The 72,089-nt window shown below is 39.7% G+C and overlaps 1 protein-coding gene across 1 annotated transcript; it reads right to left on the bottom strand.

Annotated features, from left to right (window-relative positions):
* Nucleotides 1–23,001: 23,001 nt before the first annotated feature.
* LOC119522334 (probable E3 ubiquitin-protein ligase MID2) lies at nucleotides 23,002–60,292 on the bottom strand. The gene is made up of 4 exons (XM_037820876.1): nucleotides 60,051–60,292; nucleotides 40,225–40,940; nucleotides 24,670–24,765; nucleotides 23,002–23,085 (listed from the first exon to the last, which is right to left on the bottom strand). The coding sequence occupies exons 1-4, from the start codon at nucleotides 60,052–60,054 to the stop codon at nucleotides 23,002–23,004; spliced, it is 900 nt and encodes a 299-aa protein (XP_037676804.1). The 5' UTR covers nucleotides 60,055–60,292.
* Nucleotides 60,293–72,089: the final 11,797 nt, after the last annotated feature.

The raw sequence follows: 72,089 nt of genomic DNA, 5'->3' as shown, positions 1-72,089 counted from the left end.
GGATGTGAAAGGAAATGAAATAAGCTTCAGTGGCAGAGAGATTCCAAAAGGAGCCAAGAGGTCACTCTGGTGGGCACTCTTATGCACACTTTAGACAACCCTTTTTAAGTTCTAAAGAATTGGGGTAGCTGGTGGTGGATACCTGAAACTATCAAACTACAACCCAGAACCCATGAATCTCGAAGACAGTTGTATAAAAATGTAGCTTATGAGGGGTGACAATGGGATTGGGAAAGCCATAAGGACCACACTCCACTTTGTCTAGTTTAGGGATGGATGAGTAGAAAAATAGGGGAAGGAAACAAACAGACAAAGGTACCCAGTGTTCTTTTTTACTTCAATTGCTCTTTTTCACTCTAATTATTATTCTTGTTATTTTTGTGTGTGTGCTAATGAAGGTGTCAGGGATTGATTTGGGTGATGAATGTACCACTATGTAATGGTACTGTAAACAATCGAAAGTACGATTTGTTTTGTATGACTGCGTGGTATGTGAATATATCTCAATAAAATGAAGATAAAAAAAAAGAAAGAAAAAAAAAGCTGGTTCTTTGAAAATTCTGAGTAAAGAAAAAGAGAAAAAGCAAAACAAAACAAAATACAAATTAACAATGGAAAAGGAGCTACAATCACAGATATAGACAATAATGTGCTTGTGCTGGTAAATGTTTAACAATTGGCTCTCAAAAAAAAAAAAAACCCAACTTGTAGTACTTGTTGATTTACACAGTATAAACACTTCCACCATGGTAGATTTAAAGTTACCAGTGTATAGTCACCAAACTGAAAGCTGGGAGGAAATGCACACAATTGACTAGGGAGCTTGAGCCAGCTCCATCACACCACTGGATAGATGATACTAAGGCAATTATAAGAGAATATTATGTGCAACCTATGGCACACAGGTGAAAAATCTATTAAATACTACTTAATTTTACCCAAGAAAAAGTAACATAACCTCAAGAGACTGGATTAGAAAGGTAATTAAAGATATACAATGTTTTAAAAGCCTCCAGGTCCAGATGGTTTTAGAGGTGAGTTCCATAGACCACTTTAAAAAAAGATCATTCCCATACTATTTAAACCATGGAAGACCATAGAAAAAGATTGAAAGACCTAAAATGCATTTAATGAATTTAGTGTTACCACAATACCAAAAACCTAAAATAAGATATCAGAAATAGAAAACTACAGATTGATTTCACTTCTGTACATATACAGAAAAATTCTAAATAAAATAGAAAATGAAATCTAAAATAATAAAATAACCACATAGGGTTTATTCTAGCAATAAAGAGGATGATTCAACATTAGAAAATATATCCACATATTGGGTTATATTAATACATTCTGAGAGGTCTTTAAACAAAATCCAGCAATCCATCCTAAAAAACTCTGAATAAAATACAACTTTTAAATATGTTGTAAACTTATAGCATACATCAGACAAAATGGTGAAATGCTAAGGGCCTTTCCAGTTAGTTCATGAACAAGGCAAGGATATGTGATATCATCACTACTATTCAATAGTGTTTTGAATGTTTTAGCTAAGGCAAAAGAAAATGAGAAAATGAAATGATTGGTACAAATATTTGTAAAGAAGAGATAAGAATATCTCAGATAAACCCAAGAAATGCTAGTTTTTTTAAAAAAAAATAAAATTATTAATTTGGTAGGATGACTATATTCAAGAAAATCTATAACATCAAAAGCTTTGGGATGGAAATAGAAACAGAAAAAAAAAAAACGGAAATAAAAAAATAGCCCATTCACAACAGGGAGAAGACTGTAAAATACCTAGGAATTAATTTTAAAAGAAAGGTGCAGTATCTATTTGAAGGAAACAATGAAATATTAAGGAGAAAGTCCAAAAATGAAACGTGAAAAATGCAGCGATATGCATGTTTCTGGACTGGAAGACTTAACATCATAAAAATTCATTCCTTCCCAAAATTAATATATAATTACAATACAATAACAATCACAATCCAAAGTTCAATGGAACAGAGAAGAGTCTAAAATAGATCCAAGTACATATGGAAACCCAATATATGATAAAGGTGGCAAATCCATTCAATGGGTAAAGGACTGTTCTTTTATTAAATGGTTTTGTCATAATAGCTGATTATCTGGAAGAAAACAAAACTCCATATCCTAAAATCAATTTTAAAACTCCATATACTAAAACAAATTACTGTGTATTAAAGATTTAAATATAAAAGAGAAAATCAATGAAAATATGAAAAAGAAAGTTTAGGGAGGTAGGAGACCCTATTCCGCAAGCCAGAAAAACCAAAAGCCATAGAGGAAAATAGGACAAATGATAAACTGGGGAAAAATCGCAACACATATGGCAGATAAAAGGATAATATCACTAATATAATATAATATATATCCCTCTTCTCACTTCAGTTGGCATCCTTTCCCTGGGCAATTTCACCCATTCTCATGCTTTTACTTGCTACCTATATGCTGATTACACAAATACGGATTGAGTCCCCTTTAAATTTGGGATGTCCAGCTTCAACCAGGTTCAAAACGTTTCCTAGTAATCCTGTTTCTCTTAAAAGCTCTCTCCACATCTTCACAGTAGCTAATTCAAATCTTCTCCACAGTCCTCAAACTTCAAACCCACAACCTTCCTTCTCAGTCATTTTAATATAGCAAATGATTTTACTTCCTTCTTCACAGAGAAAACAGAACTCATCTGAGAGAATTCCCTCAAGTTCTCGCAGCATAGCAATAAACAAACATATTCATCTTCAACCACCTTTCCCTCTTCTCCTATTACAACGAAGTGCTATCTCTGTCCCACTAGAAAGTTAATCTCTCTACCTGCACTCTGCATCTCATCCTCTCCTACCTTCTTGGAGTACTTTCTTGATCAATCTCCCCCTCCTCTTCCTCAGTCAATCTCTCCTTTTCTACTGGCTCTTTCCCATTAACATTTAAAGATATTTAAGCTTCTCCTATTATTAAAAGAAAAAAAAAGGATCATCCATTTACTTTTTCTGGAAACACTCTCTTCCCTCTGGCTTCTATGATACTAATTCTCCTAGTTTTCCTTCTGACCACTCCATTTCTTTTGCCTTTACCTTAAATGCCAATATTCCTGAGAGTTCTGTCACCCTCAATCTTGTGTGATCTCATTCATTTCTGGGTCTCAATTACTACCTTTATGTCAGTGCCTTGTTTCTCTCTCTCTTTTTCTTTTACTATTTTTAAGAGTTTTATTGAGGTACAATTTATATACCATAAAATTCACCCACTTTAAGTGGACAATTCAATGATTTTTAGCAAGTTTACAGAGTTGAGCAATCATTATCACGATCCAAGTTTAGAACAATTCCATCACCTCCAAAAAGATGCCTTGTGCCTCACTTATCTTTATCTCCATCCTAAATCCTTCTCCTAAGAATTAAACCCATATATCTAACTGCTTACTGGACATTTTCATTTGCATAATCCCAAACACCAAAAATTCATTGTTTCCAAAACTGAACTCATCTCCTTCCCTCAATCTTTCCCATTAAATCTGATTCTTCCCTATTGTTCCCTAAATGAGTAAAGGACACCAACTGCCCCTCAGAAATCCTGAGCATCATCCTTAACTTCTCTCTCTTTCTAATCCCTCACATCCAATTAACCATCAAGTTCCATGTATTTTACCACCTAAATAAAACTCAAAACAGTCCCTTTCTGTCCTTCCTTATTATCACTTCATTAGTTCTGTCCACTAGCATCTCTTCTCTAAATCCATCCATCCATTCAACAAATATATATTGAGTGCCTCCTGTGTACCAGGCACTGTGCTAAAACAGTTGCCTAACTGGTCCCTCTGTTTCTAATTCTGTATCCTCCAGATCCACTCTTTTTTCCCCTTCCTTCCAATGTGGCTACTGCAGGTTTTCCTACCCAGACCAGTTCAGGTGGATCAAGATGTGCTCAAACCATATTCCTGATCCAGTCTTAATCCAGCAGCCAAGCAGTGTAATCTTTTTTAAAGGTATGCTACCCCCATGCTTAAAACAACTTCCTACTGATTTTCAATTGGCTTCCCACAGACCTTAGGATAAATTCCAATTCTTAACATGGCTTTGTGATCAGGTTCCTCCTTGCCTCCTATGCTGGTTTGGAGCTGTTGTGTACCCCACAAAAGGCCATGTTCTGTTAATCCATCCCTGTGGGGGCAGACCTATTGTGGGTGGGACCTTTTGATGAGGTTGTTTCTGTGGAGATGTGACCCAGCCCATTTAGGGTGGGTCTTAATCCCTTACTGGAATCCTTTAAGAGAGCTCATGGAGAGAGAAAGCTTAGAAAGAAAATGCCCTAGGAGAAGGAAGAAGGACCCACAGAAACTGAGAGAGCCATTTTGAAACCAGGGCCCAGGACAGAAGGACCAGCAGACATCACCATGTGCCTTCCCATGTGACAGAGGAACCCCGGATGCCAGCAGCCTTTCCTCACAGAAGGTGTCTTCCTCTTGATGCCTTAATTTGGACATTTTCATGGCCTTAGAACCGTAAATTTGTAACCTAATAAAACCGCATTGAAAAAGCCAACCAAATTCTGGTATATTGCATTCTGGTAGCTTTAGCAAACTGAAACACCTCCCAAGTCTAATCTCTCACCACTCCCCTTGGATAAGTCACTTAGCTATTGGAGTTTCCTCATCTGAAAAAATGGAGATAAAAATACTCAGAGGTAGTTGAGAGGATTAAATGAGATAATACATGTAAAGTACTAAGCACAATATCTGGCACATGTTAAGTATCAATAAATGGTAGCTGTTGTTGTTGATGATAGCTTTCTTTGATCTCTCTCTCCTCTGAACTTCTACAACACCTACAGTTAATACCACACAATTTAGCACTAAATTATTTAATTTTGTATTGCTTGTTGTTGCTTCATACTGTGATTTCTGCTTCCCCAACTGGACTATAAAGTCCTTGAAGACAAGGATAGTAACATAAACCCACTACACACTGTGCTAAGTAAAGAGTGGAGCTTAAATAAACAGCTTTTGCTAAAGGTCCACAGAGGAAAAAGTGACAGACATTTTACTGACTCTCTATAAAGGTAGTTATATTTTTAAAAGGCCATAAATAATAAACATCAAAACCCTGGGAACACCATTTGCTTTCACCTTCTGAGCTAATGATGTGTCACTGTTAGCAGCTGCACAGCACGTTAGCATTAAGCATGGGGTTTGGCAGTCAGTGTTTTATTTCAAATGGTTTGCTGCCAATATCCTGTTTTTGACAGAAGTGGAGTGTGAAAGCACGAAGGTGTTTAATTCTACTCTCTGGCATGCAGACAACTGCCTACTCATCTGTGGTATAAGATTTTTACTTTGTAAATATAAATGTTCTCTCTGTGATACCAATATAATATAAATTCCATTTCATTTGAAAGCTAAAGGGATCCTCCTGAAATGGTTTGGATTTTTTGGCTGATGCCTCAGTGGCAACCAGAATCCCAAAATAATCCCCAGGGAGGGTCTAGAAGAATCAGAGCTCTTCAGATGCCAGAATACTCCAAAAATTTGGCAAGAATTTCGTTGTATATGCACTCTATAGTAAACTGGTATCTTGTGATTGTTTTCCCCTTCCTTTTCACATACCTTCTCTCCATCTACCATTGTTATCCTTTCCTGTCTAGTCCTCTCATCCTCTTCTCTAATCCGTCTCATGTTTGGTGCTTGCTCCTCCACCTGAGGTTTTTCTAATAAGACATCTTTGCGCATTTGTAAGCCTGATGTTTTGTGCCAATGCATGATTACCCACATAAAGATTGGGAGTGGAGGAGCTAAAGGTGGAACTGTGTGGTTCCATGCAACGTGGACTCCCATTGCTATAGTACAATCTTTTAGTTAAAGTTTTATTGGCTTAGAAATTATTCCAAATCCAATGATTGTTTTGTGCCTTTGATGTTACTAAGGAGAAACTGGAATAGGCCTGGAATATGGAGGAAAAAATGGGGAAAACCTGCTTTGAACAGAAGAGCAATGTTTCTAACCAGAGGTGAAAAAAGGCAACCTTCCCCAGTTGAATCCCCTACTTTCTCCTCTTATGTGGAGAAAATAAAGGGGTTGAAAAGAATCCTTGGAGGAAAAAAGAACAAAGGTCAAAGCAGTCCTCATGGTCCACTTAACACTAAGTTTTTCATCAGAACTATGTCTTTCTTTCCATGTATATCCTCTTTACAATACACTCTCCACACACAGGTATGAATACTCAGGCAGCCACTATGAAATAGATATACAGATGCACAGCACTTGCAAGAACATCAGGATGCATGCCTACAGAGAGATTATCACCACAAAGAAAAGCATGCCCAAATACTGCTCTAGATATAGACCACTCCATTCCCATTAGGACACACACTCAAATAACACACCAAGACTGGTTACACAGACATCTGTCCTTACTCAGACCATAGGTATAATAATCAACAACTTGCAAAGCATGGAGCCATTATATCTTGTTAATTTTGCCTGTTACTTTTAATATGGCATGGTGGTTTAGAGCAAGGATTCTGGAGTCAAACTGAATACAAGCCCTCACTCTGCCACTTACTTCCTGTGTGACTTATTTACCCTCTCTGTGCCTCAGTTTCCCCATCTGTAAAATGGGGATAATAATAGTATCTATATCTTATGGTTATTGTGAGGCTTAAATGAGCCAATACATGTAAAGCTCTTGGGAGTATAAGAGTTCCTAGAACCACTTGAAAAGTGGTAAAGACTTGGACCCAATACTAGATGTATTCTAGAGGGGAGGTAGTGGGAATGGAATGAGGTGTGGGTTTCTCTTTCTGTCTCAAGGTAGTAAATAGCTGGTTCCCTGGATGGACCTGCACTTCTCAATAATCATTCCACTAAAGGACACGGGCCCACCATTGACAGTACAAAGCTTCCACTCTTTATCTGAGGAAATCTATACATTTGCCAGCGTTATATTATATTTATCATTTATAGCCTATTTAAATGTGATAACATTAATTTCACTTATTATAGTAATATATATACAACTCAAAATTTTCTATTTTAACTGCTTTCAAGTGTACAACTCAGTGGAATCAAATACATTCACAATATTGTGCCTTTTGAGAGCAAATCTTTACTGCCAAACTCTTTGTATCTGTTAAGACAACATTGCGTCTCATCAAAGACTACTTTTACCTTGAAACATGGTCATGCACAACTATAGAAGAAGGACCCAGAAAGGCAGTCTCAGGAAGGAAGTGCAGGCCCCACAGTAAACTGACTGTGTGGCTAGGGTCAGTGCTGATGCCTGGAGCTACCCACCCTATTTTCTCCCCTGTCCCCACTTGAGTCCTATGGCACAAAAACCATCTGAGAAAGCAAGCACCTTTTGGTGGGCACCAATGCTTCTTTCTGCCAACCCTACTAGTAGCCTTCCCTCTCTCTCACGAAGGACTGGGCTATTAGGATAGAAAGCCGCTCTGAGCTATCAAGGACAGGCTCACCATGGGCTTGGGAATTCTAAGCCTCCAAATACACCATCTATTCTTCTAGAGCTATTTTATGGAGGGAGAGAAACCATGGGCATCCGAGAGCTGTCTCCTCCCTATCTGAACACAAATGAATCAGTGGCAAGTAAACGAATTGCTTCTCCAGTAGGCTGCATAGTGGAATAGAAAGAGCATGGGCACAGCCATAGGAATGGATTAGGGTTAAGAAGGTTTTTCTAGGGTTCATATACCTCCAAACCACCACAGTTAGCAAACTATAGCCAGTAAACAAACATACTTGGATGTTAATTTATAATTGATTAATCAATAATTGAAGATTATTCCATGTTTTAAGTTTTGTTTCCAAAATCAGTGACATGAACCTATGTATCAAGCATGGATGGAGTATTTTTTTGTCCTTTTGTTCTGCATCACAGCTGCCATGTACATGTTCTTTTTCAGTTACTCCTCCAGGAAAGTAGGTAGAAAGCCAGGAACTGCGTGGACTGGACACCACAGAGCAATCTGACTTTGGGCATACTTCATACAACACTCATGAAAACGTGGAACTGCTGAGATCAGCGAAATCTGTAAGTTTTTGCGGCCAGGGGACCCGCGCCCCTCCCTGCCAGGCTCAGTCCCGGGGGATGAGGGGCTGTCAGCTCCGGGAAGGAGAAAGGGAGAACTGCAGTGGCAGCCCTTATCGGAAACTCATTCTGCTGATCCAAACTCCAACCATAGATAGACGGAGACCAGACACCAGAGAATCTGAGAGCAGCCAGCCCAGCAGAGAGGAGACAGGCATAGAAAAAAAACAACACGAAAAACTCCAAAATAAAAGCGGAGGATTTTTGGAGTTCTGGTGAACATAGAAGGGGGAAGGGCAGAGCTCAGGCCCGAGCTCAGGCCCTGAGGCGCATATGCAAATCTCGAAGAAAAGCTGATCTCTCTGCCCTGTGGACCTTTCCTTAATGGCCCTGGTTGCTTTGTCTCTTAGCATTTCAATAACCCATTAGATCTCTGAGGAGGGCCCTTTTATTTTTGTTTTTTTTTTTTTTAAATCCTTTTTTCTTTTTCTAAAACAATTACTCTAAGAAGCCCAATACAGAAAGCTTCAAAGAGTTGCAATTTGGGCAGGTCAAGTCAAGAGCAGAACTAGGAGAGCTCTGAGACAAAACGCAATAATCCAGTGGCTGAGAAAATTCATTAAACACCACAACTTCCCAAGAAAAGGGGGGTGTCCGCTCACAGCCATCATCCTGGTGGACAGGAAACACTCCTGCCCATCGCCAGCCCCATAGCCCAGAACTGCCCCAGACAACCCAGTGTGACGGAAGTGCTTCAAATAACAGGCACACACCACAAAACTGGGCGTGGACATTAGCCTTCCCTGCAACCTCAGCTGATTGTCCCAGAGTTGGGAAGGTGGAGCAGTGTGAATTAACAAAGCCCCATTCAGCCATCATTTCAGCAGACTGGGAGCCTCCCTACACAGCCCAGCAGCCCAGAACTGCCCTGGGGGGACGGCACTCACCTGTGACATAGCACAGTCATCCCTCAACAGAGGACCCGGGGTGCACGGCCTGGAAGAGGGGACCACTTGCAAGTCTCAGGAGCCATACGCCAATACCAAGGACTTGTGGGTCAGTGGCAGAGACAAACTGTGGCAGGACTGAACTGAAGGATTAGACTATTGCAGCAGCTTTAAAACTCTAGGATCACCAGGGAGATTTGATTGTTAGGGCCACCCCCCCTCCCTGACTGCCCAGAAACACGCCCCATATACAGGGCAGGCAGCACCAACTACACACGCAAGCTTGGTACACCAATTGGACCCCACAAGACTCACTCCCCCACTCACCAAAAAGGCTAAGCAGGGGAGAACTGGCTTGTGGAGAACAGGTGGCTCGTGGACGCCACCTGCTGGTTAGTTAGAGAAAGTGTACTCCACGAAGCTGTAGATCTGATAAATTAGAGATAAGGACTTCAATTGGTCTACAAATCCTAAAAGAACCCTATCAAGTTCAGCAAATGTCACGAGGCCAAAAACAACAGAAAATTATAAAGCATATGAAAAAACCAGACGATATGGATAACCCAAGCCCAAGCACCCAAATCAAAAGACCAGAAGAGACACAGCACCTAGAGCAGCTACTCAAAGAACTAAAGATGAACAATGAGACCATAGTACGGGAGACAAAGGAAATCAAGAAGACCCTAGAAGAGCATAAAGAAGACATTGCAAGACTAAATAAAAAAATGGATGATCTTATGGAAATTAAAGAAACTGTTGACCAAATTAAAAAGATTCTGGACACTCATAGTACAAGACTAGAGGAAGTTGAACAACGAATCAGTGACCTGGAAGATGACAGAATGGAAAATGAAAGCATAAAAGAAAGAATGGGGAAAAAAAATTGAAAAAATCGAAATGGACCTCAGGGATATGATAGATAATATGAAACGTCCAAATATAAGACTCATTGGTGTCCCAGAAGGGGAAGAAAAGGGTAAAGGTCTAGGAAGAGTATTCAAAGAAATTGTTGGGGAAAACTTCCCAAATCTTCTAAACAACATAAATACACAAATCATAAATGCTCAGCGAACCCCAAATAGAATAAATCCAAATAAACCCACTCCGAGACATATACTGATCACACTGTCAAACACAGAAGAGAAGGAGCAAGTTCTGAAAGCAGCAAGAGAAAAGCAATTCACCACATACAAAGGAAACAGCATAAGACTAAGTAGTGACTACTCAGCAGCCACCATGGAGGCAAGAAGGCAGTGGCACGATATATTTAAAATTCTGAGTGAGAAAAATTTCCAGCCAAGAATACTTTATCCAGCAAAGCTCTCCTTCAAATTTGAGGGAGAGCTTAAATTTTTCACAGACAAACAAATGCTGAGAGAATTTGCTAACAAGAGACCTGCCCTACTGGATATACTCAAGGGAGCCCTACAGACAGAGAAACAAAGAAAGGACAGAGAGACTTGGAGAAAGGTTCAGTACTAAAGAGATTCGGTATGGGTACAATAAAGGATATTAGTAGACAGAGGGGAAAAATATGACAAACATAAACCAAAGGATAAGATGGCTGATTCAAGAAATGCCTTCACGGTTATAACGTTGAATGTAAATGGATTAAACTCCCCAATTAAAAGATATAGATTCGCAGAATGGATCAAAAAAAAATGAACCATCAATATGTTGCATACAAGAGACTCATCTTAGACACAGGGACACAAAGAAACTGAAAGTGAAAGGATGGAAAAAAATATTTCATGCAAGCTACAGCCAAAAGAAAGCAGGTGTAGCAATATTAATCTCAGATAAAATAGACTTCAAATGCAGGGATGTTTTGAGAGACAAAGAAGGCCACTACATACTAATAAAAGGGGCAATTCAGCAAGAAGAAATAACAATCGTAAATGTCTATGCACCCAATCAACGTGCCACAAAATACATGAGAGAAACACTGGCAAAACTAAAGGAAGCAATTGATGTTTCCACAATAATTGTGGGAGACTTCAACACATCACTCTCTCCTATAGATAGATCAACCAGACAGAAGACCAATAAGGAAATTGAAAACCTAAACAATCTGATAAATGAATTAGATTTAACAGACATATACAGGACATTACATCCCCAATCACCAGGATACACATACTTTTCTAGTGCTCATGGAACTTTCTCCAGAATAGATCATATGCTGGGACATAAAACAAGCCCCAATAAATTTAAAAAGATTGAAATTATTCAAAGCACATTCTCTGACCACAATGGAATACAATTAGAAGTCAATAACCATCAGAGACTTAGAAAATTCACAAATACCTGGAGGTTAAACAACACACTCCTAAACAATCAGTGGGTTAAAGAAGAAATAGCAAGAGAAATTGCTAAATATATAGAGACGAATGAAAATGAGAACACAACATACCAAAACCTATGGGATGCAGGAAAAGCAGTGCTAAGGGGGAAATTTATAGCACTAAACGCATATATTAAAAAGGAAGAAAGAGCCAAAATCAAAGAACTAATGGATCAACTGAAGAAGCTAGAAAATGAACAGTAAACCAATCCTAAACCAAGTAGAAGAAAAGAAATAACAAGGATTAAAGCAGAAATAAATGACATAGAGAACAAAAAAACAACAGAGAGGATAAATATCACCAAAAGTTGGTTCTTTGAGAAGATCAACAAGATTGACAAGCCCCTAGCTAGACTGACAAAATCAAAAAGAGAGAAGACCCATATAAACAAAATAATGAATGAAAAAGGTGACATAACTGCAGATCCTGAAGAAATTAAAAAAATTATAAGAGGATACTATGAACAACTGTATGGCAACAAACTGGATAATGTAGAGGAAATGGACAATTTCCTGGAAACATATGAACAACCTAGACTGACCAGAGAAGAAATAGAAGACCTCAACCAACCCATCACAAGCAAAGAGATCCAATCAGTCATCAAAAATCTTCCCACAAATAAATGCCCAGGGCCAGATGGCTTCACAGGGGAATTCTACCAAACTTTCCAGAAAGAACTGACACCAATCTTACTCAAACTCTTTCAAAACATTGAAGAAAATGGAACACTACCTAACTCATTTTATGAAGCTAACATCAATCTAATACCAAAACCAGGCAAAGATGCTACAAAAAAGGAAAACTACTGGCCAATCTCCCTAATGAATATAGATGCAAAAATCCTCAACAAAATACTTGCAAATCGAATCCAAAGACACATTAAAAAAATCATACACCATGACCAAGTGGGGTTCATTCCAGGCATGCAAGGATGGTTCAACATAAGAAAATCAATCAATGTATTACAACACATTAACAAGTCAAAAGGGAAAAATCAATTGATCATCTCAATAGATGCTGAAAAAGCATTTGACAAAATCCAACATCCCTTTTTGATAAAAACACTTCAAAAGGTAGGAATTGAAGGAAACTTCCTCAACATGATAAAGAGCATATATGAAAAACCCACAGCCAGCATAGTACTCAATGGTGAGAGACTGAAAGCCTTCCCTCTAAGATCAGGAACAAGACAAGGATGCCCGCTGTCACCACTGTTATTCAACATTGCGCTGGAAGTGCTAGCCAGGGCAATCCGGCAAGACAAAGAAATAAAAGGCATCCAAATTGGAAAAGAAGAAGTAAAACTGTCATTGTTTGCAGATGATATGATCTTATATCTAGAAAACCCTGAGAAATCGACGATACAGCTACTAGAGCTAATAAACAAATTTAGCAAAGTAGCGGGATACAAGGTTAATGCACATAAGTCAGTAATGTTTCTATATGCTAGAAATGAACAAACTGAAGAGACACTCAAGAAAAAGATACCATTTTCAATAGCAACTGAAAAAATCAAGTACCTAGGAATAAACTTAACCAAAGATGTAAAAGACCTATACAAAGAAAACTACATAACTCTACTAAAAGAAATAGAAGGGGACCTTAAAAGATGGAAAAATATTCCATGTTCATGGATAGGAAGACTAAATGTCATTAAGATGTCAATTCTACCCAAACTCATCTACAGATTCAATGCAATCCCAATCAAAATTCCAACAACCTACTTTGCAGACTTGGAAATGCTAGTTATCAAATTTATTTGGAAAGGGAAGATGCCTCGAATTGCTAAAGACACTCTAAAAAAGAAAAACGAAGTGGGAGGACTTACACTCCCTGACTTTGAAGCTTATTATAAAGCCACAGTTGCCAAAACAGCATGGTACTGGCACAAAGATAGACATATAGATCAATGGAATCGAATTGAGAATTCAGAGATAGACCCTCAGATCTATGGCCGACTGATCTTTGATAAGGCCCCCAAAATCACTGAACTGAGTCATAATGGTCTTTTCAACAAATGGGGAAGGGAGAGTTGGATATCCATATCCAAAAGAATGAAAGAGGACCCCTACCTCACCCCCTACACAAAAATTAACTCAAAATGGACCAAAGATCTCAATATAAAAGAAAGTACCATAAAACTCCTTGAAGATAATGTAGGAAAACATCTTCAAGACCTTGTATTAGGCGGCCACTTCCTAGACTTTACACCCAAAGCACAAGCAACAAAAGAGAAAATAGATAAATGGGAACTCCTCAAGCTTAAAAGTTTCTGCACCTCAAAGGAATTTCTCAAAAAGGTAAAGAGGCAGCCAACTCAATGGGAAAAAATTTTTGGAAACCATGTATCTGACAAAAGACTGATATCTTGCATATATAAAGAAATCCTACAACTCAATGACAATAGTACAGACAGCCCAATTATAAAATGGGCAAAAGATATGAAAAGACAGTTCTCTGAAGAGGAAATACAAATGGCCAAGAAACACATGAAAAAATGTTCAGCTTCACTAGCTATTAGAGAGATGCAAATTAAGACCACAATGAGATACCATCTAACACCGGTTAGAATGGCTGCCATTAAACAAACAGGAAACTACAAATGCTGGAGGGGATGTGGAGAAATTGGAACTCTTATTCATTGTTGGTGGGACTGTATAATGGTTCAGCCACTCTGGAAGTCAGTCTGGCAGTTCCTTAGAAAACTAGATATAGAGTTACCATTCGATCCAGCGATTGCACTTCTCGGTATATACCCGGAAGATCGGAAAGCAGTGACACAAACAGATATCTGCACGCCAATGTTCATAGCAGCATTATTCACAATTGCCAAGAGATGGAAACAACCCAAATGTCCTTCAACAGATGAGTGGATAAATAAAATGTGGTATATACACACGATGGAATACTACACGGCAGTAAGAAGGAACGATCTCGTGAAACATATGACAACATGGATGAACCCTGAAGACATAATGCTGAGCGAAATAAGCCAGGCACAAAAAGAGAAATATTATATGCTACCACTAATGTGAACTTTGAAAAATGTAAAACAAATGGTTTATAATGTAGAATGTAGGGGAACTAGCAATAGAGAGCAATTAAGGAAGGGGGAACAATAATCCAGGAAGAACAGATAAGCTATTTAACGTTCTGGGGATGCCCAGGAGTGACTGTGGTCTGTTGATTTCTGATGGATGTAGTAGGAACAAGTTCACAGAAATGTTGCTATATTATGTAACTTTCTTGGGGTAAAGTAGGAACATGTTGGAAGTTAAGCAGTTATCTTAGGTTAGTTGTCTTTTTCTTACTCCCTTGTTATGGTCTCTTTGAAATGTTCTTTTATTGTATGTTTGTTTTCTTTTTAACTTTTTTTTCATACAGTTGATTTAAAAAAGAAGGGAAAGTTAAAAAAAAAAAAAAAAGAAAGAAAAACAAGGAAAAAAAAAAAAAAAGATGTAGTACCCCCTTGAGGAGCCTGTGGAGAATGCAGGGGTATTCGCCTACCCCACCTCCATGGTTGCTAACATGACCACAGACATAGGGGACTGGTGGTTTGATGGGTTGAGCCCTCTACCACAGGTTTTGCCCTTGGGAAGACGGTTGCTGCAAAGGAAAGGCTAGGCCTCCCTATGGTTGTGCCTAAGAGCCTCCTCCCGAATGCCTCTTTGTTGCTCAGATGTGGCCCTGTCTCTCTAGCTAAGCCAACTTGAAAGGTGAAACCACTGCCCTCCCCCCTACGTGGGATCAGACATCCAGGGGAGTGAATCTCCCTGGCAACGTGGAATATGACTCCCGGGGAGGAATGTAGACCTGGCATCGTGGGACGGAGAACATCTTCTTGACCAAAAGGGGGATGTGAAAGGAAATGAAATAAGCTTCAGTGGCAGAGAGATTCCAAAAGGAGCCGAGAGGTCACTCTGGTGGGCACTCTTATGCACACTTTAGACAACCCTTTTTAGGTTCTAAAGAATTGGGGTAGCTGGTGGTGGATACCTGAAACTATCAAACTACAACCCAGAACCCATGAATCTCGAAGACAGTTGTATAAAAATGTAGCTTATGAGGGGTGTCAGTGGGATTGGGAAAGCCATAAGGACCACACTCCACTTTGTCTAGTTTATGGATGGATGAGTAGAAAAATAGGGGAAGGAAACAAACAGACAAAGGTACCCAGTGTTCTTTTTTACTTCAATTGCTCTTTTTCACTCTAATTATTATTCTTGTTATTTTTGTGTGTGTGCTAATGAAGGTGTCAGGGATTGATTTAGGTGATGAATGTACAACTATGTAATGGTACTGTAAACAATCGAAAGTACGATTTGTTTTGTATGACTGCGTGGTATGTGAATATATCTCAATAAAATGATGATTTAAAAAAAAAAAAAAAAAAGAATTGGGATAGCTGGTGGTGGATACCTGAAACTATCAAACTACAACCCAGAACCCATGAATCTCGAAGACAGTTGTATAAAAATGTAGCTTATGAGGGGTGACAATGGGATTGGGAAAGCCATAAGGACCACACTCCACTTTGTCTAGTTTATGGATGGATGAGTAGAAAAATAGGGGAAGGAAACAAACAGACAAAGGTACCCAGTGTTCTTTTTTACTTCAATTGCTCTTTTTCACTCTAATTATTATTCTTGTTATTTTTGTGTGTGTGCTAATGAAGGTGTCAGGGATTGATTTGGGTGATGAATGTACCACTATGTAATGTTACTGTAAACAATCAAAAGTACGATTTGTTTTGTATGACTGCGTGGTATGTGAATATATCTCAATAAAATGAAGATTAAAAAAAAATAAAAAATAAAAAAAAAAGAAAGAAAGAGCATGGACTTTGGAGTCAGAGAGATGTAGGACTGAGTCTCAGCTTATTCTATGTGCGACCTTGAGTAAGTCACCTAATTTCTCTGACCCTCAGGTTCCTCAGTTGTAAAAAAGGGACTATCACTAACTGTACCACAGGGTTGTCACAAACACTAAGTGAAATTAGAAACAAGGACACCTCTAGCATAGTGCCTGGAACATAGTGATGTTCTACAAATATGATTCCCTCCCATTCCCAATCCCTGCTTACCATACCACAAACCTGAAATCCTCTATATAGGCAGAGACACAAAAGCCATTTCAACGGCTATGTAGATGGCTGTCGCAGTGGTGCTAGTGGACTTGGTTGTGGTTGTTTTGTTTTGTTTTGGTTGGGTAGATGGAAACATTTAAAGGTATAGGGTAGGTTTGATAAGGCTTTATCTGAATTATTGGAATTCCATCAACTTTCCAGACGCACATAGGAAAATGGGGAATTTGGGCAGATGTTGAAAAGAGTGAAGAAAGCTGGAAGGTCTAAAATTAGGCAAGCATTTTGATCATTTAGTGAGTGTGCCAATTTGGATGTATTGTGTCCCCCAAAATGTCATTATCTTTGATGCAATTTTGTGGGGGCAGACGCATTAGTGTTGATTAGGTTGGAATCTTTAATTGAGTGTTTCCATGGAGATGTGACTCAATCAACTGGGCGAGACCTTTGACTGGATAATTTCTATGGAGGTGTTACCCCACCCATTCAGGGTGGGTCTTAATTGAATCACTGGATCCTGTAAAAGTGTTCACAGACAGAAGGAGATGCTGCAGCCAAGAGAGACACTTTGAAGAACGCACAGGAGCTGAGTGTGAAGCTGGAACACAACCTGTGATCAGCAGATGCCAGCCACATGCCTTAACAGCTAACAGAGGTTTTCTGAATGCCATTGGCCTTCCTTTGGTGAAGGTACCCTATTGTTGATGCCTTACCTTGGATACTTTATGGCCTTAAGACTGTAGCCTTGTAGCCAAATAAACCCCCTTTATAAAAGCCAATCCATTTCTGGTATTTTGCATAATGGCAGCATTAGCAAACTGGAACAGTGAGTATCCTGGGATTTGAACACTGAGAAACAGGAACTGGAGGAGAAAGACAGCAGATGGGAAGCGGGGCTACAGATGAGATTCACTGCACCAAAGGAAAGTGCAAAAGGAGAGTACACACTATGTGAACTGTTTTGCTCTGAAGACATGGCCATACCCAAAAGCTTATATTCCCTATAGATGTGGTGGGGCAGGGGGGAAAACAATATTGATCCTAAATCATTTGATCCTTAGAACCCTGTCATGTGTCCACACTGAGTGTCACACCCTCCAAATATTTCAAACAAAGCATTTAATATCCTTGAAAATTTATTTTACTAGAACATATCCAGAACTGACACAAAGCATTTTTTGGAAAAGATTTTAAAGCATTAGGTGTCTGAAAAATTATAGAGCATTTTCTTTTCTAGTATAAAATTAGGCTATGCCCACGCTTTGGATTACACAGTTGATTTAGGATTTTTCATCTGTATTAAATGCCAATAGCCATATACTTAATAGGAATGAATGTAATATTCTGAATTAGTCATTATATAAATGGACTGACTAGGCCACTATGCACTTATTTTCCATTGTCCATGGAAATAATTTTCTCCACCTATAATTCTACATTGGTTTCAAAACAGGTATTTCATTCTCACTAGGTGCTCATAGCCCAGTTCCTCCTCCTCAGGAGCTATTCCGTCTGCTCCCCTTGCTCTTCTACCTCTCACAAAAATACTCAAAGAACATTTTGGCTAATAAAACACTAAAAACGCTGAAAGAATTCTCTCTTTTTAAAACCACCTGAGATGAAAACATGTGTCCTTCCCGAAAACTTTTGTCTTTGCTTAGATGCAGTAATCAAGAATTTGGCAGGATAATGAGCAAGTTCACTTAAGTGTCAAATTAAACAATTCCTTAGATATTCTTGCAAAAGAACAGTGAATTTTTCCCTACTAAATAAAACTTGTTTAAATTAGTAACTGAGAACCAGCAGTTTATAGAGCATAAAAACTCTCTTTAGTGTATCACCTTCACAGAGTTACTGGTGGATTATTAAATAGCACCATATGGCCGAGATTCCCAACATTTTTAAAGCTGCAATTTGATGTGCATTTGATTTCATTACAGTCCTGCTCCCCCCTTCTCAACGAAAGTGCTAGTTTATGTGCATTAAATTTGAAATCGATTGTGAGCATGTGGTAATTGTCCTCCCCATTCTCAGAGATGATATACACACTTTTTAAAGTCCTGAGGTCAGGACTAGGAATCTCTGGCAAAAGACGTAGCGCCCAGAAATGATACTACTAGTACTACTATTAAAAATAACAACTACTACTCCTACTCCTATTACTACTGCTACTACGACTACTACTACTACCACCTTCACCACTATTTATCAATCCTCAACTATATGCCAGGGGTGATTTACATATGCTACCTTTTCTAGAAAGATATTATTAGTCCAAGTTTATAGATGATGAAACTGAGGCTCAGAGAAGTTATGTGTTCAAAGTCACACAGCTAGCATGACTCCTATCTGTCTAATTCCAAAGCTAGCACAGCACACTGCCTCCCAAAACCTACATACCATTCCTAGGAGGAACAAATTGTAGAAATTGAGGCTCTGTAACTGAGCAAGAGGGCCCTGGGTTGGAGAGGTGGCTGGAAGCCAAGCCAGGAAGAGAAATAAAGCATGTCTGATTGGAGTCAGTGGATCTAGTGACTCTTATTGTTAGCTACCCAGTAACAGAATAAACAGCTACAGCTTTATATATGTGATTGTGAGTCTGATTGTTCTGTACTTCAAAAGAATAATAACTACCACCCTATTTTTCTCTCAACCTTCATGGCCAAACTTCTTGCAGCCTATGTGGTCCTTAAAACTTACCTACTCCTTGACCTCTCTGAATCTGTCTTCCATCTTCACCTCTCCACTGAACTTTCTCTCTCAAAGGTCACTAATGATATCCTCCTGTATGATGGGTCTACTCCAATGGACTTTATCAAATCCTCTACACTTTGAAAGCCTCTCTTCCTTTTCATATTTTAGTCCTCTGTTTTGTTGGTTTTCCTCCTCCCTTGACTGTTTTTTCCGTTTCTCTTTTGCTCTTCTCCAGAATTCATGTCTCTAGCTCACATTCCTTACTCGCTACAAGTCATCCTCACAATGGATCCAGGAACCTCTGTTGATGAACAAGAGACACCCCAAGGAATATGTACCCTGGCCTTAAAAAGGAAGTGTAATGGAGTGGTTAGGAAAATAGATTCTGGAGATAAACTGCCTGGATTCAAATCCCTATGCTAGTTGGGTCATGCTACCAGCATGATCTTGGCAAATAAATCTCCTTGTGTACAATTTCTTTATCTGTAGAACAGTAACTGTGTCTGCCTGCTAGAGTTTTCAGGGTTAAATGAATTAATACATATAAAGTGCTTACCTGGAACACAGGAAATCTTTAATAAGTGTTACTTATTAATATAGCCTTTAAGAAGGTAATGTTGAAAGTTTGGCTTCTTTCAATAAATGAATACTTTACTTCTGATTTTTAATTTTTAAAATGCACATCATCTCTCAGTAATCTTATCAAAAACACCACAGTCTTTCTACTGTGGTTGGTTTGTTGTATCCAGAGAGAGAAACAATTGGACTGAAGATCTGCCTTAGGCCCTTTTCTCATTCTACACATTCTTCACGGCCTTAAGTGCTACTTATATGCTGATGATTTCCAAGTCTTTATTCCTTTCCTAGAATTCTCTCTTATCCTCTAGCTTCAGCCATTCGGCTGGCTCCCTACTAGGCATTTTCCTAACAGACTCTCTGACCCACAGCACCACAAACTTAGCATTTTAAAAAGAATGCCTTCCTTATTGCCTAACTTATTTAAAGGCAACACATCCATTCAACCAAGCCAGAAACCTGGGACTCATTCTAGTATTCTCTTTCTCCCGTACACCCACAGAATCTAACTGTTCATGAAGTAATATTGACTCTAGAAATGTTTTGAATTTATCCTCTTCTTCCCTACCCTACTGTTACTGCCATAAGTTGGGCTATCCTCTTTCCTCTGGATCATTAAATGCCTCCTAACTGGTCTCTTTGCCTTCAGTTTTGACCCTAGACTCCTGATCCATCCTCCATAATATAGCCAGGGCAATCCTAAAATGCAGATCTTATCCTGTTATTCACCTGCTTAAAATGTTTCTATGACTCTCCAGAGTCCTCAGGATAAAGTCCAATGCTTAAGCGTAGCATACAAGGCCCTTCCTTATCTGAGCTCTACCTACTTCAGACTCATCCCTTCCCTTGTAACAATGCTCATATCTTACATTCTGGCCATACCAATGACTGGTGGTTTCCTTAACACTTCCATGCTGTTTTACCCTTCTGTGTTCTTGCATATGGTCCCCTTCACTCCCTTATTCCGTTTATGTTGGCAAAATTCTATTTTTATTACAAGATAACCCAATTTACATTTCCATCCTGAAACCTTTCTTAAATCGCTCGGGCAGTCTTGGGTGTTCTTTAATCTATGCTAGCTTGTGATCTTGCATCTACCTTCACTACACTAATTATCATTTCACATTATATTTGACATTTTACCTATCAGGTTCTCAACCAATCCACTAGATCTTTGAAGGCATGAACCATTTCCTATTTATCTCTATATTCCTAGCACTTAGTGTACCATTTTCTCATTTCATTTGCTCGTTTCCACCTCCTTTAATGCCTCCACTCTGTGTCTCTGTGGAGGGAGTAATTTATATTTCCTCCTTCAACATTTGTCTAAAAATGTATTTTCTCCATTAAATTTTCCCTGATTACACTCACTTAACTTTAATCACGTCTACATTTTATCACACCCTCAGTGCTTATAGAGGATGTTCTCCAACAAACATATTTGTGCTTTAATGATTTTGATTGCACTTTTTCTTCTAGCTCCACTGTCATAAAACATTTAAGGATTGTCTGCTGAAATAATCCATAGTGTTTTAAAAAATAATTTCTGTTAAAAGACCTATTTATTATGCTTGGAAAAGCAGACATCTATTTATATAGACTCCAAGATTCTTGCCCTTCTCAAATAAAATACCCTTCTGCTGAGCAATAGGAGCGGAAAGAAGAGAACAACAAATCACCTAAAGTTTCAACTCTAAAGAGAAAGACTTCTGAAGGCTATTGAAATTAAGTCCAGTGGCAAGACAGAAAGCTGAAATTACCCAATCTAAGAGAAGCCTCACCCTTTCTTCCAATTCAGCACCTTTATTTCTTCTTTCTCTTAATGATAAAGAACAATGCCACCTAGCTCCATAAAAGGCTTGAGAAGGGCCAGAAAGAAATCAACTTGCCCATGGAATGTCTGGGATGGATCAAACCAATTGTATTGCAGCAGTTCTGGAGGGTGAGGAGAAAAAGATGGTGGCATGCAAAATATCTATGAATGTTCTTTAATATGTTCTATGCCCTAAAAGGTAAGAATGAGACTCAATAGTTAAAATTGGAACGGTGACACTACATTCATTTCTACTTCCTGCATGCTCCTACTCATTTTCACTAAGTATTGTGTTTTCTTTAGCTAGACTAAAAGTTCCTAGAGTTCCTCATCCGTAAATATTTCTTTTGTAGCCCCTAAATTGCCCCACCATACTGAGTACATAGCGCATGCTCAAGAAATGCTGTTGACTGACTAACCACTAAAGTTTAACTATTTTTCTTCCCTTTAATATTTTTCAGGAATGCTTATTATTCACAAGACCATGGAGTCCTGGAAGCCAAGAGGAAGTATCCACCCGTTGGTATACATTTTCCCTTGACTATGCATTATACAGAGATTTCCTTTGGAATTGTAAACAAAGGATGCCTGATGAGACAAGACAAAGAACTATATATAGAGATCAAGTGGCCAGAGTAGCAAAGCCAAAGTATGCCCTTCCTTAACCAGATTAGGGAGTCTTGGGTCTGCCTCTACCTCCTTCCCATGTTCTCCAGCTCCAACAGAAAATATTTTCCAACTGCCCGTCTACTGGATTCTGAAAGCTGTGCCACAACAGGCTACAATACCATAGAATTCAGCTAACAAATTCTGTGGTGATCCTAATCTCTATTTCTCTAATAATGGGAAGACTGCAGCTTTGTTTACTTTCTGAGGAGAATAGAGGACAGGGAGAAAGGACCAGGGCAGGGAGGCAGTATTTATGGCTCCTTTTTGAAAAGTCAGTCTGTGACAAAAACATTTGCAGACAATAAGGAAGGGGAACAGGTTTGGCAGGAAAATAGCCTCCTACTTTACTTATACTTGGCAGAACTAGTGTCACTCCTTAGGGCCCAGGCAGGAATACTAACTTCAGAAAGGCATTGTTAAAACATCATCTTTTACACGGAGGGTCAGAATGAGTCCTCTCCTATTAACACAATGATGGGTTATTTTGAGACTAGCTCCTTGCCACTTGAAAAGAGTAGGGCCTTGAATAATAAAGGTTTGATGGGTGAGATGGGTTTGGAAAGGGTGGAACAGGTCTATGTTTGGGTGAGGCTGGCCAGAGTGATAACCTTCCCAGGGGTGGGGAGATGAGATGTTAAGAAAGTCTTAAAGTGAATAAGCAATGAAGATAAACTGCTTGCTTTGCTATTTTGACTACAACTGGCTCTGTACTTAATAGCCTTGTTGATGAAAATGAGGAAGGTGATGATTATTATTTCTAACCACATTTTATTCACTATTAGCAGCTACTCCACCTTCAATTAGGCAAATTCTAAACCAAAGGATCCCTTATCTTGTCTCCTGCTTGCAATCTCTCCCCTGTCTTTTTACCAGTGTGGGATTCCTTTACTGCAATCTAATGGCATAATCAGAAGCTTTGGTAGAGTGGAACACAGAGGGATTCTGATTAGCTGAAAACAACTCTAAAATAACTTCTGTTTTTGTTTCTCCCCTTTTGGAGAGGAAGAAACAATAGAGAAAGAGAAGGAAATTAAAAAATCATGGCCTAAGGACCACAGGCCACAGAATAATGGCCTATGAAAACTGAAAGAGATATTAAAGGTCATGTAGTCATTTCAAACCCTCACTTTATAGATAAGGACACAGAGGCTGAGAGGCTAAATAACTTACTCAAGTTCATAGAGCCAAGTCTAGAACCCAATTTTCCACCTCACACTCCATGTTCTTTCTTTTCACTCCTTATGCTTCTTCCTAAACCATCACAAACCATTCCACAATCTCACACCTGAATTTAATCGTTACCCTACGTACCCTATGTATAGTACCACTCTTGTCCATAAATGAAATGCCCAGCAAAGATTAAATTGCTATAGTATGTTCATCATAAGAGTCATAAAAATATGCCCTACTTAAGAAACAAACAATCAGAGGGTGGTTACTGATATAATCAGAGGATTCTTTTCCTTACAAGAAGATTCTCCACAGAATCTTAAATAGGAAGCTGTAGGTGGGATTAAGATATGAAATTTTAATAAACTTATTTTATTGCTTAAAATAAAATAAACTTGTACCATTACATTTATCTGTCATTCAAGTAATATTAGAACTAGACTATCAGATTATAAATAGAATTAGAAACATTTTTATCCAACCACTGCCCATGGGGAGTCCTATAATATTTTATCTGACCCTGTTTTACACTTTAAATCCTACCATCACTGCTCCAACAAAATCAACACAAAACCAAACTCTACAGCTGAAGTTTCCATGCTCCTGAGAAGGAAACAGAAATAACAACATCTTTCTCTTATTATGTCCACTTAAGAAGAGGTCAACTCCTCTTCTAAGCTATGCTCTAAGATGTGATGTAGGCAACAATTTTTTTAAAACCTTACACCTGAACAGTGCTTTACAATTCACAGAAAACTTTCACATATATGTCATTTGTTGGTGATGAGAATTAAGCGGAAAGGTGATGAGTGAGGACCAGGTAGGGTACATGGCATAGGCAGGACCACAGGCCGGGGATGAAGGGAGGAAAGGGTGGGAAGAAGAGAAGCAGTCCTGATAATACTGTTACAGAAACAATACTTCCAAGGGCCCAGGATTCCCAATTTTCCTAAAATTAAAGAGATACCCCAGTAATCTCTTTAAGAGTTATAATGTCCAGTTTGATGAAGGAAGAAACACACTTCATGTCTGATTTTCATACTGCCTGCTGCTTGGAAAGAGGAACTACCTCTGAGACCGCTGCCCCCCACCCCCAACCCATCACCACCATCTGCTTTTTAGAAAACAATAGATGTTTGTCACTTTTCTTGAACAAGCATCCTAAAGGAATGAAACTCCTTAGAACTACCATTCACTCCTTCATTCCAAATGACTAAGCTATGCTATGGCAAAACTGAAGCCCCCTCCCCGCCAAAGGATAGTCCAACTCAGGTCCTCTGAAAGAATCACAAATGTTTCTGTTACATACCTCGACCTGCTGACAGATCTGTATTAGTTTGGCCATTTGATTTTCTAGTTCGCTGTTGCGTTTAACCAGGTTGGTGAGGTTCATCTCCAGAGTTTGCTATCATCGCAGAGTGTGAAGCCAGAGGGAAACAGGGATGAGAGACAAAAAGAACAAACATTTAATGAGTTTGAGACCCAATATCATGTGGAGACCAGTCGATAAATATTCCAAATATTCATTGAGTACTTGCTATGTGCCAAGCACTGCTCTAGGTGCTAATTAATGGTGCTGTATATTTGTTCCTGTCATTACTAGGGAAGAGATTACGTTCATTACTTTGGATATAGGAATTTAATGACCTTAAAACAGCCTATGTTTTCTATGATATTTTTAACTTTTCTAAATATTTCATAGTCAATATCTAATTTTGCTCTCATAGTAATCCTGCGACATAGGGAGAACAGGATTTATTCTAATGGTAAGTACATTAGGGAAACTATAATTTATTAAATGGTTACTACTATTTGCCAGACATTATGCTAGGCAATTTCATAAATATCATGTAATAATCCTAACAACCCCATGAAGTAGGAGATTGCAGCATTTTACAGATAAGAAAACTGAGCTTCAGAGGAAGGGTAAAGTGTTTTGCACAGTCATACAACTAGTATGTGGCAAAGCTAGGACTGGATCACAAATCTCCAGTCCTAGATCTGAGCTTTGCTCCAGTATTACATGATTTTTCTTCTTGTTGATAGCATTTTATATTTACCAGTGGCTCCTTCAGGAAAAAAAGATGGTATTTTAAGTGTGGGATTCATCAAAATCTAGCATCATATTTCACAGATTTCCTTCTTTGGCACTAAGGAATGGCCCACAAAGAAGCCAGACATCAAAATGCAAGACCTGATTTTATTAAGATAGGATATCCATTCCTTACTATTTCTTACCATTACTTACTGGTACATAGGTCCTTTTAGGTACACATTAGAAGCACTTTTCAAATCTGATTAATATAATGTAGGGACAATAGTACTCAGCACTCTAGCATATCTTCAATTGAGTAAGCTACTCTTTCCCATTTCATATGCGAGAAATAGAATGCATTTCACCAAAATTGATCACAGACATTTCGTTCCTCCCCATTCGCAAGTCTTCAACTCTGGCAGTTGCTTCTCCTCTAGGACCTGTCCCGCTATCTACTTCTGTCTCACCCACCACCCCAATAAAGTTTGTTCAAATGTAATACCCCAACTTCCTGGCTCATATTCTGCTAGCATTCCTTCCTTTGTTCGTGTTCGTTGCTTCATTACTGTCTCCATGGTTCCTATGGTTTGTAGTTGTTCAAAGTTCATGCTTTTGGTAGAGAAATGGGGAGGGTCACAAGGGAAAAGAGGAAACTAATGTATTTGGCCCATTTCTTGTGTACTAAGTAGCTGTGGCTCCTTAATTTCCTTGGCACTGTTCCAATGAATACATCTCAGAGGATATATTTACATGGATCTATGTATTTCTAGGATGAGTGGCATGATTTCCCTTGCTCTCAAACTGAATTAGGAGAATCAGCTTAACCCTCTCTTCTCTCTTGCTCTATCTCTCCTAGTTTCTTTGGCTTTATTACTACAGACGAGGAAGTGATTTTTCACCATTTATTCCAGTTTTCTTTGCAAGGGGCATAGTGTCTCCCTTGACCTTCTCTAACCCCACTACCATCTGAATCTGTAGCCTTCTCCTTAGAAACTACAAGGGAGGGAAGAAGTAAAAAAGAAGGGCAGCAATCTTTGATTTGGACATGATCGCTAAGCTAAATAGATGATAAGGAAAAAAAGAAATTGCAGTTCAGAAATGTAATACAACAAAAAGTGTATTGAGTATCTACTCTGTTCAAAGCACAGTGATTTCACAGATAAAGATGAGGTGAAATTAAGATGGGTCTTTGAAGGATAAGTAGAATTTTAATACACAGAGATGGAGGGGGCAAGGTGTTCCAGGGACAGGGGAATAGTATGAGCAAAAGTTAAAAAGAATAAAGCACAGGACACATTCAGGGAATAGTTTAGTTTGGCTAGAAAAGAGAGTACAAGCAGGACAAAAATGGGAGACAAGGTTAGAAATATAGAATGAGGCCCTGTTACACAGATCTTGAATGTCTAGGTGAGGAGATTATGCATACTTTTTTAAGCAATGAGGGTTACCAAGGTTTTTGAGCAAGGTAATGCCATAATCAGGGCTACATATAGATTAACCCAGCAGCCTTATGTGGGGCAGACTGAAACAGGAGAGCCCGGGAAGAGATACTGGTTAGGAGGAGGTTACAATATTCAAAGCAGTTGGTAATGCAGATCTGTGCCAAGCTAAGAGGATAATGAAGAGAAAGGTGAGTTTCAAGAAAAGATTTGTATTTTATGCATGATTTTTCTGTAAACCTACAACTTCTCTAATTAAAAAAAAAGAAAAGAAAGGATTTGTCATCGTCAAATCTTCCGAGAGTTCAAGAAATATGAGAATTGATAAAAGGCAGCTGGATTTGGTAATTAGAGGTCACCAGTAACCTTTGAAAAATAAGTTTCAGTAGAGTTTTGGAAGTAGATGCCAAATTATATAGGGTTAAGAAATAAAATGAGGAAGTAGAGGCTGCAAATCTAGGCTATATTTTCAAAAGTTTGGCCATAAAGTGAATATTGTAGAGCTGTAGTTTGATGAAAGCGCCCAGCTTAAAGTTGGAGAGTGGGACTTGGTAATAGACCCAATTAGTTTGTGATTTCCTCTAGCCAGAGTGGTCCAGATTCCTGGATTAATGGAAATCCCATGTATTACAAATGAGTATATTGACATATTAGGCAAATATAACATAGATTGATGAACACAGAGTAGATACAATATTAGAAATCTGTGTTTCCAACTGTAATGCTATTCTCTTAAAACATGGGATTCCATGGGGAGATGTTTTCTAACAAGTACATGCAACATGTTGCAACACTTGTCATGAAACTGATATCTTATAAATAATTCATAGTGCAGAGCAGAACTAAGATCCCTGCTGTGTATTATTCATTTATGGCCCAGAACAGAGACTCACGGTTTCTATATAAACCACTGAAAACAAAAATTAGGGCTGAACACATAATTTCGGGTCTGGTTAGACTACGGATCTTGGGTTACCATCACAAAATTATGGTAAATGGTAACTTTGCTCTGGTCCCCTAGCAATTTGCAGAATGCCAGCATATTTTAACAACACAAAACTAGAACTGACAAGATGACTCTAATTTCAACCTTACTTCATTAGTATGAAAATGCTTTGAAAAATAAATCTTTGGCTAATGAAAACACCATCTGTTGATGGCTTTTTGCCACTGTTTTCTTACATTACGAGACATAATTTGAGGAAAACACCGAACATTTACTTACTCACTTCCTATTCATTTACAAGGAATTAAAGCCTACTCTCAAATTGGAATTGATTCTCAGTAATGAACATATGCAAAGGGAAGCAGAGAATTGAAGCAATTATGCAGTCTATGTCCTCAGCCCTTCTGTATCATGCCTAGTACTGACAAATCATTTAGAACTAAAAAAATTGGAGCCACTCTTAAGTTTCAATGATTTGATTGATTTGGCCAAGTAATTATCTTGTCTATACTCTGAATGAGTAAACAAAGCATATATATAACTACATGTATATGTAAATGTGTGTATAAAATCTCCTTATGTAAAACTAAACATGCCCCTTTGTTTGCTTTGTTCTGCTTTTTTCTTTGCTGTCCAGTTAACGACTGGGTCAGGCTCCCTCTGCCTAAGGCCAGTTAGTGGCTTTCTCAGAACAGTTGAACCATAATAGTGAAAGAGCCAATGTGGCAGCAGAGATTGGAATGGCGATATCTGCTGGGGAGGAAACAGGACACAGGAGGTTGGCAGAGAGAGCAGGATGAAGCTCCCATTTCCTGCTGCAGGAGGTTACCTCTGTTTTCTTCTGTGCCTCCCCCTCTGCAAGGGTTAGAGAAGCCATTTGAGTTTCTGAAATTGTGAGACCCTCTCCATCTCCAGATGACTACATCATTACAGCTCTCACAAAATAGTACATGAGTCTAAACAGCACAAAGTGAGGGGAAGATTTCTCTGATTTCCATAATTGAGATTTTTAAAAGGGCTGAGCTAACTAAATTGGCAGTCTACACCGATTCTATTTTTACCCAAGTTCCACTTCATTTGTGTTGGATAGACTCGGCCTTTTTGTGTTCTGTTATACCCTTCCTAAAGAGGAAAATGTTTTGCCATTTCTGAGAAAGCCAAGCACAAGGCTATTCTTTTTTCCAGACAGCATCTCATAAAAAGAAATGGCTTCTCTAGCCCTCTCAAATAATTCTTGCTTTTTTTCACTGCTCTAGACACAGGTTATTTCAGGTTACTTTCCCATTGTCTGCCTCAAGAAACCTCACTATACATCCAAACCCCAGCTCTTCCTTAAAGCAAGAAGGATTCCCCTTATGGCACAAACTGGACCACAATTTCCATTTGTCATGCTCCATGACAGTACATATATTCACATATATATGAGCACACTTACACACACCTGCCCAACACAGTAAGTCATGAAGCCTAAAAAGGAGTGGAGGCTTTCTAATTGTTCTATTTAAACATGTAGTGTTGCCATGGAGTGCCTGCATTTTCTCTTGATTTCCAAAAGATACAAATGAGAACATTATCTAAACCTAGGCAAGATTCCAACTATTTTGATGTGGGGATTGACTCTTGTGGCACTTATGGCCTTAACTCCTTACACCAAATAGTGGTGGCAGGGGAAAGAAGGCAAGAAAGGCCCACCCACTGCAAACCTGAGCCTTCCCAATTGACATAAGACCACTTCATCTTTAAAAATAATCTTTAACGTGCCCTTTTATGAAATACTGTCCACAAAGCTACATTCCCAGTTCTTCCAAAAACCAGTGCCAGAATCTTTAGAAGCTTTTAGGGTCACATTCTGCCTTCTTTTTTTAACTGCTTGTCTTAAAATACCTACTTTGCTTTTGCTTCAGTCTGTCACTTTATGTATCAATTACAGATGGTCTTTCAACAGCAGAACACACCATCTGGTCCACAAACTGAAGCCCACACCCTTATGCCAGAGTTGATTCCTTTCCCAAACATTTATTTGCTGTTGTATAGACATAGGCTACATCCCAGAATGAGATGCAGGTGAGATATTGGATGTAAAGGTCTATTCTACTTGAGGTTTGTTAGAGAATGACTGGACCTTGGAGCACAGCCAGGTGAAACAGGTTGCCAGCCCACTTCTTTTCAGAAGGTTCTGAAACCATGGCGCAAAGTCCCACCCCTCCCCCACCCCCTCATCAAGAATGCTGTACAAACCATCCTGCATCCTTCCCTTTCACCTCTCTTCAGGTGCAAAGCATGATTAAACTTCTAGCGTAAACCTGTACATTATTATTTGAACCTGCTAAAAGAAAACCTGTACTAAAAACCCAAGCCCAGGGTTTATCTTGATAACACTCAGGATAGTGATCCAAAGCCAATTCGACTTTCCCAGAGGCCTCAATACTGTACTCCACTTGCACTATTCTTCTTCAGTTCCTGCCTCTCATATACATCCTCCTCTTTCTCCTTCATCTGCTCTTCATTCATGTCTAACTTCTAGACCATTAGGGTGCAGCAAGGCTCAATCCTTGGCCCTAATTCATCTCACTACTGCATGGCCCTACCTCTATGTTACAGACCCCAAATCTTGTTCTCTAGTCCTGACCTTTCAGCTACCAGAAAGCCCTGAATTTCAGTTCCTTCTAGGACACTTGCTCTTTCCATTCTGAGAGTACCCCATGCTTTCTTTCCTCCAGATATTTGAACAAACTATTTTCTATTGCATAGAACACCCCCCATCTCCTACTTTTAGCCTCATTCCCTTCAAGGGCCTTCAAAAACTTCCCCCAAGTTTTTTTTGATATCACCTCTACGCACTCTCACAACTCCCTGTACTTCCACTGTTATAGCACTCACCACACTATTTTGTAACTGTGTCCTTAATTGACTCTCCCCACACTAAACTGAGAGCTTCACCAGGAGTGGGACCGCGTCTGCCTTTATCATTGTAACCCCAAAACCTACGCTGGTGCCTTTTACCTAATAGCGTTCAGTAAATTCTTTTTTTTTTTTTTTTTCCCATTTTTATTGAGATTGTTCAGATACCATACAATTATCCAAAGATCCAAAGTGTACAATCACTTGCCCCTGGGTACCCTCATACAGCTGTGCATCCATCACACTTAATTTTTGTTCAATTTTTAGAAACTTTTCATTACTCCAGACAAGAAATAAAGTGAAAGATGAAAAAAGAAAAAAAGAAAAGGAAACTCTAAACCTCCCCTATCCCTAACCAACCCCCCTCAATTGTTGACTCCTAGCATTGATATAGTACGTTTGTTACTGTTTAGGAAAAAATGTTGAAATACTACTAACTGTAGTATATAGTTTGTAATAGGTATATAGTTCTTCCTTATATGCCCCTCTATTATTAACTTCTAATTGCATTGTCATACATTTGTTCTGGTTCATGAAGTGATTTCTAGTATTTGTAAAGTTGATCATGGACATTGCCCACCATAGGATTCAGTTTTATACATTTCCATCTTTTGACCTCCAACTTTCCTTCTGGTGACATATATGACTCTGAGCTTCCCCTTTCCACCTCATTCACACACCATTCAGCACTGTTAGTTATTCTCACATCTTGCTACCAACACCCCTGTTCATTTCCAAACATTTAAGTTCATCCTAATTGAACATTCTGCTCATACTAAGCAAGAGCATCTACATTTCTTCCACAAGGCAGGAGGGAGAGTCAAAGAAGGTAGAGAGGCAAAAGAAAGAGGAAAAAAAAAAAATGACAGCTAGGAAGCAGCAAAAGGAAAAATAACCTTAAATCAAAGTAGAATAAAGAATCAGACAATACCACCAATGTCAAGTGTCTAACATGCCTCCCCTATCCCCCCCCCTTATCTGCATTCACCTTGGTATATCACCTTTGTTACATTAAAGGAAGCATAATACAATGATTCTATTAGTTACAGTCTCTAGTTTATGCTGATTGCATCCCTCCCCCAATGCCTCCCCATTTTTAACACCTTGCAAGGTTGACATTTGCTCGTTCACCAAGTTACACAGTCCCAGTCTTTATCTTTCCTCCTTTCTTCTGGTGTCTCACATGCTCCCCATCTTCCTCTCTCAACCATATTCATAGTTACCTTTGTTCAGTGTACTTACATTGTTGTGCTACCATCTCCCAAAATTGTGTTCCAAACCACGCACTCCTGTCTTCTATCACCCTGTAGTGCTCCCTTTAGTATTTCCTGTAGGGCAGGTGTCTTGTTCACAAAGTCTCTCATTGTCTGTTTGTCAGAAAATATTTTGAGCTCTCCCTCATATTTGAAGGACAGCTTTGCTGGATACAGGATTCTTGGTTGGTGGTCTCTCTCCTTCAGTATCTTAAATATATCACACCACTTCCTTCTTGCCTCCATGGTTTCTGCTGAGAGATCCGCACATAGTCTTATTAAACTTCCTTTGTATGTAATGGATTGCTTTTCTCTTGCTGCTTTCAGGATTCTCTCTTTGTCTTTGACATTTGATAATCTGATTATTAAGTGTCTGGGCATAGGCCTCTTCATATCTCTTCTGTTTGGAGTACGCTGCGCTTCTTGGATCTGTAATTTTATGTCTTTCATAAGAGATGGGAAATTTTCATTAATTATTTCCTCTATTATTGCTTCTGCCCCCTTTCCCTTCTCTTCTCCTTCTGGGACACCAATGATACGTACATTATTGTACTTTGTTTCATCCTTGAGTTCCCGGAGACGTTGCTCATATTTTTTCATTCTTTTCTCCATCTGCTCCTTTGCGTGTAGGCTTTCAGGTGTTTTGTTCTCCAGTTCCTGAGTGTTTTCTTCTGCCTCTTGAAATCTGCTGTTGTATGTTTCCATTGCGTCTTTCATCTCTTGTGCTGTGCCTTTCATTTCCATAGATTCTACTAGTAGGTTTTTTGAACTTTTGATTTCTGCCGTATACATGTCCAGTTCTTCCTTTACAGCCTCTATCTCTTTTGCAATATCTTCTCTAAACTTTTTGAATTGATTTAGCATTAGTTGTTTAAATTCCTGTATCTCAGTTGAAGTGTACGTTTGTTCCTTTGACTGGGCCATAACTTTGTTTTTCTTAGTGTAGGTTGTAATTTTCTGTTGTCTAGGCATGGTTTCCTTGGTTATCCGAATAGGGTTTTCTCAGACCAGAACAGGCTCAGGTCCCAGAGGGAAGAAATATTCAGTATCTGGTTTCCCTGAGGGTGTGTCTTAGAAAATTGCTCCACCCTTTGATGCCTCAGGTCACTGTGCTTTTCTGCCCAGCAGGTGATGCCTGTTAGCCTATAATTCTTGACTGGTGTGAGGAGGTATGGCTGTGTTCCCCCAGGCTCTGGGGTCTGGTTCTGAATGGAAAGGGCCCCACCCCTTTCCTCCTAGAGAAGACAGACCCCTCAGGTGGAGGTCATTAGCATTTCAATGGTCTTGCTCTCTGCTTGTGGTGTCTCCACCCTTCCCAGAGTCACAGCCCTGGAAACTGAAAATGACTGGGGCTTTCTCCACTGAGCCAAAAAAGAAACAGATAGTCCCCTTCAGACCCAGTCCAAGGCAACCCTCCGGCTCTCCCAGGTCAGTCGTCACCCAAAGCCTCTGTCTGTTTTTTGGGGATGCGTACCTGTAGTGAGCAGTTCACACTCGCTACTTAAAACCCCAGTTGGAGCTCAGCTGAGCTGTATTCGCTTGCTGGGAGAGAGCTTCTCTGTGGCACCACGCGGCTCCGCAGCTCGGGCTATGGGGGAGGGGGTCTCCCGACCTGGTTCCGCAGGTTTTACTTACAGATTTTATGCTGTGTTCTCGGGCATTCCTCCCAATTCAGGTTAGTGTATGATGAGTGGATGGTCTCGTTTGTCCCCCCACAGTTATTCTGGATTATTTACTAGTTGTTTCTGGTTTTTTGTAGTTGTTCCAGGGGGACTACTTAGCTTCCACTCCTCTCTATGCCGCCATCTTGCCCGACTCCTCGCGTTCAGTAAATTCTTGATGAATGAGTGAATGTTGAATGACCCACAATCACGTCAAACTCAATAAGTCTAAAATCAAACCATCCCAACAAAACTGATGCCCCTTTCTAATTTCCACATTTCCATCCTCGATTATACTGTTCTTCATGACATCCTACTCAAAAACCATTTTTAATTATATTTCTCCATTGTCTATAACCACTGTTGTCATTCACCAAGTCCTGTCAATTCTTTCTTCACAGTCTCTCTGCAGTTTGACCCTTCTACTCCAACAAATCCTTTCATGACTCCCTATTTTTGATCTCGATGACTTCCTTTTCCTGACCCCTCCTCCATGCTTCAAACATCTTGTGCAAACCTTAGTCATGGCACTTACCAGACTGAGTTGGAAGTTTTAATTTACTTGTATATCTCCCGTATTAAGCTCAAAGCTCCTTCAGGGCAGGGACTCGGCCTTATTGCCTGTGTCCCCAGTTCCTGCCACAATATCTTGAACACTGTAAGTGTGCACTAAACAGAGTAAATGTTCTTTAATCGCTGGTTAAATGAATGAACCAATCCATAGCTTAAATTCCTGATGCTACAGTTAAAGTTATTTTCTGTTCTATCCTGAGGGGAGATAAAGAATAGGACATTATCTCATTATATCAGCCTTTCATGAACTTGAAGGCCATTATCACATTATCACCCTTAAACTTCTCTTCTTTGTGTTCATTAATTTTCATTTCCTTAATATTTCCTTATCTATATTATATTTCTGCAATATGTTTCTTTGCCTAATTATAGCAGACAGGATTGCCATCAACCCAAGAACAATCTGAGTCAATATTTTGTAACTTGTTCTCAAGCTAATGATTGTTAGCTCCTTTCAGATGTTAATGAGGAAAAGACTCCAGGTAAAAGAAATTAAAACAACAAAAAAACCCAGAAACATAAGAGCACAGATAATAGGGGTATCCATTTGCTAAACTTGCTCTCAAATCTAAGAAACAATAAAAAACACCTTCCAACTCAGGGCCCTGTTAATACCGTATGAGATACCTTTGAGGGAAAAGAATACGGATTCAAGTAAGTCTGAGACCACAGTTTGAATACAGATAGAATAAAATGCAGTTTTACCCCCATATGCACACACAAAAACATGTACACATTTATACATATTATAAGTAAGAAGGAGCAACTCTTGAACAATGAAGAGACCAAAGAAAAGCCAGATCTGTTAGCAAGAATGATTTTATGATTGAGTTGAAGGCCAGTTTAGCTGAGAAAACCCTATGACAGATATTGGCCCCACCTCCATACACACATATCCACCACCATCACCACCACCACCTCAGAGAGCTCAAATCTGGACACAAATGTTTTACTCTTATTATATGTAGGCACTGTGATTCATACCTATTTGGGGAAGGGAGCGAGAAACAACTTCTTCTGTTTCCTTACCTATGGTATCTTTGGCAACCCACCTTGGCCTCTACTGAAGACTTTTCTTACCATCAAGATATGTCATCTGGCTCATTTACAAAGGAGATCCCTAATCTCAGGATAGGTTCTACTCAGGTTCAAACCCTCCCTCGGGTAGCTAAAGAAAGCTTTTATACTCATGGCCCCCTCAAACCCAACTTATCTATAGATACATCCACAAAAGATTAACACAGACACTCTCTCATCCTCACATACAGTGACACACATTTATAGATACACTTAGATACACAGACACAGTCATTCTCAGCCACTCATGCATGCAGAAAGACAGATACTCATATATATATAGGCATACATACATGTGTATATATACTCTCTCTCAACCCAGTCTCTTATAAAGATATTTCTCTGCCTATCTCTCATATTCATACTTGTACTGGTTCAGAAACAGCCAAATGCCCATAAGGTGAGACAGTATCTATCTTAGCACTCAGAAGTGGGTGTCAAGTGGATTAGTAGACAAATGACTGGGAGAAGATGGCAGCTGAATGAGAATGGGTGTGTGCATGACAAAGAATGACTGAGTAGGAAGAAGGACAAGTAATCAACTATGATAAGATTCTAGAATATCATATTTTCCAGCCTTTTAACTCTCACTGTGGCTTTCCTATGAACATTCTCTAAGTCTCCTATCTCCTTTCTCTGTCTGGCAATCTTTAGCTGTCTGTCTCTGTCCATCTCTTTCATTGTGTGTGTGTGTGTGTGTGTGTGTGTGTTACTTTCCCATGACAAAAAGCTTACTCAAGTGCCAGGCAATATTTTATAAGAACAAGATCTCTGATATGTAAATGTTATCTGCATTTAAAAATTATTTGTAGCAATGAATTTGTGGAAATGTAATGAGAAAAAGAAAATGTGCTTGTTTTTTCCTTTCAGGAAATTCCTCAATTCCCCCTGGTTTTCATCAGCTATATTTTTGGTAGGCTGTGGGCATAGAAATGTGAAGACATCACTCTCAAAGAGAATTAGAATAATCACATCTGATTTATACAGGTGTCACCATAGAGTTAGGCAGTTGGAAAATCAGGAATCAAAATGAATAAGCACTTAAAATTAAGGACATGCCATACTTTTGCTAACATTCTGGTTTTTAAAATTGTCCATAGTTCACATGAGATTTTTTCAGACTTCTAGAGTATTCATATTTGCAAGACAAATTTATATCTTATGAGAACCAAAGCAAGCTATAAATGCTGGTGTACTTCCTGCGAATTCATTATGAAGACCTAAATCATTTGGATTTTTTGACCATATACTAGGTGTGCTAGACACTAAGGGGGATACTGAAGAAATAAAAGACATTTGTGCCAGGCCTCAAGAAATTTATGGTATAGTTGGGGTGCGTTGGAGTGCCTTGTGAAGTTTGAACTGAGCACTAAAGAATAGGTAGGAAAAGGGGAATGTGAAAGGAAATGAAATAAGCTTCAGTGGCAGAGAGATTACAAAAGGAGCCGAGAAGTCACTCTGGTGGGCACTCTTACGCACCACATAGACAACACTTTTTAGGTTCTAATAAATTGGAATAGATAGCAGTAAATACCTGAAACTATCAAACTACAACCCAGAACCCTTGAATCTGAAGACGATTGTATAACAATGTAGTATATGAGGGGTGACAATGTAATTGGGAAAGCCATATGGACAACACTCCCCTTTGTCCAGTGTATGGATGGATGAGTAGAAAAACGGGGGCAAAAAAAAAGGCACCCAGTGTTCTTTTTTACTTTATTCATTCTTTTTCACTTTAATTTTTATTCTTATTATTTTTGCGTGTGTGGTAATGAAAATGTTCAAAAATTGATTTTGGTGATAAGCGCAAACTATATAATTGTACTGTGAACAACTGAATGTACGCTTTGTATGACTGCATGGTATGTGAATATATCTCAATAAAATGAAAAAAAAAAAAAAAAGAACAGGTAGGATTCCTAAGCAGGCCAAGAGAAGATCATGAGTGAAAATTAAGAGTCAGAAAAGAGAATTGTATGTTTAGTAGGCAGAAGGCTAGCCTGGGTAGATGAAGACAATATAATTTGAGAATACTAGAAGGAAAAGATAGATGGGCAGAGTGGGAACCAAGTTGTAGAAGGCTTTTAATATCTAGTTCAGGTCCGTCAGTAATAGAGAGTCACCGAAATTTGAAACTCTTTATAAAGTCACCATTCAGTAACACAATAATATCAATCTTCTCTAAGGGGAAGAACTCATATACTTTGAAATTTAAGAAATAATTGAACCATTTGGTAGCCAACTAAGGGCATGTGTCCTGCTTCTCAACTCCACAGGTAGACTTGACAACTATATAAAAATCATGAAACTATATTAAGCTCCCCAAACCTTATAATCCATTTAGAGTACACTTTAAGAAGACAAGCTGACTTCTGGTAATTATGACCTTTCATCTATAATGTAATGGTTTGCTTATTCTTTACTGAACAAATAAATATTAGAGGCCACTAATCCTATTCAGGGAGGTAGTACATAGAGAGTCATCACAAACCTCAACAATGAATCCGTGGAACCAAAAAGGAAAAATCAACACAGTATCAGTTACTAGCCATAAAGGCAAATCATTAAATATACATTGTCATTCTTCCCCTTATCCTACAGGGCTCTCGTGCTCCTCTGAAGGCCAGGGGAGTATGCTCAGGCAGTTTCCCCCATAGCTTCTGACAGCTGGCTTTCTCCTTTCTCCTCGGGGGACAAATCAAGCAGATTAAGGGGATAATCCTAAATGCTTTTCTAGTTTAAAATTAACCCAAAGAAGTGAGTGTATGTGACACTAAAAGACAGACTTCCCCTCTGCTTAATGTGGAGAACTAATAATATCCTTTTACACTTGGCACCAAACCAAAGTGAACCCCCTCCACACAAGCAATACCTCCCCCTCCTTCCCCCAAGTTCAAGATGTTCCAGACAACATAACAAAACCACACAGTTGGGAATGATTCATATGTTTCCACTCTCTGTTCAAAAATGAGCAAAAAAAATTCCACTTAATTTATAATCAAAATTATCTGCACATTTCGTAAAAATTAAAGGGGAACTGTTCCTTTCTCTAAAAATTACTGGCTAGTTACAGACTTCCCTAAAGTATCTTTTGGTAAAATACTGTTATATTCTATCCATCCCCAGAGATGAAGGCTATAGCCACATGATGCCAAATATTTAATCAATCATCCAATGTTTTCAAGTTTTCGGATGTTTTCAAATAGCTGGTGTTCTGTGGATACAGGCTAATTCTATCCAGTCTTTCTGTTATCTCAACAGCACATATGGATACAGATATTTGTTTGGAATATTTCTCAAGGCCAGTGCTTTATTATAGTCCCAACACCTGCAAATATTTGGCAGAGATTGTTCCATCCTCTCCATATCCCCAACTCCTCCCACAACCCTGCCCCCATCTTTGGCCATTATGAAGCTGTAAGTTTATATAATATGTCCTTTCCTCGATGCTGTTAATTGTTTATCTGTGACCCAAGAAATGTGCAGTTGCTGGAGCATAAGGTTAAGTTTCAAATCACATTTCATGAGGAAAGCTTAGGTCCAAAGCAAAGTGGCAGCAGGCTATGGTAGAAAAGGTTCCTTAACTCAGGGTCTCCTACTAACCAGTTGTGTGACTTTGACCAAATCACTTAACCGATCAAAGTCTAAGTTTATGTAACTTTGAAGTGTAGGGCTTGGACTTCACCTTGAGTGAAATCAACAGACCACATTGAATTTTGTACAAATGCATAATTAGGTATAAGTAAAACCACAAAGCAAGAGTCAGTATGAATACTCTCAACATTGCCTGCAAGAAATTACAGAAGGGGAACTGTATCCTATTCTAAGTATTGCTACCGTTACCAATATTATAATTTTTATTTAAGTTACAAGGAATTTTCCAGAGCATGACAAGAAGAAAATCTCCACTCTTTTCTTGACCTGCTTCCATCCTATATGCATCTTCCTTCTAGCTTGGCTTATATGTCCAGGTCCAATTTTGGGGTGGCAATCTTATTCATTTAAAGATGTTATTTTTCTGGAATCTCTGTAGGTAACGAGAATAAATTTGCTGGATCCTACATTTGTTAACATCAATCTGAGGTAGCAGAGCTTTAAAAAATAAGCACTTGGACTTGAATATAAATATCATATAGCACAAAAGAAAACTTCAAAAATACTCTGTTCACTGAACATGAATTAAAGACTAGGAACTTCCAAGGCAGGGACTGCAAACAAGTGCTTCAGTCTGTAACCCACAAGAATGAACACTGGCACAGAGTTTGATACTGGATTAAATATAATTGCCTTCAGTTTAAATTTTAAGTTCAGTTATTTGAGTATCCCTCCCAACTTTGTGGTATGCTGTTGTTTCTTTTGTTTTGTTTTTGTTTTTGTTTTAAAGCAGGCTTAGAATTAGCCCCTATGTTAAGTGCTTATGGCAATTTTTAGTGGCCAGTGCTAAACCCTTGTTTCTTTAATGTACTGAGTATGCACACAAACATAAACTAATGTCCTCCACAAAAATAACTCACCTTCATACACTCAGACACTTCCAATCACACCTACACAAAAACACACCCAATCTTCCCATTGCTATACACACATATGCAAAGCAGCACAGGTACTCACATACTTAAAAGAAGAGGTGGAAAGATCAGAGCAAAGATACATAGTATGCAATATGTCATGGACAGAAGAGAGAGGGTGCTGTTTTCCTGAACAGACTGCTGGTGTGGTGGGCCGTGGGCTAACCCTACCCCCACCCTCCCCCACAGAACTGACCAGAGACATACGAATGCAAGCAAGTTTAAACAATAGATTAAACAGGTTCCAGTGAGACTTTGCAGATTAGGAGGCTATTCCTTATGAGAACAGCTAGGAGTTAATTAACTTGTCATATAGGAAAAATGATCCATTTTATTAAGAATCTTGCTAACTGTTTAACTGTCTATAAAGAGACAAAGTTGTGCAAGGATTTGTCCCAGATCCCTTACCTTAAGTTTCTCAAATCGATCATTCAGGGACGCAACCTGATGGTCTCGGTGACGCCCCACCAATTTGCATAAGGCACAGATCAATTGGTCATCAGATACACAATACATGTTCACTTTCTCATTCTCATGGTCCAGGCAGGTGATCCCTCGAAGATGTGTGTCTGGCACTGGTTCTACCAGGCGGTGGCTGGTGAAAGGTTTCTTGTTGGGGTGCGTGGCCCGTAGGCAACGGTCACAGTAGGAGACCTCACAAGTGATGCATGTTTTCACTGCATCCCTTGGTGGGTCCTGCTCACAGAATTGGCAAGCAATTCGCTCACTAGACATGTTGGTGTTGGGCCTGTAAGTCCTTTCCCGGCGGCTCTCACTTGGGGAGTTGGGCCCACTTACTGAAGCCTTCTGGAAGCGGTCAATAATGTTCTGCAGGGTCACATTCCTCTTGAGGCCATCTAGGCCCCGGTGGTTCAGTGAGATAACATACCTGCACGTAGGACACTGGAAAGCAGTAATGGGTTCAATAGATTCACCAGAGCTGCAGCTTGAGACCAAGATGCGATGGGCACAGCTGAAACAGAGGCTATGAGCACAGGGGAGCAGAAGGGGGTCTTCAAACAACTCTAGGCAGATTGGACAGGTCAATTCAGATTCCAGTGTTTCCATTTTTAGTGAAAATAATCCTGCTGAGGCATTAAGAACCACAGAGGCTGGGCTCTCACCTGCAAGGAATACAAAGCAAGAGTTACTAAGCATTTCCAAAGGTGAAGTGGATATAGCATAATTATACATGAACCAATGGAAGCTTTACAGGCTGGACTCCCCAGGGATCCTTGAGCAATAGGAAAGCAATTTAGAAACTAATCAGAGAGCTTTTTTCTCCCTTCATTTTTGACAAATGCCTGAGTTTATTTTCCTGCACTAATAAATAGAACCTAATGGCAACCGACAAGTCTTGGTTTACTGATCAACATTCCTATTCCAGCTCACAACATCAGCATGGATCATTCTCTCACATATTCTATACTGACATATCTTGTCCTTGACTATGATGAGCCTGAGGCCCTGCAAAACTCTCAGTCTCCATTCTCCAATATTGTTTTCTATTTCACTTCAAGGTAAAATATAGGGGCTGCTCCCATTTCATCCAGTGGAAGGAAAACAATGCTTTATTTCAAAATAACTCTCTAGTTCTTGAAATGAGTTCCATTCTGTGAGCCTGAATTAAAAAGAAGAGAGAGCTTTATAAAAACGTAGTTCTCAGTGCAGGACAAGTTCTTCTTCAGAATGTAAACTTGAATTACTTCCTATTACCACACATGGGAATTTCTGTTCCATCCCATTTCTAGTAAACTGAGTCACTAGGGATAAAAGATTTCTTCCATCACCCTCAGAAAACCTTCATTTGATCAAGATGAATGGGAAATTATTTCAACTTTTTGACTTAGCAATCGTTGCTGATAAATGATCAAGACATACTACCTCATGGCATCAGTTTGGTTTTATTATTAAACACCCACTGAACTAGCACAAGACTGCTATGAAGCTCATCTCCCCATGTGTCTTACTTCCTAAAATATAACAGGATGCAAATCTATATCTATATATAAATTAGCAAAGTGAGCACTCAAAAATTTCTGACAGCCAGAAATTGTCAGATCTAGTAGCCTTCATTTTAGCATGCATCATAGAAGAAAAGAAGTGATCCAACTGACAAGAAACTAACCTCTTGGTCAATCCATCTGTTCTCCCACAGGCATTTTTCTGAGCTGAATAGACTCATACTGCTATGAGTCTTAAATTAATTAAAGTCAACACAAATAAATATTCCAAGTTAGCCCTAATTGAGGAAAAATACAAAATGTATCTTGTTGATTGAAAAAGAAAGTAATCTTTTTCTTTTGAACACCTTTTGTTCATCATCTATCATTGGAGACCTTCTCAGGGCTTGAAAATTTGATTCTGCAGTTATTTGTTCAGATATCATCATTTATTAGTGATATATGCATAGATATCTTACAGGATACTTAAGAACTGAGTACAACTATACCTTGTGCATAAGTACAATAGTTGTATCTCTAAAGGCTGTTTCTAAATCAACCTTTCAAGTGCACTAAGCTGACTGGCTATTTAATGGAAATCTATAGGAAATTGCTGTGAAAGTGAAGAATCTTTTTGTAAAAGTCACTCCCAGTTGATTTAGTAGGTTCATATGTTTGTATAATCACTTTTTAAAAAGTGAGACCTGGTGTTCTTATTTTACAACTTAAAAATGCTTAAAATTTGTTGACTATATTTTGTAGCACAAACATCTATCAGGATTCATCTATAGAGACCAAAATATAAAGCAATTTAAATGTAGATATATCATATACTCTTAGAATTGGCATAGACTTTAGAAATCATATATTCCAACCTTCAACTCAAGGCAGGAACATCACCTTAAACAAGTCCACCTGATGTCCCTCAGATGCTCAAATTCAACATGTCCATAAATGAACTTGTTACTTTCCCCTTCAAATCTGCTCCTTTTCCTACATTCCCTATCTGGTGAATATCACCACCCAAGCCTGGACACCTAGTTGTCTCATTTACCTGTTTATCACCTTAATCACTGGTGGCTTCCAGAACATTGTTTTATTTCAGCTACATTACTGTGTCACTGGCTAACTCTCCCTGCTCCTTGAGGTCAGGGAATAGTTCATATTTTTATATCTAGTACAGTGCTTTGCAAAAACTAGGCACCAAAAAATTGTTAAATGAAAGATCCCTTCAACTAGAAGAAGCAAGAAGGGAGCTAGTTATTTATTGAGCATCTGCTTTATACTGGTTACCATGTTAAGCACCTTAAACACATTATGTCATTTAATTCTTACAGGAAGTCTGTGAGAAGGCTACTACTACTGTACTCATTTTATAGTTAGGAAATAGGGGCTCGAAAACATTAAGTAAATCAACCAGGGACATAAAACTAGGAACTAGCAGAGCGTGGGGACAATCTAACGCCAATGCCTGTGCTTTTTCCCCTACACCTTCATTTCAATCAGCTCTCCTCCTTCAATGAGGTTTATCTTGACTATTCACAAGAGGGTTTCTAAACAGCATGTTTCTACTCCTATTTTTGACTGTGTTCACCTGAGTTTCTCATTCTGAGTCACTTTCAGAATCATACCTCTTTCTTCTAGGCCTGTCTCCACCTCACACTGCATTTCTACTATGATGTCTTCCAGAACTGCATTTCCTCAGTGTCTGTGTTGGAAGCTAACTGGGAGAATTGAGTAAGGCCTCGATTTTTCATGAGTCGGTGCGACACTTGAACTGCACTATGAAATTAAGCTTGGGAAAGCATACTATGGATCAGGATTACTTTGGATAAGGTCAATATAGGGTTTTCAACCAGAGATTTCTGAACCTCCTAAACTGCAGAATGTTGTATCTACATTATATATGCATTTTCTTTCACATTGTCCAAAAACATTCTCAAAAGAGTCCTTGACAGAAAAAAAGATCAAGAACCAGTTGTCTAAAATAACCTACCTTAACTGACTTCAGCTCTACAAAGAATAATGTAAGGTGGTTATAGTCAGTTGTTTATTATAAGCAACTTTTCCATACTGCTTCTGTTCTATTCTATTGTATTATCATAGAGCAAATGCTTTACTCAATTTGGGAGAACTGATTATTTTTTTCAACTTCTTCAAACATCTTTCCATCTCATCTCTCATTTACAAGGTCATTAATTATGGCCAATTGATTTTCTATGAGGGTGTCACAAGCATTAAATGGAGAAAACATTGTCTCTTCAACAAATGGTGCTGGGAAAACTGCTATCCCCATGTAAAATTAAGGATGAACCCCTACTTCACATTATATGCAATGATTAACTCAAAGTGGATCAAAGATCAAAATATAAGAGCTTAATCTATAAAACTCTTAGAAGAATGCACAGGGTAAAATCTTCATGACCTTGGATTAGGTAACAGTTTCTTAAATATGACTCCAAAAGCTCAAACAACAAAAGAAAAAATAGATAAATTGGAATCATCAAAAGTAAAGTTTTTGTGCTTCAAAGACACTATCAAGAAAGTGAAAAGAACCCACAAAATGAGAGAAAATATTTGCAAATCATATATCTAATAAGGAACTTGTATCTAGGAATATAAAGATCTCTTACAACTCAACAATAAAAAGACAAATGGCCCAATTAAAAAAATGGACAACAGATTTGAATAGACATTTCTCCAAAGAAGATATAGAAATGGCCAAAAAGCACATGAAAAGATGCTCAACATCATTAGTCATTAGAGAAATGCAAATCAAAACCACACCCACAAGGTTTATCATAATCAAAAAAGAAGAAAATAACAAGTGTTGACAAGGATGTGGAGAAATCAGAACCTTTCTACATTGCTGATGGGAATGTAAAATGGTGCAGCTGCTTTGCAAAACGATCTGGCAGTTCCTCAAAAGGTTAAACATATGACCCAGCAATTCCACTCCTAGGTATAGACCCAAGAGACTAAAAACTAGGTGTTCAAACAAGAACTTACACACAAATGTTCATAGAATCATTAATCATACTAGCCAAAACCAAGTAGAAACAACCCAAATGCCCATCTATTTATGAATGGGTAAACAATGGAATATTCTTTAGACATAAAAGGAATGAAGTACTGATATGAGCCACCACATTGATGACCCTTGAAAACATTATGCTAAGTGTAAGAAGTCAGACACTAAAGGGAACATATTAAATGGTTCCATTTATATGAAATGTCCAGAACAAGCAAATCCATAGAGACAGAAAATATATCAGTGGTTGCCAGGGGTTAGGGGGAGGGGAGAATGGGGTGTTACTAGTAATGGGCATGGGCTTTCTTTTTGCAGTGATGTAAATGCTCCATAATTAGATAGTGGTAATGGTTGCACAGCTTTGTGAATATACATTGAATTGTATACTTAAAAATGGAAAATATGATGGCATGTGAACTATATCTCAGTAAGAAACAATCAAACCCAGGTTTGTCTGATTCCAGAGTGTGAAGAGTTAACCATTATACTATACTGCCATCCGTATAATTATATATTATTTCTAAACTCCATTGGATTGCTTAGTCCTTTCAATTGTTTTTCTAGGTCAGTAATTCCCTCTCTAGGTTTTGCAATACCCTGGGATATCTCTAAGGATTAGCATGTATCAAAAAATTCCCAGAACCCCACTTTCTATTCACTTAAAAAATATGACTCCTATATCACAAAGTATTTTTAGTAGGAGGAAGTGGTAGGACAAAAATAAAACAATGGCAGAGTGTTGCAACTTCAAAAAGTTTGCAAGAATTAGAAAGTGTGCTAAGGATAAAGACAGGATGGGAAACTAATAGAGTGTGATCCATTGACAGGTAATCATGAAGCTTTTGCAGAAGACACAATGTTTTTGTTATAAAACTACATTGATGGAATGCCTGAGAGGGCAGAACCAATTGCCATATTAAGAAAAAAATGCCCACATCCTCAGACACTGATGAGTTCCCTTCCAAATCATTTGGTTGTTGCAGTGTAGTCAGACTATAGTCATGTACAAGAGGGAAATTATGTATGTTTCTGTATTTGCCCTTGCTCTATTACAAAACTGTTTCTGTATGGCTTATCTTTACCCCATACCTTCCTTTAGCTTGAGATCCCTGAAAAAAAGAAGTCAATGAGAATAAGCTATAAGAAGGTATCATAAGACTGTATGAGTAGGTAGAAATAATAAAGAGGAGTTTCAATACAGGTGACTAAAATAAAAAATAATACAATCTACATTTACTAGATGAAAGATTGATTTCAGCATTGCCCTTCAAATCCAGCATTCAGCTACGAATCAGAGAAAAAGGCCATGATCTGTATTTGGCAGAATTCTATCACTTCAAATATTTGCATAATTAAATGCCAACTTATTTCAATAGTTAATATTTCATCTACTTTTCATCTTCCAGGTCTGTAGAGAATGACTCTGGGCTCTCCCCACCTCCCCAGGGAGCCACAGTTTCCCCTTCTTCACAGAAAAGCAGTGAGTGTGAAACCAAGTCTGACCTCTGGGCTGTAGATTGAGAATTTAGCTGAGTTGTAGGAGGTTTTAACAAATTAATATAAAATAAACATTCTTCAAGATATTAACACTGATGTCCCAAGAGCTCTTCCTTAAAACACTAGAAATTGTCTCCCTGCCTCTGGGAATGAGCAAATGAGTCCCGGGTCAGTCTGATGTTTTCTCAACTGTAAACTACCATTCAAGTTGGACTAGTATCACCACATGATCTCTTTAAGATGCTTTCCAGCTTCAATATCCTATCATTCTAAAGTCTTGCTGTCTGTCACCACATAAGAAAAACACCTTGGATTATTGTAAACTAGCTCTTAAGAACACAGATCTTATTTATTATTGTGACTACAAAAGTTAACAAGTGATGGGTGTCATCACCAAAGGAACTGGAAATAAAGTGCCTCAGCTTTCCCTTAGCTAAACCAAAGTGCTAAAGTATGGTGGATGGTTTTGCCTGCTGAATCTCAAGGAAGATATAATGGATGATCCAGAGGACAATTGAAGGAGAGGGGAGTCCCATGGGTGTATAAACTAATAAGAACATCTTTTGGAACTGAGAAGGAAGACAACCAAATCCTAGAGCACTATTATTAGGAAAGAACCCCTTGATGCTCAAAACGGATAATCTGGGAACTATAAAAGGCAACCAATGCATAGACTTCTCATCTTACAGGATAAGGATTGAAAATAGAAACCTGGAAAAAAAAGGGCTAGATGGTCAGTAATCATAATTAATGATAATAATCACCTTACATTCGTGTAGCATTTTATACTTTTCAAAATGGTTTTGTTGTCATTGTCTCAACCTGGTTGTATTCTTGGATCTAAGCAGAATTAGTTAAGAGATCCTAAGTAAGACATTTTAATTATTTGGGCCATAGCTTCCTCATCTGTCAAATGGAAACAGTAATACCTGGCCTACCCATCTCATGGGCTCTTGTGAGGATCAGATAAGTATAAAATAAAAACTATCAACCTGCTTTACAAATATAGGTATTATCATCATACTCTGACAGATGAAAGATACAAAGCAAGTTATTAAGGAAAGCCATGAATGTTTGGAGGACAATCGTACCCTTCTACAAGTTTCCTGAATGACCATGGGTCTAACTGTAATATCTCTTATGTTCCAATGTCTCCCCCATTAGATTGGGATCCCACCAAGGGAAGAACCATCTCTCTTCTTTTCTTTTTTTTTTTTTTTTTTGCCTGTCACATAATGGGTTCTTTTTTTTTTTTTATCATCATTTTATTGAGATATATTCACATACCACGCAGTCATACAAAACAAATCGTACTTTCGATTGTTTACAGTACCATTACATAGTTGTACATTCATCACCTAAATCAATCCCTGACACCTTCATTAGCACACACACAAAAATAACAAGAATAATAATTAGAGTGAAAAAGAGCAATTGAAGTAAAAAAGAACACTGGGTACCTTTGTCTGTTTGTTTCCTTCCCCTATTTTTCTACTCATCCATCCATAAACTAGACAAAGTGGAGTGTGGTCCTTATGGCTTTCCCAATCCCATTGTCACCCCTCATAAGCTACATTTTTATACAACTGTCTTCGAGATTCATGGGTTCTGGGTTGTAGTTTGATAGTTTCAGGTATCCACCACCAGCTACCCCAATTCTTTAGAACCTAAAAAGGGTTGTCTAAAGTGTGCGTAAGAGTGCCCACCAGAGTGACCTCTCGGCTCGTTTTGGAATCTCTCTGCCACTGAAGCTTATTTCATTTCCTTTCACATCCCCCTTTTGGTCAAGAAGATGTTCTCCGTCCCACGATGCCGGGTCTACATTCCTCCCCGGGAGTCATATTCCACGTTGCCAGGGAGATTCACTGCCCTGGGTGTCTGATCCCACGTAGGGGGGAGGGCAGTGATTTCACCTTTCAAGTTGGCTTAGCCAGAGAGAGAGGGCCACATCTGAGCAACAAAGAGGCATTCAGGAGGAGACTCTTAGGCACAAATCTAGGGAGGCCTAGCCTCTCCTTTGCAGCAACCGTCTTCCCAAGGGTAAAACTTATGGTAGAGGGCTCAACCCATCAAACCACCAGTCCCCTATGTCTGTGGTCATGTTAGCAACCATGGAGGTGGGGTAGGCGAATACCCCTGCATTCTCCACAGGCTCCTCAAGGGGGCACTACATCATTTTTTTTCCTTGTTTTTCTTTCTTTCTTTTTTTTTTTTTTAACTTTCCCTTCTTTTTTAAATCAACTGTATGAAAAAAAAAAGTTAAAAAGAAAACAAACATACAATAAAAGAACATTTCAAAGAGACCATAACAAGGGAGTAAGAAAAAGACGACTAACCTAAGATAACTGCTTAACTTCCACCATGTTCCTACTTTACCCCAAGAAAGTTACATAATATAGCAACCTTTCTGTGAACTTGTTCCTACTATATCCATCAGAAATTAACAGATCATAGTCATTTCTGGGCATCCCCAGAACGTTAAATAGCTTATCTGTTCTTCTTGGAATATTGTTCCCCCTTCCTTAATTGCTCTCTACTGCTAGTTCCCCTACATTCTACATTATAAACCATTTGTTTTACATTTTTCAAAGTTCACATTAGTGGTAGCATATAATATTTCTCTTTTTGTGCCTGGCTTATTTCGCTCAGCATTATGTCTTCAAGGTTCATCCATGTTGTCATATGTTTCACCAGATCGTTCCTTCTTACTGCCGCGTAGTATTCCATCATGTGTATATACCACATTTTATTTATCCACTCATCTGTTGAAGGACATTTGGGTTGTTTCCATCTCTTGGCAACTGTGAATAATGCTGCTATGAACACTGGCGTGCAGATATCTGTTCGTGTCACTGCTTTCCGATCTTCCGGGTATATACCGAGAAGTGCAATCGCTGGATCGAATGGTAGCTCTATATCTAGTTTTCTAAGGAACTGCCAGACTGACTTCCAGAGTGGCTGAACCATTATACAGTCCCACCAACAATGAATAAGAGTTCCAATTTCTCCACATCCCCTCCAGCATTTGTAGTTTCCTGTTTGTTTAATGGCAGCCATTCTAACCGGTGTTAGATGGTATCTCATTGTGGTCTTAATTTGCATCTCTCTAATAGCTAGTGAAGCTGAACATTTTTTCATGTGTTTCTTGGCCATTTGTATTTCCTCTTCAGAGAACTGTCTTTTCATATCTTTTGCCCATTTTATAATTGGGCTGGCTGTACTATTGTCATTGAGTTGTAGGATTTCTTTGTATATGCAAGATATCAGTCTTTTGTCAGATACATGGTTTCCAAAAATTTTTTCCCATTGAGTTGGCTGCCTCTTTACCTTTTTGAGAAATTCCTTTGAGGTGCAGAAACTTCTAAGCTTGAGGAGTTCCCATTTATCTATTTTCTCTTTTGTTGCTTGTGCTTTGGGTGTAAAGTCTAGGAAGTGGCCGCCTAATACAAGGTCTTGAAGATGTTTTCCTACATTATTTTCTAGGAGTTTTATGGTACTTTCTTTTATATTGAGATCTTTGGTCCATTTTGAGTTAATTTTTGTGTAGGGGGTGAGGTAGGGGTCCTCTTTCATTCTTTTGGATATGGATATCCAACTCTCCCAGCCCCATTTGTTGAAAAGACCATTATGACTCAGTTCAGTGACTTTGGGGGCCTTATCAAAGATCAGTCGGCCATAGATCTGAGGGTCTATCTCTGAATTCTCAATTCGATTCCATTGATCTATATGTCTATCTTTGTGCCAGTACCATGCTGTTTTGGCAACTGTGGCTTTATAATATGCTTCAAAGTCAGGGAGTGTAAGTCCTCCCACTTCGTTTTTCTTTTTTAGAGTGTCTTTAGCAATTCGAGGCATCTTCCCTTTCCAAATAAATTTGATAACTAGCTTTTCCAAGTCTGCAAAGTAGGTTGTTGGAATTTTGATTGGGATTGCATTGAATCTGTAGAGGAGTTTGGGTAGAATTGACATCTTAATGACATTTAGCCTAACTATCCATGAACATGGAATATTTTTCCATCTTTTAAGGTCCCCTTCTATTTCTTTTAGTAGAGTTATGTAGTTTTCTTTGTATAGGTCTTTTACATCTTTCGTTAAGTTTATTCCTAGGTACTTGATTTTTTTAGTTGCTATTGAAAATGGTATCTTTTTCTTGAGTGTCTCTTCAGTTTGTTCATTTCTAGCATATAGAAACATGACTGACTTATGTGCATTAATCTTGTATCCTGCTACTTTGCTAAATTTGTTTATTAGCTCTAGTAGCTGTATCGTCGATTTCTCAGGGTTTTCTAGATATAAGATCATATCGTCTGCAAACAATGACAGTTTTACTTCTTCTTTTCCAATTTGGATGCCTTTTATTTCTTTGTCTTGCCGGATTGCCCTGGCTAGCACTTCCAGCACAATGTTGAATAACAGTGGTGACAGCGGGCATCCTTGTCTTGTTCCTGATCTTAGAGGGAAGGCTTTCAGTCTCTCACCATTGAGTACTATGCTGGCTGTGGGTTTTTCATATATGCTCTTTATCATGTTGAGGAAGTTTCCTTCAATTCCTACCTTTTGAAATGTTTTTATCAAAAAGGGATGTTGGATTTTGTCAAATGCTTTTTCAGCATCTACTGAGATGATCAATTGATTTTTCCCTTTCGAGTTTTTAATGTGTTGTAATACATTGATTGTTTTTCTTATGTTGAACCATCCTTGCATGCCTGGAATGAACCCCACTTGGTCATGGTGTATGATTTTTTTAATGTGTCTTTGGATTCGATTTGCAAGTATTTTGTTGAGGATTTTTGCATCTATATTCATTAGGGAGATTGGCCGGTAGTTTTCCTTTTTGTAGCATCTTTGCCTGGTTTTGGTATTAGATTGATGTTAGCTTCATAAAATGAGTTAGGTAGTGTTCCATTTTCTTCAATGTTTTGAAAGAGTTTGAGTAAGATTGGTGTCAGTTCTTTCTGGAAAGTTTGGTAGAATTCCCCTGTGAAGCCATCTGGCCCTGGGCATTTATTTGTGGGAAGATTTTTGATGACTGATTGGATCTCTTTGCTTGTGATGGGTTGGTTGAGGTCTTCTATTTCTTCTCTGGTCAGTCTAGGTTGTTCATATGTTTCCAGGAAATTGTCCATTTCTTCTACATTGTCCAGTTTGTTGCCATACAGTTGTTCATAATATCCTCTTATAATTTTTTTAATTTCTTCAGGATCTGCAGTTATGTCACCTTTTTCATTCATTATTTTGTTTATATGGGTCTTCTCTCTTTTTGATTTTGTCAGTCTAGCTAGGGGCTTGTCAATCTTGTTGATCTTCTCAAAGAACCAACTTTTGGTGATATTTATCCTCTCTATTGTTTTTTTGTTCTCTATGTCATTTATTTCTGCTTTAATCCTTGTTATTTCTTTTCTTCTACTTGGTTTAGGATTGGTTTGCTGTTCATTTTCTAGCTTCTTCAGTTGATCCATTAGTTCTTTGATTTTGGCTCTTTCTTCCTTTTTAATATATGCGTTTAGTGCTATAAATTTCCCCCTTAGCACTGCTTTTGCTGCATCCCATAGGTTTTGGTATGTTGTGTTCTCATTTTCATTCGTCTCTATATATTTAGCAATTTCTCTTGCTATTTCTTCTTTAACCCACTGATTGTTTAGGAGTGTGTTGTTTAACCTCCAGGTATTTGTGAATTTTCTAAGTCTCTGATGGTTATTGACTTCTAATTGTATTCCATTGTGGTCAGAGAATGTGCTTTGAATAATTTCAATCTTTTTAAATTTATTGAGGCTTGTTTTATGTCCCAGCATATGATCTATTCTGGAGAAAGTTCCGTGAGCACTAGAAAAGTATGTGTATCCTGGTGATTTGGGATGTAATGTTCTGTATATGTCTGTTAAATCTAATTCATTTATCAGATTGTTTAGGTTTTCAATTTCCTTATTGGTCTTCTGTCTGGTTGATCTATCTATAGGAGAGAGTGATGTGTTGAAGTCTCCCACAATTATTGTGGAAACATCAATTGCTTCCTTTAGTTTTGCCAGTGTTTCTCTCATGTATTTTGTGGCACCTTGATTGGGTGCATAGACATTTACGATTGTTATTTCTTCTTGCTGAATTGCCCCTTTTATTAGTATGTAGTGGCCTTCTTTGTCTCTCAAAACATCCCTGCATTTGAAGTCTATTTTATCTGAGATTAATATTGCTACACCTGCTTTCTTTTGGCTGTAGCTTGCATGAAATATTTTTTTCCAACCTTTCACTTTCAGTTTCTTTGTGTCCCTGTGTCTAAGATGCGTCTCTTGTATGCAACATATTGATGGTTCATTTTTTTTGATCCATTCTGCGAATCTATCTTTTAATTGGGGAGTTTAATCCATTTACATTCAACGTTATAACCGTGAAGGCATTTCTTGAATCGGCCATCTTATCCTTTGGTTTATGTTTGCCATATTTTTCCCCTCTCTCTATTAATATCCTTTATTCTACCCATGCCGAACCTCTTTAGTACTGAACCTTTCTCCAAGTCTCTCTGTCCTGTCTTTGTTTCTCTGTCTGTAGGGCTCCCTTGAGTATCTCCAGTAGGGCAGGTCTCTTGTTAGCAAATTCTCTCAGCATTTGTTTGTCTGTGAAAAATTTAAGCTCTCCCTCAAATTTGAAGGAGAGCTTTGCTGGATAAAGTATTCTTGGCTGGAAATTTTTCTTACTCAGAATTTTAAATATATCGTGCCACTGCCTTCTTGCCTCCATGGTGGCTGCTGAGTAGTCACTACTTAGTCTTATGCTGTTTCCTTTGTATGTGGTGAATTGCTTTTCTCTTGCTGCTTTCAGAACTTGCTCCTTCTCTTCTATGTTTGACAGTGTGATCAGTATATGTCTCGGAGTGGGTTTATTTGGATTTATTCTATTTGGGGTTCGCTGAGCATTTATGATTTGTGTATTTATGTTGTTTAGAAGATTTGGGAAGTTTTCCCCAACAATTTCTTTGAATACTCTTCCTAGACCTTTACCCTTTTCTTCCCCTTCTGGGACACCAATGAGTCTTATATTTGGACGTTTCATATTATCTATCATATCCCTGAGGTCCATTTCGATTTTTTCAATTTTTTTCCCCATTCTTTCTTTTATGCTTTCATTTTCCATTCTGTCATCCTCCAGGTCACTGATTCGTTGTTCAACTTCCTCTAGTCTTGTACTATGAGTGTCCAGAATCTTTTTAATTTGGTCAACAGTTTCTTTAATTTCCATAAGATCATCCATTTTTTTATTTAGTCTTGCAATGTCTTCTTTATGCTCTTCTAGAGTCTTCTTGATTTCCTTTATATCCCATACTATGGTCTCATTGTTCATCTTTAGTTCTTTGAGTAGCTGCTCTAGGTGCTGTGTCTCTTCTGGTCTTTTGATTTGGGTGCTTGGGCTTGGGTTATCCATATCGTCTGGTTTTTTCATATGCTTTATAATTTTCTGTTGTTTTTGGCCTCGTGGCATTTGCTGAACTTGATAGGGTTCTTTTAGGGTTTGTAGACCTATTGAAGTCCTTATCTCTAATTTATCAGATCTACAGCTTCGTGGAGTACACTTTCTCTAACTAACCAGCGGGTGGCGTCCACGAGCCACCTGTTCTCCACAAGCCAGTTCTCCCCTGCTTAGCCTTTTTGGTGAGTGGGGGAGTGAGTCTTGTGGGGCCCAATTGGTGTACCAAGCTTGCGTGTGTAGTTGGTGTTGCCTGCCCTGTATGTGGGGCGTGTTTCTGGGCAGTCGGGGAGGGGGGGTGGCCCTAACAATCAAATCTCCCTGGTGATCCTAGAGTTTTAAAGCTGCTGCAATAGTCTAATCCTTCAGTTCAGTCCTGCCACAGTTTGTCTCTGCCACTGACCCACAAGTCCTTGGTATTGGCGTATGGCTCCTGAGACTTGCAAGTGGGCCCCTCTTCCAGGCTGTGCACCCCGGGTCCTCTGTTGAGGGATGACTGTGCTATGTCACAGGTGAGTGCCGTCCCCCCAGGGCAGTTCTGGGCTGCTGGGCTGTGTAGGGAGGCTCCCAGTCTGCTCAAATGATGGCTGAATGGGGCTTTGTTAATTCACACTGCTCCACCTTCCCAACTCTGGGACAATCAGCTGAGGTTGCAGGGAAGGCTAATGTCCACGCCCAGTTTTGTGGTGTGTGCCTGTTATTTGAAGCACTTCCGTCACACTGGGTTGTCTGGGGCAGCTCTGGGCTATGGGGCTGGCGATGGGCAGGAGTGTTTCCTGTCCACCAGGATGGTGGCTGTGAGCGGACACCCCCCTTTTCTTGGGAAGTTGTGGTGTTTAGTGAATTTTCTCAGCCACTGAATTATTGCCTTTTGTCTCAGAGCTCTCTTAGTTCTGCTCTTGACTTGACGTGCCCAAATTGAAAGCCTTTGAAGCTTTCTGTATTGGGCTTCTTAGAGTAATTGTTTTAGAAAAAGAAAAAAGGATTAAAAAAAAAAAAAAAAAAAAAAAAGACGGCCCTCCTCAGAGATCTAATGGGTTATTGAAATGCTAAGAGACAAAGCAACCAGGGCCATTAGGGAAAGGTCCACAGGGCAGAGAGATCAGCTTTTCTTCGGGATTTGCATATGCGCCTTAGGGCCTGAGCTCTGCCCTTCCCCTTTCTGTGTTCACCAGAACTCCAAAAATCCTCTGCTTTTATTTTGGAGTTTTTCGTGTTGTTTTTTTTTTTCTATGCCTGTCTCCTCTCTGCTGGGCTGGCTGCTCTCAGATTCTCTGGTGTCTGGTCTCAGTCTATCTATGGTTGGGTCTGGATCAGTAGAATGAGTTTCCGATAAGAGCAGCCACTGCAGTTCTCCCTTCTCCTTCCCGGAGCTGACAGCCTCTCCTCCCACGGGACTGAGCCTGGCAGGGAGGGGCGCGGGTCCCCTGGCCGCAAAAACTTACAGATTTCGCTGATCTCAGCAGTTCCACGTTTTCATGAGTGTTGTATGAAGTATGCCCAAAGACAGATTGCTCTGTGGTGTCCAGTCCACGCAGTTCCTGGCTTTCTACCTACTTTCCTGGAGGAGTAACTAAAACATACAGCTCACCAGTCTGCCATCTTGCCCCGCCTCTTCTTTTCTCTTAAGCTTTCATCACACACGGGGAGACCCCAGGATTGGAGGCTCATTACGGACAGAGAGAGCCAGATCCGGTTGTTCCTATCTAATGGGTTATTAAAGCCTACTTAATATTTTATAGTACTTGGTTTTAATTTTATTTTCTTTACAATAATTAGCTCCTAAATTGAACCACTGGATTTTTATACCATAGAACAATAAACATTAAAATGAATACCAAAATAGAACTAAAATTCCTAAATCTGCTACAAAAGCAAAAGATTAATCTAAGTAACCAAGAAACAGATTTTCCAAGGTAATATATAACTGACAGGAATCCTAAATACAATTCTTAACACTTTTATCTTAATGCAGATTACAATGGCAGTTACAAGGTTAGGAGAACAAATGGAAAGCAAGCTCAATTTACCTACTACTGACAGTACAGCTTTCCATCTATTCTAGGACTGCTTTTCCCAACCTCTGTCATCCAATAAAATATCTGTAAATTTCTAAATGTTCAGTGACACACCTGGATGAGCAGTCATCTCTACTTCTATAGAATAAAATTGGTAATATATTTATGTAGGACATGCTGTTGATTGTGAGGCTGAGAGGACCTCAAGTATAGGTCAGAAACAAGGGACAGAACAGAGGCCTACTTGAAATCAAGCTTCTACTCCCCCGGGAACCTCATGGATCCTAGCAACACTGAACAAAAGGCTATAGACAAAAGTAAACCATTTTTCTATCTCTGGGCTGTATACATTTAGAAACCTCACTGGCCTACATTAGCATTGTCTACCATACCCATACATTATGCTCCTATCAGGGAAAATTGTAAATACTGGAATTGTGCGTTTCAGGAGAATTTTAGATTATATAATGGATTTGTTATCAGATGGCCTGGTCTTTGTAAAAAGAAGGATTCAGAGACCAGAGATGCCATTTGTCAACCAGAGGAGTCTGACCTGCAGGAAAGTGACTGAGACAAAGCCCAAAGTCAGGCAGTCAGCTCGGCAGCGAGACAAGAACCCAAGTAGGACAACTCTTACAAATGACCCATTCCTAGCCCACTTTGGAGGAACCAACATCTAGTGTGCATTCAGATGAATCCCACATGGAGAAGGGAATGGTGGAAGTTGGCACATTACTGGAAATTCCTCCACCATCCACATTCTGAACATCTTAGAACATTTAGTAGTCTGAGCAGCTTATAAGATTTCTAAAGAAAAATGTAGGATCTGAGCGATTGACTCTTGAAAAGATTAGATTTGCCTATGGTCATGAAGCAGAAGAAGAAGCAGATAGAAAGAGAGAAACAAGTGGAAAGAGCCACAGACTTCCAGTGACCAAGGAAAATTTTTAGCAGAGTTCTAACTCATGAAACTGGATCCTTAGAGGAGAGGGGAAATTAAAAAGGGTATAGCAGTCTGTACAAGAGGATAGTTGGAGTTGGAAATTTTTGTCTCAACACCAACTTATAAGGTCTTCTTGCCTGGTTGAAAAACACTTTCCTAGCCTCTTCTGAACACTGCTCAGTGATGAACACAATGTTTCTGAGAGACCTGAAATACAGACATTAGAGGACAGTACCTTGGTACTAAAATTTCATTCATCAGAAGGTGAACAATTTCGAACTCTCCTGAACTTTCTTATATCCAGTATCAACACATTACACCCCATACTTTGATGAAGCAGTGCTCTAAGTCAAGATAGGCAGCTTAAGCAAGGAGGTGCTTTGCAAACACAGACCTTCATTTTCCCCTTTGCACAGAAGAGAGGACAAAATTTAATGCTAAACTGAAATGGAGCACACCGGGCCTTCACTAGCAGCAGTCCCATAGCCTAACAGCTAGGAAATTACCAAGATTCATAAAGACTGAATGACAGACACACACAAGGACAAACAGGTACCTCCAGAGAAGAGTCATTTGAGATACTTTATGTGCCTCAGCCCTATCTTCACCTCCTTTTTGGAGCTTCCCTTTTGGGAAATAGGGAACTGGAGTGCAGAGGGATGGGGTGAAAAGATGACATTCTCTCCCCTTCACCAAGCCAATGAGGTTTGCTGAGTGGTCAAGGCATACTCCTTCTGTAGTTTCCTTCACAATTGTTATGGTGTCAGCAGATTTCATGGGAGGAGGGATGAGGGAATGGACAGGTTCACTACTCAGAGCAATTTTGGGAGACAATTATGAGACTCCACCGGCTCTGTTAGGATCTGCAAGTTAGGGCAAGTTACCCTTAACTTAGAGGAGGGATTAACTAAAACAATTTCATTTAAATGAATTTGCACTGTTCAGATGATATGTTCATGAAGCAACCAAGTCACTCTGATTTGCAGCAACACTTCCCAGAGGTGGCACAACATGCTAGATGAGAATTCTAGCAGTTGTGAAAGTAAATAGGAGGGAAACAATTGCCCCTCATGTGGCTAGCCTCTACCCCTATCCTGCATAGCCCCTCCCTTTCCTAATCCTGGAGCTGTAAGTATGGAGGTAGGCCTCAAACAAGCAAAAAGTCAAAACATTGGGCCAAGTCTGGGACCTCAGCCCAGTCAGCACAAGACTCTGCACATTGTAGGTGCTTAATAAATATTGTTGACTCACTATTGCTAGATGCTAACCATGCTGTATGGCCATGTCTAAAATTATTTATGACATTTTTCAGCAGAAATTAATGAACTGAGCCCATATAGGCTAAAAATAGGTGAGGTTATGTTTTCAAATGAGTCTGCCTCAGATTTTCAGGTTGGAGTACATTAGAAATGATTTAAACCAACTTATAATAATCACCACTACTCTGTATGCCTAGTTTTATATATGTTTGCATTCAGTCATAAGCTCACTGAAAAAAAAAAAGGCTTAAACATAAGTACGATCACAGATTTGGCTCCCAGCGTGTCTACTAAGACAGGTTAAGGTTTCCAGTAAACTAGGGTTGCTGATATACCTAGTCAATCCACTATCCCAACAAAAGGTAAATGAAGTACTTTCTTTGAAAAGTATAATGTGGAGGGTTTACAGAAACCTTTCATCTTCAAAGGACTAAGCCAAGATTTACAATAGCCCAGTACACAATAATATGCCTTTTACACAAGTGTACCAACTATGAAAGAAAGGTCATAGGAATGTAAGTCAATGCAACATCAGATTTAGGATGAATTCTCGGATGTTCTTTGTTCCTAGACCTGTATCTCAACCACATAAATCAACTTGAGAGGAACAATCAGGAGAAACCTAATTCTTCTATATATCTGTGTTAAGTGATTGGTCAGGAATATATATATATAATAAAAATAGCAAAGGCCCTTCCCTGCTCAGAACAGTGATAAGTGGAGAGCAAGTGGAAAGGGGGATGTGTTGCTGGGAGAGGTACCCAGCTAGGGTGGAGCGACACTGCTCTCATGGCAGAAGAAAAGTAGGGAGAGGGACTCCCAATTCAGACCACCCCCCTTTCTATCGGAGCATTGCCAGAGAACTGATTACAGTACTGGAATGGGACTCAATGGTGTTAAAGGCAGCTCTTCTGGGTCCAATTTGAGAATCAAACGAATATCAACGCACACACAGCACTTGACTATTTGCACAGCTTCCAATATATTTCTTTATAAGGCCTCTCCCTTTTGTTTTAACCTCAGAGACATACAACCGTTACCATCCACCCACTCTACAGTCAAAAATCCTGAAAATGGCAAAGTGGTTGAGAAGCAAAAAGGCTGCACAGCTGGGAGGTTACTAGAGTGCACAGGCTGATGGGGAAAGCCTGGGGGGTGGGGTGGGATCCGATGGAAGATTTGAGTGGGTGGGTAGGTGTGGGACAATGTACGAAGAAGGTGAGTGAGCCTGAAGGTGGGTAGGGAAATGTGGAAGAGGAAAAGGGAAGAACCCAGCGACCACAGGATCCCAATTTCCTGCTCTGAGAACAAACGCCTCTGAAAAATAATGTTGTGCTGCACTCAAAGTGCTAAGCAACCTAAACCTTATCATCAACAAATAATGTTTCTCTAAATCTACCCCGCCGTTCTTTACTTAATTCTTACTAGATGGGAATGTTAAAACCCCACCTCTCCCCAGTTCTGTCCTGTGGACATATGTAAGTTTTCCCTCTCCCCCCACAGAGCTGGTGTCACAGCTAGGCCAGAAATAATGAACCACTCATACAGAGACTCGATGATTGCTCCCCTGGCAGAAGAGGAATTAAGTTTCGCCGGGCCTCCCTGCGAGCAGGGTGTCCGCAACATCTCCGGCTGCTGCGGCAGCCACCGCGGGGCAACCAACCGTCCGAAGGGTGCTGCCCGGGCCAAGGAGGATGCTGGCAGTGGGAGCGTGGGAAGGAGGCTCTGCCCTTTCCCAGACTCGCGCCCAGGCGCCGGGGGGCCGCTCCACTGCCCACGCAGGGAGAATCCGGCTGCGCAGGAGGCCTCGGGCCGCCCCCGCCCGCACCCGGGAGTGCAAACTCCCGTCCCAGGAAAGCAGCGGCAGGAGCCCGGGCCCCAGAGGCGCAACGCAGAGCCAGGGCCGGGCCGGGGCCGCACCGCTGCCGCAAGCCTCACGGGCCCGGTAACCCTGCCCCGCCGAGCACCGGAGCCCTCAGCCCACGCCCGGCCACGGCGGCACCTGAGGGGCGGCTGGAGTCCGGGCCGAGCCCTGCGCAGCCGGCGGCGCTCGACCCCCAGGGGCCGTGGCGAGAGGGCGCATTTTACCCATAGCGTTCCCGGATGCCTGCCATCTCCTTGGCGCGACGGAGGGCACCGGGCGCTCGCCTCCCTCCGCAGCGAGCTGGCTCCAGCTTCGGCCCAAGCTCCCGGGCCGCTGCCGCCACTGCTCTAGGCCGCCGCCCGCCTTCGCCGCCTTCGCCAATGCCGCCGCCGCTGCCGCGCAGCAGCCGGGATCCGCCCGCCCGCGCGCCCCGCCTGTGACAGCACGGCGGCCGCGACGCTGCCGCGGCTGGGTCTCCCAAGCCAAAGTTAAGAGTTTTCGCCCCCTCAGCCCAGAGGCAGCACCATGACACCACGGCAGCACCACACTGTCATTTCCGCCGCCGCAGAGGGGGAAAAAAAAAAGGCAATCCCTTCGAAAAGGGGGGTAGGGTGGGGGCAAACAGGGCTGGGCTGACGCCCTGAGGGAGAACTGGGAAGAACCTGGCAGGAGGGGCGCTCAGCCACCTTCCTTCCCGGGCTCACCTTCCTCCGCCCCCGCCGCTCCCAGCTACCCCAGCCCCTCCTCTGGAGGCACGTTTACATGTTTTCTCCCCTGGCAGGAGTGACCGGAGAAACCTGAGCAAGCAAAGGCAGCGGGTGGGTGGGGTTCGGGTTACTACTGTACCTACCAGCTGATTCCAGCAGCCTTTTCTCCAGCGCCCTGTCATCTTGAAGGAAGACACGGCGAGAGGGGCCCAAGCGGGTGCGCGCGCGTGTGTGTGTGTGTGTGAAGAGAGAGAGAGAGAGAGGGAGAGAGAGAGAGAGAGAGAGAGAGCAGAATGTGCGAGGAATGCAAAAGGAAGACTATGGCCAAACTCTTCTTCCACCCGCCACCGCCACCACCCTGGACCCACAAACACCCAGATTAGAACAAGAGAAAGAATGTTGCAATAGGCATTGAGAAAAAAGTGCCTGGGTCCAACCGCACAGGTCCTCGGATGAAGCCGCTCTATATAAAGTTAACTACAGAGTGAAACAAAAATAGTGGAGGAGACAGAAAAGAGCAGACAATTGAAGGAAACCCAACCCCTCTTTCTTTTTACAAAGGGAGAATGGCTGTGTTTTATTGGCCTTGGGCAGAAGTTATGGGGATGGATTAAAGCCACCAGAGCAAATAAAACAAAACAAAGTAGGGTTCTAGGGGTTGTTTTGTTTTGTTTTGTTTTTTTCAACTTCAAAACCAGAGAGTTTTACAATGGGGCAAATGTCAGCTCTCCAGGTATTCAATGTCCCTAATAAACTAATTGGCCCACCTGGAACCCAGGAGCATTCCATTGGTCTGGAATCAGACTCTCCACTGACCGGTCATTGGCTCAGCTGCCTCGCTCACTGGGTAGATGGGAGAGGGAAAGAGAAGGCCACAGAAGACTTAGTTCCTAACATGGGGTAAAAAGGGAGAATATGGGGAAAGGAAGGAGCAAATGGGAGTTAACACACACACACACACACACACACACACACACACACACACACACACACGCACACCGGCCTCCCATTTCTGTGCATGGGAACAAGTCCAAAGAAATTAAGGTAGCTCTGGGCGTATCCCATCAGGGAACCAATAGTAATCAGCCAACACCCCTGTTAAACAATATGCTAGAGAGCACTGAGGTGGAAACAAGAGGAAAATCACAGCCAGGCTATCCTGATGAAAGTCTGGCCTGAAGAGAAGTAAAAGTTGAGTCAGAAGTCAGCTGATCCCAGCCTAACATGGGAATGGAAAAATAAGTAATGTAGTCATAAAAAGGAATTACATATGTATGTTTATATATATAAATGTATATATAAAAAACAGTCTCTCATATTGTTAAATGACAAAAGAGAAGTACGGAACTGTGCATGGTTTGCTACTAGCGTAAAAAGAAAGAGAGGTAGATGTGTCCCTGTATGCTTGTATATGCATAGACTCTTCTACAAAGGTACTTAAGAAACTGATATTGCTGGTTGCCTGGGGGATCAAGCATAGGAGGGAGAAGTACTTTACATTATAGATGCGCTCTTTTGTATCATCTGAATTTTTTATACTGTGCATGTATTACTTTTTCAAAAAATTAAATAGAACTAGGAGATATACAAAACAAGTGCGGATTATTCTACTTATATAAGAAAATATATATATGCAGGTAAATGCATAGAAAATAACCTGGGGGCACACTATAAACACCATGAGCCTGGAATTGGGGTGGGTGTTGAGGGGTCTTTCAGTTTTGATTTGATATATTTTATAATTGTTTGAATATTCAACAATGAGAATTTATTCAAGTATTGCTTTTGTAGCTTTTTCAAAATCAGGAAAAAGATATTTCTCAAAAAAAATGTTGAACCCAAACAAAGTTGAATCAGATGTCAAATGATCCCTGTGAATTATTTTTCAACCTCATTTGATATGATCCCCACAGAGAGGCGGAGAATTTTCTGAAATGTAAAGAAGTTACAGCTTTTCTCATGCGCAACACCCACCACCACCACCATGTACACACACAACAAAGTGAGATAGCCCTTGACAGAACTGGTAGTAAAGATTTGCTTTAATGGCCTTTATCGTCCTTTAGAAACCACCCTATCCCTCCCTTTTTGCAGTATTCTCTCCACCTGAGCTTCCAGTGCTTTCAAGCAAGTCCCTCACTTATCAGAGCTCTATACTGGTACCCTAACTCCACCTACTTTCTCCAGGCAGCAGTCCATATTCTGAACCTTTCCTTTCCCTCCTCAAAACTTAACCTGCTTCTGTGTCCCTTTAACACAGGACCTTACTAACTGATTAAGGAATTCAATCAACTAATTTGAGCTAAGATGTTTATAGCTTCATTCATTCCCTCTTAGTGGATGATATTCAAATTTTAACAGAGGCCTTCAATGTATTAAATCAAAGGAATGACTAGTAGTGTAGTAGAGATGGGGGGTGGGGAGGTTTTGCTAATCACATCACATAAGCCGCTGCTTTGAAAATATCCCCACTTTCAGTTGTTTTATGCAAATTACACCCTGTAAATTTATTAAAGTAAATGTTTTGTATCTGGCAGGAGATGCAAAATTGGCTGGTAGTATGTGATGAAATTATTTGTTTATAATTATTTAATGGTTACCTTGGAATATAACGTATGTTGATCCTACTAACAAAATAAATCTTGCCCATGAAAAAAAAAAACAGTTTTGACAGATTCAGCTTGAGGTGTTTAATTGAATTAATCTGAGGCAGATTCACTATACCACAGGCCTATAGTATAAAAGAGACAGCTCATGGGCTATTTTTTCCAGGTAAGAATGTGTGGGGGAAAACCGACTCCAGATACATTCTACAGGGAGAAGCACAGAAACTAGTCTGTTTCAGAAAGAAAAATGACAGAAGGGTAATTTTGTGGCACAAGAGAATCATTGCTTCTGCAGAAGGGGACCTATTTCATTCTGCTTTCAAAAGAAGCAACTAGTTGTCTAAAATCCAAAGAGGTTGACCAAGGGCTTTGCTAACCAGAGGTCTCTTGACAGGATGGCGAGAAGAAAAGCATTTTTGGCATGGACTCGTCAATAAGAGATTGTTTTAAAGCTAGTTGTGAATGCGCCATGTATGTTGTTTAAGAGACAGTGACTCAAAATAAGTTATGTTCCCACTATGGAGAGATGGCATGTTTCTGATACTTTTTAATTCTCCTTTGATCTACATTTTGGTATTGCTTATGAATTTTGTAATTTATCTGAATTGTTGTGTTTGTAAAACTAAACATGTATGTTTCCTATCTATATTACCTCAGCAAAATATTTTCCTGGAATTGTAATTAGTCTTCAGGCCTGAGCCTAAACCTATTTACCATGTCTTCTGAACCAGCAGCATCTGATCACTTGGAATCTCGCTTCAATGACAACACATCCTCCTGGTTTTCCTCCTATCTCACTGGCTGTTCCTTTGGCTCTGTGGCTTCCTCCTCCTGTTCTCTAACCTCTAAACATTGGCAAAGTCCTTGGCTCTTTTCTCCAACTACACTCACTCCCTCTAGTTCCATAATTTTAAATTCAATCCATATGCTGCTGATAGGTCCCAATTTTATCTCTCCAGGCAAGACCTCTCCCCTGGAGAGATATCCATCGGACTATTTTGCATCTCAACCCAGCTACCTCACAGCTCAATCTTAATGTGACCAAAAGAGAGCTCTAACTTTCTACTCCCCCCCACCCCAGCTTCTCCATCTCAATAAATGGCACCTGTCAACTGCTTAAGACAGATACTGGGATGTTATCCTTGACACCTCCCTCTTTCCATCATCCATTCCATCATTGTGCCGGTTTGAATGTATTATGTCCCCCAGAAAAAGCCATACTCTTTGGTGCAATCTTGTGGGGCAGACATAATAGTGGGGATTAAGTTGGAACGTTTGAATTAGGTTGTTTGCATGGAGATGCGCCCCACCCAACTGTGGACGATAACTGATGGGATATTTCCGTGGAGGCATGGCCCCACCCATTCGGGGTGGGCCTTGATCAGTGGAGCCATATAAACGTGCTGACTCAGAGATGGAACTCAGTGCAGCTGTGAGTGACGTTCTGAAGAGGAGCAAGCTTGCTAGAGAGGAATGTCCTGGGAGAAAGCCATTTTGAAACCAGAACTTTGGAGCAGACGCCAGCCACGTGCCTTCCCAGCTAACAGAGGTTTCCCGGACGCCATTTGCCATCCTCCAGTGAAGGTACCTGATTACTGATGTGTTACCTTGGACACTTTATGGCCTTAAGACTGTAACTGTATAGCCAAATAAACCCCCATTTTATAAAAGCCTATCCATCTCTGGTGTTTTGCATTCTGCAGCATTAGCAAACTAGAACAATCATCAAGCCTTGTTTTGTTTTCCCCACTTCCACTTTTGCCCCCATATACTTAGTACTGCAGCCAGAGCAATCTTTTCTAAACAGAAATCTCATCATTATTACTACTTGCTTAAAACCCTTTGATCTCAACTGACTGTGTTTTAAAACTTCAACTTTCATCTGAGACCAAGGGAAGAGATGTCTATTTGTTGCAGGATCTATATTTTCTAAACAGTATAACTCTACAGTCAGTTTGTTCAAACACCACAATTACATGGAACTTTGAATAGGAAGTGAGATATGGTAGGTTAGTATAGGTTAGAGTGAAACAGTGACACATCCCAAAGTAATTTGGGCAGAGAATAAAAATATATTTGCAGGCCCCCCCTGAGGAGCTGGGGGAAATTGCGGAAGTGTTGGACTTCCTCACCTGGACTGATGTTGATGTTGTCACAAACATTAGGACTGGCAGTTTCATGTGCCAAGCCCCCTATCTTGGGACTTGCCCTTATGAAGCTCGTTACTGCAAAGGAGAAGCTAAACTTGCATATAATTGTGCCTAAGAGTCTCCCCCTGAGTACCTCTTTGTTGCTCAGATGTGGCCTTCTCTCTCCAACTGAGCCACCTCGGCAGGTGAACTCACTGCCCTTCCCCCTACATGGGACCCGACTCCCAGGGGTGTAAATCTCCCTGGCAATGCAGGATATGATTCCTGGGGATGAATCTGGACCTGGCATTGTGGGATTGAGAACATCTTCTTGACCAAAAGGGGGATGCAAAATGAGATGAAATAGTTTCAATGGCTGAGAGATTTCAAATGGAGTTGACAGGTCACTCTGGTGGACATTCTTATGCACTATATAGATAACACCTCTTAGGTTTTAATGTATTGGAATAGCTAGAAGTAAATACCTGAAACTATCAAACTCCAACCCAGTAGTCTGGACTCCTGAAGACGATTGTATAATAATGTAGATTACAAGGGGTAACAGTGTGATTGTGAAAACCTTGTGGATCACACTCCCTTTATCTAGTGTATGGATGGATGAGTAGAAAATGGGGACAAAAACTAAATGAAAAATAGGGTGGGATGGGGGGTGATTTGGGCATTCTTTTTTGCTTTTATTTTTTATTCTTATTCTGATTCCTTCTGATGTGGGGAAGGTGTTCAAGGGTAGATTTGGGTGATGAATGCATAACTATGTGATGGTTCTGTGAACAGTTGATTGTCCACTGTGGATGATTGTGTGGTGTATGAATATATTTCAATAAAACTGAGTTTAATTAAAAAGAAACCCTTCAGAAATGAAATAAGCTTCAGTGGCAGAGAGATTCCAAAAGGAGCTGAGAGGTCACTCTGGTGGGCACTCTTATGCACAATATAGACAACCCTTTTTAGGTTCTAATGAATTGGAGTAGCTAGCAGTAAATACCTGAAACTATCAAACTACAACCCAGAACCCATGAATCTTGAAGACAGTTGTATAAAAATGTAGCTTATGAGGGGTGACAATGTGATTGGGAAAGCCATATGGACCACACTCCCCTTTGTCTAGTTTATGGATGGATGAGTAGAAAAATGGGGGAAGGAAAAAAAAGGGCACCCAGTGTTCTTTTTTTACTTTAATTGTTCTTTTTCACTTTAATTTTTATTCTTATTATTTGTGTGTGTGTGATAATGAAAATGTTCAAAAATTAATTTTGGTGATGAATGCAGAACTATGTAATGGTACTGTGAACAATTGAATGTATGCTTTGTTTTGTATGACTGCATGGTATGTGAATATATCTCAATAAAATGAATAAAACAAACAAACAAACAAACAAAAAAAAACTGCTATGTCCCTGGCACACATCAGGGACTCAATATGTATGCTGAATGAATGAATCAAAACCACATATGTGGTTCAAAGTTAATACTTTTACATTAATGAGTTTATTTTATAGTAGTTGGCTTTCTGGCTAATAAAATTTTGATTGCATAAAACTTAAAAAAAAAAAAAAGAAACCCTTCGATCTCTTATTGCAATTAGTGTAAAATTCAAATTACTTAATGTGTTCTACGAAACCTGGCATTAGCTAGCTCCTGCCTATTCCTTCAACCTCATCCTGTCCCACTCTTGCCGTTGCTCACTGCAGTCCAAACACACTGGCTTTCTCTCACTCTTTGAACCACACTGTATTAGTTAGGGTTCTCTAGGGAAACAGAATCAACAAAAGATATCTAAATATAAGATTTTTTTTAATTCAGTTTTATTGAGATATATTCACATACCATACAATCATCCATGGTGTACAATCAACTGTTCACAGTACCATCATAAGTTGTGCATTCATCACCCCAATCTATTTATATATATATATTTATATTTTTTTTTACTGAGATTGTTCAGATACCATACAACTATCCAAAGATCCAAAGTGTACAATCAATTGCCCACGGCACCACCATACAGCTGTGCATCCATCAACACAATTATTTTTTTTTTCAATTTTTAGAATGTTTCCACTACTCCAGAAAAGAAATAAAGACAAAAAAAGGAAACTCAGATCCTCCCATACCCCTAACCACGCCCCCCCCCTCCATTATTGAGTCATAGTTTTGGTATAGTACATTTTTACTATTGATGAAAGAATGTTAAAATACTACTAATTGTAGTATGTAGTTTGCAATAGGTATATATTTTTTCCCTATATGCCTCTCTATTATTAACCTCTAGTTATAGTGACATACATTTGTTCTAGTTCATGAGAGAGATTTCTAATATTTGTATAGTTAATGACAGACATTGTCCACCACAAGATTCACTGTTTTATACATTTCCGTCTTTTAACCTCCAACTTTCCTTGTGGTGACATGCGTGACTCTGAGCTTACCCTTTCCACCACATTCACACACCTTTTAGCACTGTTAGTTATTCTCATTACATGCTACCATCACCCCTGTTCATTTCCAAACATTTAAGTTCATCCTAGTTGAACATTCTGCTCATAATAAGCAACCGCTCCCCATTCTTTAGCCTCGTTCTGTATCCTGGTAACTTATATTTCATGTCTATGAGTTTACATATTATAATTAGTTCATATCAGTGAGATCCTGCAATATTTGCCTTTATGTGTCTGTCTTATTTCACTCAATATAGTGCCCTCAAGGTTTCTTCATCAACCTATTTCTTTTAAGATGGTTTTGTTCAAACACTATATATTCCATCCTAAGTAAACAATCATTGGTTCCCCGTATAGTCACCTATTTATGTATTGAGCACCATCATCACTCTCTATATAAGGACATTTCTTCCACAAAGATGGAGGAAGAGTCTAAGAAGGCAGAGAGGAAAAAAAAAAAAGGCAAGAGAAAGAGAGAAAAACAAACAAACAAAAAAACTTGATAGCTGGAAAATGACAAAAGGAAAGATAGCATTAACCTAAAGTAGAATAAAGAATCAGACAACATCACTAATGCCAGGAGTCCCATACCCTTCCCCTATTCCCCACCCCCCCATATGCATTTAGCTTTGGTATATTGCTTTTGTTACATTAAAGGAAGCATAATACAATGTTTCCGTTAATTCTAGCCTCTAGTTTGCATTGATTGTATTTTCCCTCCAATCCCACCCTATTTTTAAGACCTTGCAATGTTGACATTCATTTGTTCTACCTTATGTAAAAACATATTTGTATCTTTTATTACAATCGTTGAGCACCCTAGGTTTCCCTGAGTTACACAGTCCCAGTCTCTATTGTTCTTCTTTTGTTCTGGTGTCCCACATGAACCCAGCCTTCCTCTTTCAACCATATTCACAGTCATCTTTGTTCAGTGTACTTACATTGCTGTGCTACTATCTCCCAAAATTGTTTTCCAAACCTCTCACCCCTGTCTTTTCCTTTCAGTTTGCAGTGCTTCCTTTAGTGTTTCCTGTAGAGCAGGTATCTTATCCACAAACTCTGTCATTGTCTGTTTGTCAGAGAATATTTTAAGCTTTCCCTCATATCTGAAGGATAGTTTTGCTGGATATAGGATTCTTGGTTGGTGTTTTTTCTCTTTCAGTATCTTAAATATATCACCTCACTTCCTTCTTGCCTCCATGGTTTCTATTGAGAAATCCACACATAGCCTTATCAAGCTTCCTTTGTATGTGATAGATCGTTTCTCTCTTGCTGCTTTCAGGATTCCCTCTTTATCTTTGATGTTTGATAATCTGATTATTAAGTGTCTTGGCATAGGCCTATTCAGATCTATTCTGTTTGGGGTACACTGCGCTTCTTGGATCCGTAATTTTATGTCTTTAGTAAGAGATGGGAAATTTTCATTGATTATTTCCTCTATTATTGCTTCTGTCCCTTTTCCCTTCTCTTCTCCTTCTGGGACACCAATGACACGTAAATTCTTGCTTTTCATTTTGTCTTTAAGTTCCCGGAGACGTTGCTCGTATTTTTCCATTCTTTTCTCTATCTGTTCTTTTGTGTGCAGGCTTTCAGGTGCCTTGTTTTCTAGTTCCTGAGTGTTTTCTTCTGCATCTTGAGATCTGCTGTTGTATGTTTCAAGTGGGTCTTTCATCTCTTGTGTTGTGCCTTTCATTTCCATAGATTCCGCCAGTTGGTTTTTTGAACTTTCAATTTCTACCTTATGTACGTCCTGTGTTTTCATTATATGGTTCATCTCTTTTGCCATATCTTCCCTAAACTTTTTGAATTCAGTTATTATTAGTTGTTTCAATTCCTGCATCACAGTTGAAGTGCAAGTTTGTTCCCCTCACTGGGCCATCACCTCATTTTTCTTGGTGTAGGTTGTAGTTTTCTGTCATCTACGCATGGTTTCCTTGGTTACCCCAATCAGGCCTCCCCAGACCAGAATGGGCTAAGGTCCCAGAAGGAAGAAATATTCAGTATCTGGTTTCCCTGAGGGTGTGTCTTAGAAAATTAGTACACCCTCTGATGCCTCCGGTCACTGTGCTTTTCTGCCCAGCAGGTGGCGCCTGTTAGCCTATAATTCTTGACTGGTGTAAGGAGGTGTGGCTCTTTTTCCCCAAGTTTTGAATGAAAGGCAGGTAGTAGAGCTGGGCCCCACCCCTTTCCTCTTAGAGAAGATAGACCCCCTATGCAGAGGTCGTTAGCATTTCAATGGTCTCTCTCTGCCTGTGCTATACCCTTGTCTGAGTCACAGAACTGGGAACTGGAAATGGCTGAGGCTTTCTCCACTGAGCCAAAAAAGTAACAGAGATTCTCCTTCAGAGCTAGTCCGAGGTGACCCTCCAGCTCTCCAAGGTCAGTCGTCACCCAAAGCCTCCGTCTGCTTATTGGGGATTCGTACCTCATAGTGAGCAGTTCACACTAGCTAATTAAAACCCCAGTTGGAGCTCAGCTGAGCTATATTCACTTGCTGGGAGAGAGCTTCTCTCTGGCACCAAGAGGCTTTGCAGCTCAGGCTGTGGGGGGAGGGGTCTCCAGATTTGGATCCACACTTCTTACTTACAGATTTTATGCTGTGATCTCAGGCATTCCTCCCAATTCAGGTTGGTGTATGATGAGTGGATGGTCATGTTTGTCCCCCCACAGTTATTCTGGATTATTTACTAGTTGTTTCTGGTTTTTTTAGTTGTTCCAGGGGACTACTTAGCTTCCACTCCTTTCTATGCCGCCATCTTAGATCGAGATCTCCCTAAATATAAGATTTTATAAAAGTATCTCACATACCTGTGGGGATGCATGAGTCCAAATTCCGTAGGGCAGGCAGCAAACTGGCAACTCCAATGAAGATGTTCGATGAACTCCTCAGGAAATGAACTGGGATCTTCAACGAACGTGTTCAGTGAACTCCTCAGGAAATGAACTGGCAACTTCGACGAACTCCTCAGGAAATGCTTCACTGGTCAGCCAAAGAAGAAGTGAAGGTCCTCTATCTGTCTTGCTTAAAAGTCTTCAACTCATTGGATTAGATCCAGCTGACTGCATTCTCTCATTGTGGAAGACACACCCTTCATTGAATCATGAGTCACAGCTGCAGCCAACTGACTGATGATCTAATAAACCAGCCTTGTGGTTTATTAACCAGCCACAAATGTCCTCGCAGTAATGTTAGGCCAGTGCTTGCTTGACCAGACAGCTGGGTACCATCACCTGGCCAAGTTGACACATGAACCTAAGCATCACACACACCAACTCTTGGCCACCCCAGGAACTGCATATTCTCTTCCCTCTGCTGGACTGCACTTCCTTCCACTCTTTGCATGGTTTTCTAGCTTCTTTTCTCAGATTATCATCTCCTCAGAGAAGCTATCCCTTACTACCCTATCTAAATTCTCCACATTATTCTGTAATATAGTACCCTATTCATTTCCTTCAGAGCACTTATCATTAGCTAAAATTATCATATGTGCTTATTATATATTATCTACAAACACACATGCACGCACACTTGAATATACATTCCAAGATAGTAAAAACTTTGTCTCTACCACTGGTGTATCTCCAACACCTAGAACAGACTGGCTCATAATAGGTGCTAATATTTGCTTGGTAAAGGGCAATAAGCAGAGGAAAGAGTGTGGTCTAGAGATGATCTTCAACCCCGATGAAGGTTCACTCCAATCTTCAATATTCAATGAGAATATTACACATGAAGAGGACTTCTTAGCAGAACTAGGGCATTTAAAGTAGGATCATGCTGGGAGGTCAGACACATTACTCGAGGCCTCAACTGCCTATATGCCAGCAATTCTCAAATGTACTTGAGAAACACCAGTGTCCTTCAAGATATTAACTGGTGTTCTGAGAAAAAAATGGATATTTTATCAAACAAGTTTAGAAAATGCTGTATACCAAATCTCACTCTCAAAGGCTCACAGCACACATTAGCATATTAAGGCTTAAGAAGAGCTGCTAGAAATAAAACCTATTTTATTTTTGCTTAGCATTTCACAAACATATTTGACCCTGGAACTTTTATGCTCTACTCACCTATTAATATCTCACAGGGCACTAATGTCTCTTAAAATATAGTTTTGAAAACACTGCCATATATATATACACACACATATATATATATATCTATACACACACACATACACATATATACAATGGATGTTAATCAGTTAACTTAAAATCCACAACAATAAATTCAAACTCAAAGGTATCAGTGAGGTGAAGTAGAGTGGAATTCAAGTTTAAAGTAGGGCCATGTTCTGTTAATATTAACCGGTTAAAAGGGTACTGGCCAGGTTGGGCAAGATGGTGGCATAGAGAGGAGTG

The sequence above is a fragment of the Choloepus didactylus genome, chromosome X, assembly GCF_015220235.1.
Source record: "Choloepus didactylus isolate mChoDid1 chromosome X, mChoDid1.pri, whole genome shotgun sequence".
In the NCBI taxonomy this organism is placed as follows: domain Eukaryota; kingdom Metazoa; phylum Chordata; class Mammalia; order Pilosa; family Megalonychidae; genus Choloepus; species Choloepus didactylus.
This window is presented reverse-complemented; position numbering and strand designations above follow the sequence as displayed.

Excerpts from the sequence above, each read along its gene's own strand:
- LOC119522334 (XM_037820876.1), bottom strand. Across the intron at positions 24,766-40,224 it reads ATCGATTTGAGAAACTTAAG|CAAACTCTGGAGATGAACCT; the intron begins GTAAGGGATCTG and ends CTGCGATGATAG. Across the intron at positions 23,086-24,669 it reads AGATCTGTCAGCAGGTCGAG|ATTGCAGTAAAGGAATCCCA; the intron begins GTATGTAACAGA and ends TTATGCCATTAG.